This window comes from Pinus tabuliformis, chromosome 2_1, assembly GCF_031772625.1.
Source record: "Pinus tabuliformis cultivar Carrire ecotype Pingquan chromosome 2_1, CPIR1, whole genome shotgun sequence".
Taxonomy (NCBI): domain Eukaryota; kingdom Viridiplantae; phylum Streptophyta; class Pinopsida; order Pinales; family Pinaceae; genus Pinus; species Pinus tabuliformis.
The window spans coordinates 220,592,448-220,664,536 of record NC_142299.1 but is presented as its reverse complement, the minus strand read 5'-3'; positions in this window follow the sequence as shown (position 1 = coordinate 220,664,536).

Here is a 72,089-nt window from a genome sequence, read left to right as displayed (position 1 = left end):
TTTAATTCCATTTTAACGAGTGTAAAAGAAACGCTCGGCAATCTTTTCATGTTTTAGGAGTCAGAAAAGGGCTTAAAAGATGACTCTGATATTTTGTTTGTGAAAAAATTACAATTTTCCCTCTAAGTCCCTTTGTCCTGCACAAAAGCGACACATTACTCATACCTGTTTAAGATAGGCAAAAATTCATCGAAAAACATCTTTCCATGGTGAAAAATGAACAAATTCATCCAAAAAACCTATAAAAAGACTTTTTACCATGTCATTTTTACCGTTTGACTGTTGAGGTTGAAAAAGGAGCTTTTGACAAGAAACTTCCCGTGGTCGCTGCGGAAAATCCGACCGTTAGAATCGAACGCCGTCTCTTTCAGGTATTTCACAGCATCCTCTTTGTCAATTTCATCCGTTTAGAATTTTGTTTTAGGTTTCATTTTTTATTTTTGGGGGGTTTTGGGTTTTGGAAACCGCCCTGCGGGGGACGCAGGTTTCCTAAAGGCTGGCCTGCGTCCCCCGACTTTTTCCTACACAGGGAAAAGGTCGGGGGACGCAGGTTACCTTCAGGCCACCTGCGTCCCGGCGCACTGTGCGCCAAACGCGGGGTGCGTCCTCCGCAAAACGCGGGTTTTGAAACCCCAAACTCCCAAACTAACCATTGAAATTTCCCAAAACTAATTTTAATGCCTGTTTATTCATGTGTAGGGCACTTATCATGCTGGATTGGAGAGAAAGAGAGCATGAGGAGGTTGATGAAGCTGCAATCAATCATCAACCCTCCCTCGATGCCCTAAGAGGATGTGGATTATACAAATACTGGTCCATACCCGGTATGAGAGCTCAGGTAAGATTCTTGGAGTGGCTGGTTGAGAGATGGAATGTTCAAGAGCAATGCTTTTATATCGGCGGGCAACAACTCGAGATAGAGCCTGCTGATATTTACTTTCTCACTGGCTTGCCGAACAGAGGTGAGCAACTCAATCTGGCTGGGACTAGGCCGGGTGGCCAATCCCTTGATAGTCTCCGAGAAGATTGGTGCTTACCTGATCGAGAGCATAAGAAAGGCATAGAGATCAAATATGTCTCTCAACGTGAACTCATGGTCTTAGCTTTCACTGTGACCAGGATTTGTGGCTCAGCCACTTTACATATTGCTACTGGGTCTCAATTTCGGATGGCAATTGATTGTCTCCAAGGCACCATTTTCAACTGGTGTGATGCGCTGTTGGCTAACTTGAAAGCCCAACTGACCAAGGCAAAGACCGGGAGACTAAAGACCTTTGGATATGGGCCTATAGTCGTGAGCTTTGCCTTAGAGAGGATTCCAATGCTGATCCCTCAGCATCTCACTGTTGATATTTCGGGTCCTCAGGAGCCAAAGCTGGTACGATGGGTTGCGGTGATGGCCCGGCATCCGGACGAGGGTGCGGCAGTTGTTCGATTCACTGACAGTTATTTTCACTGGTTAGAGGACCAGGTGTTCGCGATTCAGGACTTTCCGTATGCCGGAATAGATTTTCGAGGTGATCCGGACATGGTTCTTCCACAGGGAGAACAATGGGATGACAGAGGTACTTTATTTTTCACGAGTTTTCAAATTATGTATTTTTTGTTTTTTATATATATCGTCTCAAACTGACAGTAAAATTTTTCAAAATGCAGATGTTGGTCCACAGCGTCCAGCCAACCTCCGGCCTTTCGAGAGGAGACATCCAGTTGCACCGGTACCGGCCCCACAGGACGCGGCGGCTGCAGAGGTACTGACTGAGTTGGAGCATGATCTACAGCGTCTGACGGCGGATATACCGAGACTTCTATGGATGATATTCCTATCAGACTTCAGCGCTACGTAGTCGCGGTCCCTGGACCGTTGAGGAGATTTTTGCGCAAGGTAGCCCGTGCAGTGGTGTCGTATAGGGAGCACCACCAGTGATTGGCTAGTCACTTTGTAGACACATGTGACATTTTGACTTTTTGTACTTATCATTTTGCCGATCATAAGGTGTTTTTCAACCTATGATCGAAGACGATGTATATTTTTTGACACACTCCTATCTATATATATATCACTATTACCGGCTTATCTTGTTTAACATGTATGATGAAATGTTTTTTAAATTTACTTGCATGATTATCGTAAATGTCTGTCCAACACTCGAGAAGCAATTGCATCTGCTAATGTATTCAAGGACCTTGGAATATGCTGATATTCAATGTAATCAAATTCACGTTCCAAGAGACGCACTCTCAAAAACAACCTTAATAACACAGGATTTCTAATGGCATAAACTCTATTAAGCTGTAATACAACAAGTTCAGAATCTAACCTCACTATCAAACGTCGAATTCCAAATGAAATAGATTCGGATAATAATTCAACCACTGCACTGTATTCTGCAATGTTATTCGTTGTTTGACCGAGGCTTACCCCATGCATAGAAACTAACTCGTCAGAGGGTGAATAGATAACCCAAGCTGCGGAAGAGATATTCCGTGTACTACGACAAGCACCATCAGCAAATCCAATGTATGTTTGGAGGGGCGTCGACATCTACAATATCAAGAGAAAAACCAAGATAAGCCAGAATAACGACGAAAAACACACTCACTAAGCTAAGCACACTGACTAACTAACAATCAAACTAGCTAGAAAGAAAACCTAACCTAACTAAAAATTCTCCATACCCACCATTTAAGCATAATACCTCTTTAGGTAAAGTCCATTTCTGGGTTTACCCAAAGAGTCCCCATCAAAATCTACTAGCTCATAAGCCCCTTTTGCTAGCTTTCGCTTTACAATATAGGGTCCATGCCACATAGGAACGAATTTTCCAGCACCTAGCTTATCGTTAGCTTGATCATATAAGAGCACTAGGTCTCCCTCCGAAAAACTTCGAGGGGTCACATTTCTATCATACTGAGCTTTCATTCGCTTCGCGTGAGTCTCGATTGCCAATGCAGCGTCACGTCGAGTCTCATCTAATTTAGCTAAGTACAATAAACGTTTCTCCTCTTCGGAAGTAGCTGGAAGTAATTCGACAGCCATTTGAAGTGATGGGATTTCACATTCAATGGGTAACACTGCTTCTAAGCCATAAACTAGCTGGAAAGGAGTGAACCCTGTTGAGGTTTTCACTGAGGTTCGGTATGCCCATAGCGCCGAAAATAACATGTTGTGCCAATTCGACCGATGAATACCAATGGTTCGTCGGATCATGATAACCAGAACTTTGTTGATAGACTCAACCAAACCGTTGGCTTGCGGATAATAAGGAGTAGAGCTGTCATGGCGCAAACCAAGCTGGCTTGTAAGTTCAGTCATCATGGTGTTTCGAAAATGGCTTCCATGGTCAGTAATATTGCTTGTGGGACACCAAACCTAGTTATTATATGATTGAATATGAAAACTGCAGCTGTTTTGCCGCTTGCGTCGAATGTAGGCATCGCCTCGGCCCATTTAGTGAAATAATCAACCGCGAGGATGATATACGCATGCCCCCCGGCCGAGTGAGGGTTACAAGTAATAAAGTCGATACCCCATTTGGCGAATGGACCAACGGCAATTATAGGGTGGAGAGGAGCAGGTGGTGCGCGCATCTTTCGATCAAACACTTGGCAGTTGTGGCACTTCCGGACTGCAATGATACAATCTTTAAACATAGATGGCCAGAAGTAACCAGCGCGCAACACCTTCTGAGCTGTGGCATACCCAGACATATGACCGCCACATGCTCCAGAGTGACAATCATTCAAAACTCTCTCAGCCTCTTCGTGAGTTAGACAACGTCGAAAAACTAAGTCTGCCCCCCGGCGATAAAGTGTATCTCCAATAATTTTGTATTGCTGGGATTGAAACCGAATTTTTCGACGTTCCGCTTTTGAAGCTTCAGGCCGAAAGGTTTGGGTTTGGAGATAGATGATTATATCCCCGAACCACGGATCTAAAGTACTGATAAGAAACAAAGATTCGTCCGCAATGGACTCTTCTGCCACAGTCTCTGTGTCAGTACGCGGGAAATCACACATCAATTCCGCAAAAACTAAGGATTTCTTAGACTTGGACTTCTCGAACTCCAAGTCGAACTCTTGCAGGATAACGATCCATTTAGAGTACTTGCCCCCTAGCAAGTTGTTTTGTCAAGATGTAAATCATAGGGTTGCAATCCGAAATAACTGTAGTTTTACGGAGAAGAATGTAGTGACGAAAACGCTGGACAGCTTGAACGGCTGCCAGGGCCAATTTCTCCACATGCGAATATTTTAACTCAGTTGGATTTAAGGTTCTACTGAGATAGTAAATCACATGTTCCGCTCCGAATTCATCTTCTTGAACTAACACCATTCCAATGGTGGAATGCGAAGCTGCGAGGTATAAGAAGTAGTCCTGGTTGTAGTTGGGAGGATGCAACAACGGTGCATGGGTCAACGCGTGTTTAAGTGCATCAAAAGATTGTTGGGCAATCTCGTCCCAAAAGAATTGAACGTTCTGTTTCAACAACCGTGTAAAACCTTTAGTGACCTCGGCGTAGTTTGGGATGAATCGGCGTAAAAAGTTCGCTTTCCCTTGCAAACTTTGGAGTTGGCGCAAACTCGAAGGAGGAGGCAATTTGATGATAGCCTCGACTTTCGAGGGATCGACGCGAATGCCGGCTTTTGAAACAACAAATCCCAGCAATCGACCTGTTTCTATACAGAAAACACACTTGTGGGGATTCAACCGAATTCGATAATGCCTACACCTCATAAAGATTGCTCGTAGGTGGACAAGGTGATCAGCTCGATGTAAAGAATGAGCAGGCAAATCATCGAGATACGGTTGCACAATGTGCTTGATGTCGTGAAATGCATAAGACATCGCCCGTTGAAAAGTGGCCCCGGCATTCTTAAGCCCAAAAGGTAATTTGCAATAAGCAAATGTCCCCCATGGACAAATGAATGCCGTTTTTGGTTGGTCGGCAGGTAGAATATTGATTTGATTATAGCCCGAAAAACCATCCATGAAGGAAAACATTTCACTTCCGGCACAATCATCAATAATTTGATCGATATAAGGCGTAGGATAGTTGTCTTTTGGACAAGCTCGATTGATATCCCTATAGTCGATACAGATTCTTATTGTTCCTTGTTTCTTGTTGACCGGAACAATATTCGATACCCAATCCGTTAACGGGATCGGATAAATGAAACCTGCTTTCAACAGCTTTTCGACTTCTGCTTTAATCGCAGCCGCTTTTCGAGGGTGAATCTGACGCAACCGTTGCCGGATGGGTTTAGCATCCGGGTAGGTTTTGATTTCATGAACAACAATGGCAGGATCGATTCCCGGCATTTCCTCGTAAGACCAGGCAAACACATCGCGGAATTCTTGGAATAGGGCCTTGTAAGTTTGGATTTCTTCTTCTGTACATGCGGCACCTATATGAATGTTCTCCTCAATTCCGGGCTTCACTGAAATATCAATGGGAATAGTACGAGAAATATTCCCTAAATTCAACTCTGAATCAGAATGTTTCGTTGGATCCTGAGCGTCTTTGACATATTCAGCGGTAAAGATAGATGAAAAATCATTTTCAAATGCATCATCCTTAGGTAAAAACGAAGATCTGTGATGGAGATCTTCCCATGGTAGATCGTCTACACTTAGGATTTCGCGAAGTTGTTCGTCAGATGACACGACTTCGGGAAACGCTATCCGTTCTAAGGTTGAGGTGAAAAGTGATTCTTCACTGACCACATTCATTTGGTCGACCTCGGTTGAATGAAAGTCGGTAAAAGACATGAGAGCTTCATAAGCAATTTCATATGGACTCAAAGGCATAGCATTACCGAATGAGTCTATCTCAGAGTCAGATGGGACATACCAAGGATCATCATAAATAATGTTTTCTGATGTAATCATATGAATTGTTGCAAACGAAGGTTCTACGCTGAGTGGAGGGAGAGGAAAAGTTCCCAGTAAACCGGAATCCTTAACTAAACCTACACCAACGTCCCTATAAGGGATTGTCGTTTACCGACATGCTGGATACTCTCTGAAGAGGCTGGGTCGGATGAAAAGTATGTCAGCTGATCAATAGTCACGATCTTACCGTTATGTGGAAACTTAATTACTCTGAAGACCGATGAAACGACCGCTGTCATAGCATATGACCAACTTCGACCCAAAAGAAGGTTGTAGTCTAGAGGGGCATCAACCACTTCCACATCCAGACTAACGGTTTTACCTTCTACCCCTATAGGCAATTCCTGTAGAATACCAAACGGACGGAACCCACGGCCATCAAAGGCCTTAAGGATGGTGGGGGATTGGTTCAACGAAGGAGAACCAAGGGATCTCCAACATTGAATCGACATAATACACGTAGAAGCTCCCTCATCAATCACAGTCCGATGAATAGGCCTGTTTTTGACTATCACTGGAATTTGGAAAGCCATTTGATGGGGGAGACGTGGTGTACTATTTTCTAGATCGAAGATCATTAGATTCGGATCCTGAACATCAACAGCTCCTATAGCCGACAAAAGCAATTTTCGTTGTGCTGGGCATGATTGCAGCACTTCTAACGCCGACATTGCTGAGGGTGAAACAGCTAAGTCCTCAACAATGTTGTAATTCTGGGCTGCTCTCGCATGTGGATTGAAAGCAGACCTTCGAAGTACACCCTTGGCGGGCGGTTTAATTACTAAGTCTGGGTTAGGTTTCTCGATCTGTAGTGGATCGGAACCAGGAGCTGAGGTTGATGGGTTAGAGTGAGAAGATTCTGCTTCCTTACCATCAACAGGATTCTTACTACCATAATCTTGCGATCGAGTCGCAATCCTCACATGAGACATCATCAAAATGGGTTCTTCACTGGCATTCGAGGAAGAACCTATCATCTTATTCTCCTGCTCCGGAAATGGATTTTTTAACACAGCAGGAGTGGGAGAACCTTTGACTATTTTCACTACCTCGGCCCGATGAGGGCAATCTCTCGTAAAATGATCCTCTTCACAAATAAGACAAGGATATCGAGGTTTGCGCTTTTCGTCATTGGTTTCCGACTTTTCAGTTTTCTCCTTCGGAGCCTTGTCTGCTTTAGCCTTCTTCTTTCCTTTCTTCTTTCCACCGTTTTTTGATTTGGCCGTAGATGACTCTACAGCGTGAATATCGGCGGTAAGTTCAGGAGAAGACTCTCCTGTCGGGGAATCGGGCAAAGTGATAATAGGAGTAGTTGAAGCCTTGGAAGACTTCTTCTTGCTCTTTGTATTCACGATACCAATCATACCATCAGCGGCATGAGATCCCGAAGGAGCAGCAGCGATTTGGTTCGACTTTGGAAGATCCGGAATCTTCTCGTGTAATGTACCCGACTGAGTGTAAACTAAGTCAAGGTATTGTGCCTGAGCAATGACTTGCTCCTCAGTAACTACTCCGGCCTTAGCTACATCTTCAGTAATCCTTGGTAATAATGATTTAACAAACCATTCAGCTAAGATTTGGTCCGGGATAAAAACTTTCACTAGCCTTCTTCGACGTCTCCACTCATGAATGTGATCTGAAATATACGTGGAGGTTGATTGTTTTAGTGAAGTTAATAACTCCGTACCGTTATCGTATCTGACCGGTAACTGAAAGTGAGTTAAGAACGAGGTAGCTAACTGGCTAAAATTGTAAAAAGAGGCCCGTGGTAACTCAATGTACCACTTGGCCGCGAGACCAATGAGTGTACGCTGGAAAAGACGTAAGCGGATCGAATCATCCGAGATGGAATTTGAAGCACACCAGAGGTGGTAAGTCATCACGTGATTGGACGGATCCTCTCCAGACTTACCTTCGAACTTGGGTATATCGCTGGGCAACTTATTTGGCATTGGCGGCCAGAACGGAAGATATTGAATTGGATCGTTCGTTAGGCGCGTCAAGTCTGGTAAATCCAAAGTTGCGATAAACGGTAACTGCCGGTTAGGATCTCTAAAACTCTGGGTCACAATACCGGCCCCAGGAGGAGGATATCCAGGATAACTAGGAACAGGAGTCGCATTTGGGATATTATATCCTCCTGGAAAACCAGGATTAACCGGACCGTACTGGGGTTGCTGAGGTTGTTGATAAGTGTACCCAGGATACGGTTGATACTGGTAAACCGGTTGTTGGACAGCTTGCCCAGGTTGATACTGTCCCTGGTACGGAGGTTGAACAAATTGAGGTTGAGTAGTGACAACCGTACTTATACCAGGTTGGCCTACAGGCATCTGGACTGTGGTTTGAATCGTAGATCCAGACAACGGTACAGATGTCTGAGGAGTGGTTACAGAGACAGTAGAAACCGGAGCCGTCGATACTCCAGAAGTAAGTATGGTAGATGTGGCGGTAGTTGCAGCAGCCGTTTGAGATGGAGTACTAGGTGCAATTGGCGGCTGAGTAACTACCGAAGTTACAGAGGTCTGAACACTTGACTGGACAGGTTGCGGTTGCTGGGGTGGACCAGGAACTACAGGTTGTCCTGCTTGAGGTACCGACTGTATACTTGGCTGCAACATCTGTTGACCCTGTGATGGATCCCACACTAACATTCCAGGGTATTGACCCATAACAGGTTGAGGGTACTGAGATCCATAGCCGGATTGAGGATAGGATTGATAATTGTAAGGTGCAGTCCCATATGATTGCCCTTGAGGTGGTTGATAACCTTGACCTGAGTATTGACCTTGAGGTTGATAACCTTGAGGTAAATACGGGTACTGGGGTTGACCTTGACCTTGAGGTTGGTATCCTTGAGGTTGATACCCTTGGGGTTGATACCCTTGGGGTTGCCATCCTTGAGGTTGCCATCCTTGAGGTTGATATTGATACTGAGGTTGACCTTGGGGTACATATTGAGGCTGGGGTTGACCTTGAGGTATGTATTGCCCCATAGGAGCGTACTGACCTTGAGGTTGCCCCCCAGACACGAATGAAGTACCTTGAGGTTGCCCCCCAGGCATTAACGAAGGTTGCCCCCCAGGCGGTAATTGGCCACCTTGAGGTTGGGTAACGGGAACTGAACCTGACATCATGTAAATGTCTCCTACACTCAATGGTACATTACCACTGTTTCCAACTAATAACCCATGATCAACGGGTTGAGGAGATGCTCCCGCAAAGGTACCAGAAAGAGATTGATACCCAGTAGGAACAGAAGGACCGCCATGTAAAAAAGATTCAGGACTTTGTGTAAACACAGATGACTGACCAGACATATTTACAGGAGTATGAATACCTCCAGGTGGAAAAGGAGTACGAGGTGTAGAAAAACCTAGCCCAAAGTTGTCTAAATAATTGGTTAACGAAAGGTACCAAGTAGTACTTCTAGGAGGACTGTAAAAGATGGATTCACGCTCCCTTAGATCAAGGGTAATTTGATCTTCAGGATCAGAGACGCCTATTTCTTCCTCTGGAACAAGTTCTTCTATAGCAATCAAACCAACAGGAAGATTTTCGGTGATAATTCTTTCTATTCTCGGTGAATCAGGAACACTAGGAGTCGGAGTAACAGGTTCGGATATTTCTGGTTCTTCGCCTGTATCACTAGCAGACGAAAAACTACCAACAAGCTCAGAAACTGTAACAGCTTCGGGATTATAACCTGTCTCTAAACTTTGGTAATCTGGATGGACTACCAAGGAAGATTCTCCTTCTTCAGGTGAACCTACTCTACTGCCACTAGGAGGAGTTACAAGGACCTTTAAACCTTCTAAATGACTGGACTCGTCTTGAGGAGGTTCACCCCTAAGTCTACGGGATCTTCTCAACAATTCGGCCACAGAAACAACTTCAGGAGACTGGCCCCGAAGTCTACGGGACTGTCTCGGTAATTCCGCCACAGCTAAAAACTTTTAACTACTACACACGAAAACAAAATAAAATTTCAAATCAAACCACCTAAAGTCTCTAAAGAACCAAACAAATTTGAATCACACGCCTAAAGAATCTAGGGCGTCAAACCAAACACAAACAGTATTCTTCCGGACCAAAAAAGCTAGTTGGTGATTAGGCCCAACCTCGCTGGATTCAGTACAGAAATGGCGGGTGGAACAGTTACGCCGACAACCTGCTTAATGAATAGACTGGACCAAGTTCCTCCACTTTAACCGTCTCGAGTGAAGTGAACCCCCCAGAAAATCCAAGTGAGTATAGCCGACGTCTGCTCCAGGTACAGTGGGACCTTCCCTCCACCGTCACCTTGGGTAGAATCCTAGAGATTATGGTCACTAAGGTTACCAACGGCCACAAGTACACCTGGGGGAACAGTCTAAACTCCGACAGCACGCAAGGGCAGAGTAGCAAGCTCAATCCCCTTACCGGCTCCTTGACAGTAATCCAAGTTTTACCGATAAGTGACCCCTGGCTCCTCGACAATGGTTAATCCGAGGTTTACCGTTTGTAATACGTACTGTCTGGCGTCGTTCCCAACGAGGGGGGAATGATCCCCTCACTGGTTCGGACACGAGCTCGTGCTTCTCCTTTAAGAGGAGCTTTCCCAGAGTGTAAATGTAACAATTGGATTTGATTCTATCACAAGATCGACTACTTGTTTGGTTTTACTGTCTTGGAGAGTTAAGTACTCACCTACTCCAAGACACTAGCCTGATCTAAATTGATGCTTCAGAGCCCTAGAAAATAAAAGTTACTAGTTCAATTTTACTTTAAGCGTTACTTTTATGGTTGTTCTTTAAAGTCACAAGGTAATGGAAGTGAAACCAATGGTGCGTAGACTCGACTCCAACCACTACAAAGATGCACCTAAGATGATCTATGCTACTTTGCTTTTTCAATGAAATTCTTTAACTAAGAGAGTTGAGAGAATGCAATTTTTAAAGAAAACAACTTCCTTAGAAAAGACAATCAAAGAAACAATTCTCTTTTTCTTTTCAAGCACATAAACATAACCACTCTTTACTTGCACGAAAAACTCTTTTTCTTTCAAAAATTTCAAAGCTACTTGAAACAAAACTTTTCAAAGGAGATATTTTTGTATTTTCTCTTTTTAATAAAGCATGTAAACCTATCTTTAACAAAAAACAATCTCAAAAGCTACAAAACTATGAAAACTTGACTCACAAGCAAATCAAAAGAGAGATTACTCTAAGCAAATCTAACAAGGCAAAAGCTCACAAAGATGATTTTAGGTTGTTTTACTTCATCAAAATCAAATCAAGGACCAGCTAATGTAGAATCAAAAGATTAGTCAAAACAAAACTCAAATCTTTTTGTTCCTTTCGTAAAATGGAATTCAAGACTTTAACAACAAGCACTTCGAAATTGGCCCAAAAGACAACTTGATGGTAAGTTGCTCCTACAAGTAGACTTTAGAACAGGTCTGACTTCTTAGAATGTTGACAAAACCAGAGATATCTAAGGCTTGACAACTCCTACCGCTAAAGTCGCTACAAGACCTACTCAAAAATCAAACCCTAGGGCTTACACTTCGACGAAATCCACTAAAACACTCAATGCTAATGAAACCAGTTCAGGTGAAGATTCTGGACAAGGGACTGATGAATCTGGGCAGAAGAAACTAAGAAAAAACAAAATCTAAGAGCAAAAAAGGCAAAAAGTGGATTTTTCTCAAATTTTGGCAGGGGACGCAGGCAACCCGTTAGCACAGGTGCGGGCCCGCTCTGCGCACACAGCAAAAGTGCGTCCAGGGACGCACTGTGCAGCACTCAGAGGGTGCATCCTACTGAAAAACTCAAGAAAACCCAAAATAAAACTAATCCTAAGCTAACCCACCCAGAGACAAGGTCACAGAGCCAAAACCAGAAAAATAAACCAATTTTCTCAAAGCAAAGTTCATACAAAAGAAAAGACTCTTCTCATCAATGGAATCTATCCCGAAGCTGGCTTGTAAGTTCAGTCATCATGGTGTTTCGAAAATGGCTTCCATGGTCAGTAATAATTGCTTGTGGGACACCAAACCTAGTTATTATATGATTGAATATGAAAACTGCAGTTGTTTTGCCGCTTGCGTCGAATGTAGGCATCGCCTCGGCCCATTTAGTGAAATAATCAACCGCGAGGATGATATACGCATGCCCCCCGGCCGAGTGAGGGTTACAAGTAATAAAGTCGATACCCCATTTGGCGAATGGACCAACGGAAATTATAGGGTGGTGCGCGCATCTTTCGATCAAACACTTGGCAGTTGTGGCACTTCCGGACTGCAATGATACAATCTTTAAACATAGATGGCCAGAAGTAACCAGCGCGCAACACCTTCTGAGCTGTGGCATACCCAGACATAGGACCGCCACATGCTCCAGAGTGACAATCATTCAAAACTCTCTCAACCTCTTCGTGAGTTAGACAACGTCGAAAAACTAAGTCTGCCCCCCGGCGATAAAGTGTATCTCCAATAATTTTGTATTGCTGGGATTGAAACCTAATTTTTCGACGTTCCGCTTTTGAAGCTTTAGGCCGAAAGGTTTGGGTTTGGAGATAGATGATTATATCCCCGAACCACGGATCTAAAGTACTGATAAGAAACAAAGATTCGTCCGCAATGGACTCTTCTGCCACAGTCTCTGTGTCAGTACGCGGGAAATCACACATCAATTCCGCAAAAACTAGGGATTTCTTAGACTTGGACTTCTCGAATTCCAAGTCGAACTCTTGCAGGATAACGATCCATTTAGAGTACTTGCCCCCTAGCAATTGTTTTGTCAAAATGTAAATCATAGGGTTGCAATCCGAAATAACTGTAGTTTTACGGAGAAGAATGTAGTGACGAAAACGCTGGACAGCTTGAACGGCTGCCAGGGCCAATTTCTCCACATGCGAATATTTTAACTCAGTGGGATTTAAGTTTCAACTGAGATAATATATCACATGTTCTGCTCCGAATTCATCTTCTTGAACTAACACCATTCCAATAGTGGAATATGAAGCTGCGAGGTATAAGAAGTAGTCCTGGTTGTAGTTGGGAGGATGCAACAACGGTGCATGGGTCAACGCGTGTTTAAGTGCATCAAAAGATTGTTGGGCAATCTCGTCCCAAAAGAATTGAACGTTCTGTTTCAACAACCGTGTAAAACCTTTAGTGACCTCGGCGTAGTTTGGGATGAATCGACGTAAAAAGTTTGCTTTCCCTTGCAAACTTTGGAGTTGGCGCAAACTCGAAGGAGGAGGCAATTTGATGATCGCCTCGACTTTCGAGGGATCGACGCGAATGCTGGCTTTTGAAACAACAAATCCCAGCAATCGACCTGTTTCTATACAGAAAACACACTTGTGGGGATTCAACCGAATTCGATAATGCCTACACCTCATAAAGATTGCTCGTAGGTGGTCAAGGTGATCAGCTCGATGTAAAGAATGAGCAGGCAAATCATCGAGATACGGTTGCACAATGTGCTTGATGTCGTGAAATGCGTAAGACATCGCCCGTTGAAAAGTGGCCCCGGCATTCTTAAGCCCAAAAGGTAATTTGCAATAAGCAAATGTCCCCCATGGACAAATGAATGCCGTTTTTGGTTGGTCGGCAGGTAGAATATTGATTTGATTATAGCCCGAAAAACCATCCATGAAGGAAAACATTTCACTTCCGGCACAATCATCAATAATTTGATCGATATAAGGCGTAGGATAGTTGTCTTTTGGACAAGCTCGATTGATATCCCTATAGTCGATACAGATTCTTATTGTTCCTTGTTTCTTGTTGACCGGAACAATATTCGATACCCAATCCGTTAACGGGATCGGATAAATGAAACCTGCTTTCAACAGCTTTTCGACTTCTGCTTTAATCGCAGCCGCTTTTCGAGGGTGAATCTGACGCAACCGTTGCCGGATGGGTTTAGCATCCGGGTAGGTTTTGATTTCATGAACAACAATGGCAGGATCGATTCCCGGCATTTCCTCGTAAGACCATGCAAACACATCGCGGAATTCTTGGAATAGGGCCTTGTAAGTTTGGATTTCTTCTTCTGTACATGCGGCACCTATATGAATGTTCTCCTCAATTCTGGGCTTCACTGAAATATCAATGGGAATAGTACGAGAAATATTCCCTAAATTCAACTCTGAATCAGAATGTTTCGTTGGATCCTGAGCGTCTTTGACATATTCAGCGGTAAAGATAGATGAAAAATCATTTTCAAATGCATCATCCTTAGGTAAAAACGAAGATCTGTGATGGAGATCTTCCCATGGTAGATCGTCTACACTTAGGATTTCGCGAAGTTGTTCGTCAGATGACACGACTTCGGGAAACGCTATCCGTTCTAAGGTTGAGGTGAAAGGTGATTCTTCACTGACCACATTCATTTGGTCGACCTCGGTTGAATGAAAATCGGTAAAAGACATGAGAGCTTCATAAGCAATTTCATATGGACTCAAAGGCATAGCATTACCGAATGAGTCTATCTCAGAGTCAGATGGGACATACCAAGGATCATCATAAATAATGTTTTCTGATGTAATCATATGAATTGTTGCAAACGAAGGTTCTACGCTGAGTGGAGGGAGAGGAAAAGTTCCCAGTAAACCGGAATCCTTAACTAAACCTACACCAACGTCCCTATAAGGGATTGTCGTTTTACCGACATGCTGGATACTCTCTGAAGAGGCTGGGTCGGATGAAAAGTATGTCAGCTGATCAATAGTCACGATCTTACCGTTATGTGGAAACTTAATTACTCTGAAGACCGATGAAACGACCGCTGTCATAGCATATGACCAACTTCGACCCAAAAGAAGGTTGTAGTCTAGAGGGGCATCAACCACTTCCACATCCAGACTAACGGTTTTACCTTCTACCCCTATAGGCAATTCCTGTAGAATACCAAACGGACGGAACCCACGGCCATCAAAGGCCTTAAGGATGGTGGGGGATTGGTTCAACGAAGGAGAACCAAGGGATCTCCAACATTGAATTGACATAATACACGTAGAAGCTCCCTCATCAATCACAGTGCGATGAATAGGCCTGTTTTTGACTATCACTGGAATTTGGAAAGCCATTTGATGGGGGAGTCGTGGTGTACTATTTTCTAGATCGAAGATCATTAGATTCGGATCCTGAACGTCAACAGCTCCTATAGCCGACAAAAGCAATTTTCGTTGTGCTGGGCATGATTGCAGCACTTCTAACGCCGACATTGCTGAGGGTGAAACAGCTAAGTCCTCAACAATGTTGTAATTCTGGGCTGCTCTCGCATGTGGATTGAAAGCAGACCTTCGAAGTACACCCTTGGCGGGCGGTTTAATTACTAAGTCTGGGTTAGGTTTCTCGATCTGTAGTGGATCGGAACCAGGAGCTGAGGTTGATGGGTTAGAGTGAGAAGATTCTGCTTCCTTACCATCAACAGGATTCTTACTACCATAATCTTGCGATCGAGTCGCAATCCTCACATGAGACATCATCAAAATGGGTTCTTCACTGGCATTCGAGGAAGAACCTATCATCTTATTCTCCTGCTCTGGAAATGGATTTTTTAACACAGCAGGAGTGGGAGAACCTTTGACTATTTTCACTACCTCGGCCCGATGAGGGCAATCTCTTGTAAAATGATCCTCTTCACAAATAAGACAAGGATATCGAGGTTTGCGCTTTTCGTCATTGGTTTCCGACTTTTCAGTTTTCTCCTTCGGAGCCTTGTCTGCTTTAGCCTTCTTCTTTCCTTTCTTCTTTCCACCGTTTTTTGATTTGGCCGTAGATGACTCTACAGCGTGAATATCGGCGGTAAGTTCAGGAGAAGACTCTCCTGTCGGGGAATCGGGCAAAGTGATAATAGGAGTAGTTGAAGCCTTGGAAGACTTCTTCTTGCTCTTTGTATTCACGATACCAATCATACCATCAGCGGCATGAGATCCCGAAGGAGCAGCAGCGATTTGGTTCGACTTTGGAAGATCCGGAATCTTCTCGTGTAATGTACCCGACTGCGTGTAAACTAAGTCAAGGTATTGTGCCTGAGCAATGACTTGCTCCTCAGTAACTACTCTGGCCTTAGCTACATCTTCAGTAATCCTTGGTAATAATGATTTAACAAACCATTCAGCTAAGATTTGGTCCGGGATAAAAACTTTCACTAGCCTTCTTCGACGTCTCCACTCATGAATGTGATCTGAAATATACGTGGAGGTTGATTGTTTTAGTGAAGTTAATAACTCCGTACCGTTATCGTATCTGACCAGTAACTGAAAGTGAGTTAAGAACGAGGTAGCTAACTGGCTAAAATTGTAAAAAGAGGCCCGTGGTAACTCAATGTACCACTTGGCCGCGAGACCAATGAGTGTACGCTGGAAAAGACGTAAGCGGATCGAATCATCCGAGATGGAATTTGAAGCACACCAGAGGTGGTAAGTCATCACGTGATTGGACGGATCCTCTCCAGACTTACCTTCGAACTTGGGTATATCGCTGGGCAACTTATTTGGCATTGGCGGCCAGAACGGAAGATATTGAATTGGATCGTTCGTTAGGCGCGTCAAGTCTGGTAAATCCAAAGTTGCGATAAACGGTAACTGCCGGTTAGGATCTCTAAAACTCTGGGTCACAATACCGGCCCCAGGAGAAGGATATCCAGGATAACTAGGAACAGGAGTCGCATTTGGGATATTATATCCTCCTGGAAAACCAGGATTAACCGGACCGTACTGGGGTTGCTGAGGTTGTTGATAAGTGTACCCAGGATACGGTTGATATGGTAAACCGGTTGTTGGACAGCTTGCCCAGGTTGATACTGTCCCTGGTACGGAGGTTGAACAAATTGAGGTTGAGTAGTGACAACCGTACTTATACCAGGTTGGCCTACAGGCATCTGGACTGTGGTTTGAATCGTAGATCCAGACAACGGTACAGATGTCTGAGGAGTGGTTACAGAGACAGTAGAAACCGGAGCCGTCGATACTCCAGAAGTAAGTATGGTAGATGTGGCGGTAGTTGCAGCAGCCGTTTGAGATGGAGTACTAGGTGCAATTGGCGGCTGAGTAACTACCGAAGTTACAGAGGTCTGAACACTTGACTGGACAGGTTGCGGTTGCTGGGATGGACCAGGAACTACAGGTTGTCCTGCTTGAGGTACCGACTGTATACTTGGCTGCAACATCTGTTGACCCTGTGACGGATCCCACACTAACATTCCAGGGTATTGACCCATAACAGGTTGAGGGTACTGAGATCCATAGCCGGATTGAGGATAGGATTGATAATTGTAAGGTGCAGTCCCATATGATTTCCCTTGAGGTGGTTGATAACCTTGACCTGAGTATTGACCTTGAGGTTGATAACCTTGAGGTAAATACGGGTACTGGGGTTGACCTTGACCTTGAGGTTGGTATCCTTGAGGTTGATACCCTTGGGGTTGATACCCTTGGGGTTGCCATCCTTGAGGTTGCCATCCTTGAGGTTGATATTGATACTGAGGTTGACCTTGGGGTACATATTGAGGCTGGGGTTGACCTTGAGGTATGTATTGCCCCATAGGAGCATACTGACCTTAAGGTTGCCCCCCAAACACGAATGAAGTACCTTGAGGTTGCCCCCCAGGCATTAATGAAGGTTGCCCCCCAGGCGGTAATTGGCCACCTTGAGGTTGGGTAACGGGAACTGAACCTGACATCATGTAAATGTCTCCTACACTCAATGGTACATTACCACTGTTTCCAACTAATAACCCATGATCAACGGGTTGAGGAGATGCTCCCGCAAAGGTACCAGAAAGAGATTGATACCCAGTAGGAACAGAAGGACCACCATGTAAGAAAGATTCAGGACTTTGTGTAAACACAAATGACTGACCAGACATATTTACAGGAGTGTGAATACCTCCAGGTGGAAAAGGAGTACGAGGTGTGGAAAAACCTAGCCCAAAGTTGTCTAAATAATTGGTTAACGAAAGGTACCAAGTAGTACTTCTAGGATGACTGTAAAAGATGGATTCACGCTCCCTTAGATCAAGGGTAATTTGATCTTCAGGATCAGAGACGCCTATTTCTTCCTCTGGAACAAGTTCTTCTATAGCAATCAAACCAACAGGAAGATTTTCGGTGATAATTCTTTCTATTCTCGGTGAATCAGGAACACTAGGAGTCGGAGTAACAGGTTCGGATATTTCTGGTTCTTCGCCTGTATCACTAGCAGACGAAAAACTACCAACAAGCTCAGAAACTGTAACAGCTTCGGGATTATAACCTGTCTCTAAACTTTGGTAATCTGGATGGACTACCAAGGAAGATTCTCCTTCTTCAGGTCAACCTACTCTACTGCCACTAGGAGGAGTTACAAGGACCTTTAAACCTTCTAAATGACTGGACTCGTCTTGAGGAGGTTCACCCCTAAGTCTACAGGATCTTCTCAACAATTCGGCCACAGAAACAACTTCAGGAGACTGGCCCCGAAGTCTACGGGGCTGTCTCGGTAATTCCGCCACAGCTAAAAACTTTTAACTACTACACACGAAAACAAAATAAAATTTCAAATCAAACCACCTAAAGTCTCTAAAGAACCAAACAAATGTGAATCACACGCCTAAAGAATCTAGGGCATCAAACCAAACACAAACAGTATTCTTCCCGACCAAAAACGCTAGTTGGTGATTAGGCCCAACCTCGCTGGATTCAGTACAGAAATGGCGGGTGGAACAGTTACGCCGACAACCTGCTTAATGAATAGACTGGACCAAGTTCCTCCACTTTAACCGTCTCAAGTGAAGTGAACCCCCCAGAAAATCCAAGTGAGTATAGCCGACGTCTGCTCCAGGTACAGTGGGACCTTCCCTCCACCGTCACCTTGGGTAGAATCCTAGAGATTATGGTCACTAAGGTTACCAACGGCCACAAGTACACCTGGGGGAACAGTCTAAACTCCGACAGCACGCAAGGGCAGAGTAGCAAGCTCAATCCCCTTACCAGCTCCTTGATAGTAATCCAAGGTTTACCGATAAGTGACCCCTGGCTCCTTGACAATGGTTAATCCGAGGTTTACCATTTGTAATATGTACTGTCTGGCGTCGTTCCCAACGAGGGGGGAATGATCCCCTCACTGGTTCGGACACGAGCTCGTGCTTCTCCTTTAAGAGGAGCTTTCCCAGAGTGTAAATGTAACAATTGGATTTGATTCTATCACAAGATCGACTACTTGTTTGGTTTTACTGTCTTGGAGAGTTAAGTACTCACCTACTCCAAGACACTAGCCTGATCTAAATTGATGCTTCAGAGCCCTAGAAAATAAAAGTTACTAGTTCAATTTTACTTTAAGCGTTACTTTTATGGTTGTTCTTTAAAGTCACAAGGTAATGGAAGTGAAACCAATGGTGTGTAGACTCGACTCCAACCACTACAAAGATGCACCTAAGATGATCTATGCTACTTTGCTTTTTCAATGAAATTCTTTAACTAAGAGAGTTGAGAGAATGCAATTTTTAAAGAAAACAACTTCCTTAGAAAAGACAATCAAAGAAACAATTCTCTTTTTCTTTTCAAGCAGACAAACATAACCACTCTTTACTTGCACGAAAAACTCTTTTTCTTTCGAAACTTTCAAAGCTACTTGAAACAAAACTCTTCAAAGGAGATATTTTTGTATTTTCTCTTTTTAATAAAGCATGTAAACCTATCTTTAACAAAAAACAATCTCAAAAGCTACAAAACTATGAAAACTTGACTCACAAGCAAATCAAAAGAGAGATTACTCTAAGCAGATCTAACAAGGCAAAAGCTCACAAAGATGATTCTAGGTTGTTTTACTTGATCAAAATCAAATCAAGGACCAGCTAATGCAGAATCAAAAGACTAGTCAAAACAAAACTCAAATCTTTTTGTTCTTTTCGTAAAATGGAATTCAAGACTTTAACAACAAGCACTTCGAAATTGGCCCAAAAGACAACTTGATGGTAAGTTGCTCCTACAAGTAGACTTTAGAACAGGTCTGACTTCTTAGAATGTTGACAAAACTAGAGATATCTAAGGCTTGACAACTCCTACCGCTAAAGTCGCTACAAGACCTACTCAAAAATCAAACCCTAGGGCTTACACTTCGACGAAATCCACTAAAACACTCAATGCTAATGAAACCAGTTCAGGTGAAGATTCTGGACAAGGGACTGATGAATCTGGGCAGAAGAAACTAAGAAAAAACAAAATCTAAGAGCAAAAAAGGCAAAAAGTGGATTTTTCTCAAATTTTGGCAGGGGACGCAGGCAACCCGTTAGCACAGGTGCGGGCCCGCTCTGTGCACACAGCAAAAGTGCGTCCAGGGACGCACTGTGCAGCACTCAGAGGGTGCGTCCTACTGAAAAACTCAAGAAAACCCAAAATAAAACTAATCCTAAGCTAACCCACCCAGAGACAAGGTCACAGAGCCAAAACCAGAAAAATAAACCAATTTTCTCAAAGCAAAGTTCATACAAAAGAAAAGACTCTTCTCATCAATGGAATCTATCCCCAGCGGAGTCGCCAATTTGTCACACGGAATCGGTCAAGGGTGCGGACACAACTGACCTTCCTAGAAGTCTAAGACATTCTAATGACAAACAAAACAAACTGGAGCTATCCTTCTCTAAACATACATTATGATATGAGAAATCAAGTGTTTCGTTCTTACCTTTGTCCAAACGCTGTTGTAGAAGTCCAAGCTTTGTTGATATGGATGAGCTCCTCCTTTTCTCCAAAACCTGCAATCACCAACAGTCAAACAATTAAATAGCACCTGATTATAACATAAAACAAAGCATATTCAACACATAGACCAAGGAGTACATGAAATAACCCATTAACAACAATTTATTGAGAAGAATGGACCAATTTGCATTAAAGGTAATCAAAAGGAACCATTACAACCTGAGCCTTGGTGTTGTGCAAGCTCCTTCCAGGGTCCACAAGAGTCTTCCTCTACTTTGACAAAGCTCACCCACTTCCAAATAGAACAAGTAAAGATGACAATCTCTCCTCACAAGCTTCTAAATGGGAGTCCTAATTCCTGCAGCATTTACCCTTAGAAATCTATAGCTTTCAACCTTCTTCCTTCTGGCTCAATGCCTCTTTTTATAGTGCTCAAGAGGAAGTTAATCAGGTCCACCATCAATGGGATAGTCCCCCTCTTTGGATGGGATCACTCCCTTATTGATGGGATAAGTTCCTCTTTGATAGGAGTGCATGAACCATCTGGAGGCGCTCAATACACATCAAACAACCTTCTAGAATGCTCTAGAAATTACCACAAGTAAGTTTTTGAAGATAAAACTTGCGCATTTTAACCTTTTCAGAGGGACGCACCTGCCCCTTTAGATACAGAGCGTCCTTGGACGCAGACCTTATGAACAAAAGGTGCGTACCCGCAGGCAAGGCTTGAGAGAACCTGCGTACCCAGAGATAAACATGTTTATAAAGACTTTCTCTCTTTCTTGGAGTTTGACATGAATAGTAGAGGCATAAGACTTGCTCAAGAGGGTAGTATGACTGTTGATAGAGCCATACCAACTGTAAATAGCCATGGTGACATTTTTTAGTGTAACAGATCTATAACTTGTATGTGTGCAGTTTCATCTGTGAGTGCATGTTGCACCCCCTACTGTACCTATTCATGCTACAACTCATTTTCTCATCTATGTAGTTCTTGTTCTTCCTTAAGTTGTTCCTTCAACACATGCAGCTCCTTCTCTGTTATGTTCTCTGCCTTCACATGATCTTGATGTCGCACCGTCACCTCATGGCCCGAGTCTCCAAAGTTTCTTTCACTGCAAGTGGATCTGCTTGAGCTTGCAACTTTGTTCTACCTATGTGTTGTCAACAACATTCCTCTTGCATTCGTTGCATCTGGTATGCTGCCTTCAGCTATTGTTGATGGTGCTTCTTGTTGTGATGTTGCTATCATCATATCTTCATGTCCTTGTCTATGAACAACTTGATGTCTTCTTAGGTAGGCAAGTTCATAGACACTTGATCGACTGCATTCCAAAGTGTGATCTGAATGGTGTCTTCAGCTCCGCTCTCCTAGAAACCATTGTAAATGTGTTGCTGAGAGGCAAATGAACACCTACAATACCTAGTGTTGGCTTGATGGGCCCTAACTCAGGTTGAGTGTTTAGGCAGCCAAGAAAATCCCTACACTACTGGCCCTCTCAGCATCAATAGGTGGAGTACGGCCCAAAGTCTCACCCAAAGTAGTATTTGGAGGGTGCAGGAACCAAGTTTTCGCACCCTAAGCTGGTTGTGATGTCAGTTTTCTATATTAACCCCTGACTATGCATAGATTGATAGGCTTTTTAGGGCTTATCGATGTATTTCCTCCTCCGTCTTTCAGAACCTCTGTGAAGGTATCCGATTGTCCTTTACACAACCTTAAGCAATGGTTTAGGCACTCACATGCCCCTGTGACTATGTTACTATCTCGTTCCCTAATTATCTTAGTGGTTAGCCAGCCTTATCATGCAATTAAGATTACCCTCGCGTAAACATACATTACTACTTGTGTCCAAATAATAGATAGAAATAGATACATTCGCGCATCAATTTAACATTATAATGTAAACCCAGAGCTTAACATATCATAATTGGATGCAATAATCAGAGACAGAAAACATAGTAATTCTAGAATACTTCTCTTTATTTATAATTCAAGTTCCTAGTACATAATCTATCCACCCTGTGCACACAACTGTAGGGGTTCACGCACTCAGCTGTGGACTTCCACCCTAGGCCTCTGCGCAGTAAGCCACAGAGCCTCTTCCTACGCTAAGACTCTCGCTCTTAGCTCACCCAAGCTTACTAATGACTCATGACTTCTAACTTACTTACTATACTTGTCTACTTAGATCTTCTAAGACTTCCCTTTTTATACAATCCCATGGTCCGCGGACCATGGGTAGATCTCAAAATTGACACAACTCTAAACTAAGGGTGGAAAACCCTTTTAACTTTAGACATATTTCACACTCAGCGATCACAAAATGCGAAGACTTTACATTTATTTACACAAAATTCAGGCCTTCCACCCCGAAACTTGGGTGTTTAACCCAAAATTGATCCCTAGGGGACCCGTTACCAATAGGCTCCCAACACAAACATGGTGACTCACCCTCAAGTCACTCGGCTGGTGCAAAGATCTTGTCGCAAAGACCTCCCATCTCAACCTAGACAACTGCTACCTCGGCGGTGCATTACGTTGCTGCCTACTTCAACTCCTTAACCAATTGTTCTATTACTAGCCCTGCGCTAGCAGTCTGTAGCTTTTGTTGAGTCTCCTGCAGACTAGCCAACTTTCCTTCAATGGTGGTCATGATCTCATATGCCTCATCTAACCAAGGGTTCAAGCGAGCCTTCAACACGGCTTCCTTGTGATTCTCTGCATCTACCTGTTCCTTCAGTGCTTGGCCTCCTATAGCTTCGCGAGCCTTTGTGTGATGACAACAATTCGCATTGTTGCCTTAACCTCGTCGTAGCGCTGCTGCAATTCCTACAATTCTATCTCCAGCCTCTGTACATTGGGGTCCTCTTGTAGGTTGGTGAGGACCTTGAGCGACTTCTCAAAAGTGTCGTGTAGTCCGTCACTGCATTTTCTACCACTACTACCACATCTACCACAACAGTTGTGCACTGCTCCCTAACTTCAAGAATTGTAGAAGGTTGGGCCTTAAACTGCAACTCTGCGATCTTGAGATTCAGCTCCAGCTGAACCTTGGCCAACTCTGTGTGTGCGTCGTGCACTCCCACAGCGAGTTTTCAAACCCGCGCATTGACTAGCTCAGCCTCAGGGATGTCCAACTGCGGGACAGTCTGGCATGCTTCATCCAAAACCTTAGTGAGGCACTTTATTCTTATCTGTGAGGTCAGACACAAGTTTGATGGTAGAGTCATGTTGTATAGCCATCTAAGCATTGTTAACCTTTTGGTCCCTGATCACCTACAAAGCATGGTGATTGTGGGCCCGAATCTCGATGATCACACCATCCTGCAAAAGGTAAAGAACTTCGCTAGGAAGCATTGCCAGATTAAGTCCCATGCCCTTGATGGCACTAACAACGGGTTTGTCATCATCATTTTCCATCATCAATGCTCTATATGGAAACACTATGGCTTGGGGATTCCAAGTGCACAGCATATCTGTGGCTTTTGAGGTGCCAATGACCACACTAGTGGGCACCACGTTGGTCTACATGTGTGAGGCATGGATCTGCAGCTTACGCAGACCTATCTGAATAACGCCCAGCGCCTGTTGTTGTTGCTGCTTGAACTGCTACAGTAATTCTGTAGTGGCATCCCGCACCATATCCCCTATATCATTTAGATCCTTGTTTGTCAAGGTGATCAAATCCAAAGACGTATTGCTCACTTTGGACTTCTTCTGCAGCCCTATATTTTCTGGACTCCTGGTACGCTTGATACGGAATAGAGTTGTTTCCAGGTCCGCTCCTCCCTCCTCTGTCTGTTCTTCTGCTTCTTCCTCTATTTCTGGTGAGGGTGTTTTCTCTTTGTCAAAGCCACGGTCCACTCCTCCTGCCTATCCACCTACCTCCCTCATGGTAGCACGCTCTGCCTTAGCCTTAGCATTGACCTACTTTCTTTGTTTCATGGCCAGTTGCTCCATCTTAAGCTTGGCTTCTTCCTTTTTCCGTTGCACGATGGTCTTGCTAGATCTCATAGCGAAGTATGAGGCAGTGCGCCATTCTGCTAGCCAACTATCAAGGACCACTTCGATTGCATCATCTGTCTCCAATTAGGGAAAATCATGCCACTTCTGCTTAGGTTCCTTCCGCACCCTTACTGATACATGGTGGAAATCAACCTTGAATTCCATTTACTCCTGCAATCTGTCAAATTTGGTAGGTGACAACTGCAACTTGCGGTTGATGGCCATGTTCACGTTCATCTCCATCAAGGTCCAAAATATTTTGTTGTCCTTTACCCGCTGAGAATCCTTGGTCACTCACAACAAAGCATACTTCGCGGCCTTTGGTAGGTCCAGTGTGACCGAAGGGAACTTACTATCTCCGGATAGCTTCCATGTTACCAGCACTATGGACAACAAGAGCCATGCATAGTGAAATTTCTTGTTGAGATCCTGCGCCTCGCAAAACTTCGTGAGGAACTCACCGTAGAGGTAGCGTGCCCAATGAAATTGAAAACCTTCCACACATTGGGCCGCCAAAGCTACGACTGGTGTCGGCACTTCACCTGCATGACACTTTCGCATGACCTTCCCTGCTAAGCGTTGTGTGGCCACTTTGACCACCGGGTCAGAGATGCTTGGGATGGTGTAGCCACATGGCTTCTTCACTAACTTGAACTTTTCCTTCATGGCCCCTGCGAGGACATGTTCATCTATCTTTCTACCAAATACCATGGCTGGATTTTCCCCTGTGTATGGTAGTTGCGTGATCCTATTGATCAGTCTATTAGTGATGAGTATTGGCTCCTCCAGCCACAAACACCCATCGTGCACCAAGCACAATAACTACTTGATTACCACCATTGTGATGGGCATGCGGTTGTAATGCGACACCCATAGTAGTTTGAGTATTCATGCCTTATCCACGCCTCTCATCCACTTCCGCAGCTCCAACGCAGTTAATCCATTGGTTTTATGGAACACGCGGTGCATGAGTTGATTCATTATTAGGTGAGGAAACCGCTCTGTGTCCACTAAATCCCAGTATTCTAATTTCATAAGGGGGACACGCCCCAAGCGCGGTCCTTCAAACACAATTTGGTCTGGTAAGAGGGGTGTATGCACAATGACCTTACTCTCATCAATGTCTTTGGGCACCTTGGTCTTTCCCTTGCATAGAGGAACATACTCAGGCAACTTGGTGATGGGGTCAGACCCCACAATTTTGACATCCTCCATTTCCATCCCAACATCCTCATCATCCATTGGGATATCCTCAAACTCCTCTTCTTCTAGATCTAGGTTAATTGTCTTGCCCTTTTCCTGTGCAGTGGGCTTAACCTTTTGGGGGTGTTTCCTAGGAGATGCGCACACCAGCTGCGATGGCATGGCTTTCTTGACCTTCTTGATCTTGGGACCCTCCATGGCCAGGGTAGGCCTTAGCCTAGGCATCCGTGGAGACTTTAGTACTTCAGTTGGTATTTCTGTAGGTACTCCCTCCAGGGAAGCTCCTTTTGCTACCATAGCCACCTCTAGGACAACTCCCTCGAATGTAGCTGCTTTCGCACTCATAGCTTCAGTAGGCATCGACGTAATGCTACATAATAACTCCTGATTCGCCTATGGAAATGTCTCAAACATAGAAATTTTTAGAAAAATCTCTAAGGCTTCACAGTTCATGTACACCTAAGAGCTCAACAACTCACTTCTCAAAATGCCAAGTTTCTTTTGTTGGGTAGCCACCTGTAATTTATAGGCACTTTCAAATTCAAATCCAACTGTTCCCCCCAAAATTGGTTCATTAATTCTATATTGTCGACAGATTTTTAGATATTTGGTCCATAAAGTCCAACTTAAATGCTACCCCCTACTCCATTTGGTCATTTTTTCATCGTCAAATCATGAACAGTGACTTTAACAGTCACTTTCCGACTTCTCTGTGCGGTTGCTTGCTTGGTAGTGCACCCCCTGCATGCTTCCATGGGCATTGTGACATATATTCATTCCATGCAGTTCCCTATCATGCAGCTCTCCAACCCAGGCAACATAGTTTATAGTTCCCCGCTTCCTTTTAGCTACCTAGAGTGCTAAGACTATGCTTCCCTCATATATTCACCTAGTTGGATAACTGGTGTATGGCTTCAATCGGCTACCATTCACTTTCCCTAGGAATTGTTCTCCATTCAATTTGACCAACTGAATTGCTCCACCATCAGTAATCTCCTTGATGGCATAGGTTCCTAGCCACTGCATCTTGAATTTCCCTGGAAATTTATCATATTTACTGTCATATAATAAGACCAGATCATTTACCTTGAAGGTGCGTACTTTGATGTGTTTATCGTGCCATGCCTTTTTGTGCTCCTTTTGAACTTGTTAATGAAATCCAGTTAGAAATTGATCCTCAAGCTCTGCTAGCTGTGCGAGCCTCTCTTCCAAGGCTCCAAGGTCCACCATTCCTATGAGTGCCGCTATGTGCAAACTAGGTACAATTTATTCCATTGGCATCACAGCTTCTACACCATACGCGATTCTAAAAGGTGTTTGCCCAGTCAACTTCTTGCAAGTCATTCTATAGGCCCATAGCATTGCTGGTACGCGTACATCCTAGTCACTTCTCTGAGCATTGCAGACCTTCGTTAGTGCATTCTCCAATATCTTATTGAATGCTTCCACCATCCCATTCACATGCAGGTGATAAGGCATGCTCTTCTTTTGATACACCTGAAATTCTTCTGTCAATGCGCTGATTGTTTCATTAAGAAAGTGCGTACCACGATCGCTCATAAAGATCATTAGACAGCCAAATCTTGTCAATACGTATTCAAAAAGAAACTTCATTGTTGTCGCACCTGTACATTCCTTCACAGGTTGTGCCTCTACCCACCTTGTCAAGTACTCAGTCGCAGTGATGATGTAACACACACCGGTCTTCTTTCCTAGAGGCTGAATTGGGCCCACAAAGTCGATCACACATTTCTCGAATGGTTGTAGTGTCACCTTTAGCATCAAAGTAATTTCATCCCTCCACAATGGCTTGCCAGTCCTTTGGCATGCGTCATAGGCCCTACAATATGCTTTCACATCCTTATGCACAGTTGGCCACCACAACTTAGAACGCAGAACCTTCTGCATTGTTTCTTTTCCTACACAATGTTCTCCTGTAGCTCCTCCATGATCCTCCATGAGAATGTTGCTTCGTTCAAAGTCAAGTACATAACATTGCAATATTTTTTCTAACCCCATTTTGTACAAGTTCCTTGCAATGACAGAGAAGTTTGTCGCACGCACTACTAACTCCTTCTACTGGCTTGTATACCCTTCTGGGGTAGTTCCCGTCATTAGGAAGTGTATGATATCTTCAAAGCGACTGTCCACGCCACGCACTACAAAGAGTTGTGTATTAGGTAACCCTTCCTCTAAATTAATAGGTTCCCCTCCCATTTTAGTGCGCGACAGATGATCAAGTCCCACATTCAGTTGTCCTGGCTTCGCAATAACTTCAAATTCATACTCCTGGAACAACAAAAACCATCTGCAGATCTCCCCCCCCAACACAGGCTTATTGACCAGGTATTTCAATGCAGAATGATTTGTACATCTTGAAATTTTTACCCAGCAAATAGTGCCTGAACGTTTGGAACGAGTATACCATGGCTAGTCCTTCGCGCTCTGTAGTGGAATAGTTCTTCTCAACCATGGACAACTTCCTACTCATGAATACTATAGGATGGTCCAATTCCCCCTAGCCTACCTTTGTCAGCACGACCCCTAGAGTAATACATGAGGCATCCACGTGCACATGAAATTCCTTCTTCCAGTCTGGGAATACTAGGATTAGCGCAATGACAATTTTCTCTTTCAGCACATCCAAGCTCTTCTAGAATTCATCACTCCAACAAAACATAGCATCCTTTTTCAAAAATTTCTCCATGGGCATGGTGATCTGGGCATAGCTCTTGATGAACTTCCTATAGTGTCCAGTATGCCCTAGAGTTGTGCCCAGCTGTTTCACATTCCTTAGTGCCTCCAAGTTGATTATCACCATGATCTTTGCGGAGTCTACCATCAATCTCTGTCTACATACCATATGACCCAAAGGGATCCTGAAAGGGACACAAAACATACACTCCTTTAGATTGAGCACGATCTGGTATGTCCGACATGTATCTAACATCAAGGGTAGGCTTGCCACATGACGCTTGACCAATCCGAACACTGTCCAATCGTCAAAGTATACCTCAAAAAACTTATGAATGAAGTCTTTGAATGCCACAATGACTACATGTGAAAAGATTGTTGGCGCATTCTTCAGCCCAAAAGGCATTACAGTGTACTGAAAACATCCCCATTTAGTCACGAAGGTCATCTTGCTTCTATCCTCAAGCGCGATTTTGATCTGATGATACCCATAGAACCCATTAGTGAAAGAGTATGCTTCTTGGCCTGCTACATTATCCAGGACCTCATCAGTGAACGGGGTCAGGAAGGGATCATGAACGCAAGCATCATTTACCTTCCAGAGATCCACGCATATCCTTATTTCTTCTTTCTGTTTCCTTTACTAAACCACTATCGAGCTTAACCCAATCGAATTCTTCCACTGCTTCAATAATTCCTGTCGCGAGCATCTTATCTAACTCAGCGCAAACCCTTTCCTTGTACTTAGGACTAATGCGGTAAGGTCTTTGTTTTACAAGCTTCACGTTTGGTTTCAGGGTGATCTTCATGACACCCAGGTCTCCTATTATCCCTTTTAAATCAGAAAACTTTGTGGGGAACAAATCCTGATATTCGCGGAGGAGCTCAACGACCTTGTCTACTGTCACATCATCCCAGTAGTCCCCAATCTTTGAAAATTTTGGTTCCGTCTCTGTGCCAATGTTGACTTGCCTAGTTTTTAGTGGCATGGTTATGTCAGGATCCTCTATTTGTGGACCTTCAACCTCACGGTAACATTCAGTTTCTGGAATATTAATCTTTCTGGGATCCTCGTCTTCTTCTTCAACGGTAATGTTATAGCATTCCAATGCATGGCTCAGCTGGGTAGTCCAATCAGGTTGGACTAGGTCCAAGGGATCTTGCGGTATCCTAAAGATTGCTGCTTTAACCTCTTGTAGTGCCGTGTCAATACAGTGAAACCCATCCTCAAAGTTGAACGTCATTATAAATCCCTGGCGCAAGATGTCTCATTCTTCTGTACCATGGCGCAGCTTTGTTTCCAAGTACCAATTCATTGTTATGACACCCAGGGTATGACAAAATAGATGCACCCATTCAGGCCTTTGGGAGTCTCAAATACTTTGGAATGATTGTCCAATACTTTTTGGAGATCTCGAGAAATGGACGATTTCGATGTCGGAACCTCTAGTGAACATAATTGTGCAATTATGCCTCGTAGTTCTTTCTTTAGAAGATTTGTCATTCCATCAGAGCTTATTATATTTCTAGCTTTCCCTGTGATACCCCTTAATTTAACTTCCTTTCCTTCTGAAGAGAATTTCATGAAATGTTCTTGAAAATTAAAAGCTATTGTACCCAAGGATTGTAGTGATTGGACTCCCAGTACAACATCAGCATCACCCATTGGAATGGAAAGAATTGGGCTATTCAATACATATTCTCCCATGGATAGCTTGATATTATGGCACTTTCTTGAGCAATTTATGGTTCCTCCACTTGCAACCATCACTTGACACTCTAGTGCTGGATATAGGAAGCAATTCAATTCCTTGGCTATCTTAAAATGAATAAAATTATGGGTACTTCCCAAATCAATCAACATTATTACCTTTTTCTTCTTGATATGCCCTTCTATCTTGATAGTTTGAGGAGTGGTAATTCTAGCCAATACATTACAAGATATGTTCGGATTCATTTCTTCCTTTTCTAGGGTTTTTTCCTAGTGTATATATTCTTCTTTTGATGTTTCTTGTTCCTTTTCTTCCTCCTCTTCACAATCTATGTAAAATAATTTCTTCTTGGCACACTTATGACCATTAGTGTATTTGCTATCACAATTGTAACAAAGCCCTTTTCCTCTTTTTTCTTCCAATTGTTGTGGTGTCAACCTTGTAGGTTGTGGATGGCTACGGGTAGCAACACTTCCATGTTTATGATTGTGAGTGGTAGGCTTCCTTGTTGCCATAATTTTTCTTTCCATTTTTCTTGACAACCTGAATGCCTTTTCCAATGAATCTGGTTCCCAAAGGTGAACCTCATGTTGGATGTTATATTTTAAAGTCCCTATGAACACATCAATCCTATGCTCCACTAGAATATATTTTACCCTTATATTCAATTTTTGGAAGTCCTCAATGTGCTCCATCATTGAACCCTTTTTTTTGAGATTTATCAATTGGCTAAAAAAAGTGTTTCTTTTTGTATTCTCATAATGTGCTATCATTTCATCCCTGAAAATAGTCCGAGTGACAATTTGTTTATGAGAGAAAAGCTATTGATACCATACAAACTGATTTGGTTCCAAATATAAAGTTGCAATGTGTACCTTTTTTGTGTTTTTCACATTATGGTGATCGAAAAATTGCTCCATCTGTAGTATCCATCTTCCAAGATCCTTGCCATCAAACTTCCTCATATCGATCTTTGGAACATGGTGGTTCGTTGATCCAACGTTAGGGTCTATGAAATGATGATTAACATTTATTTTTTTCTCATCATGAGTTTCCTTTACTACCCTTTCGCCATTAGTAAGAAATTCTTGTAGAAACCTTGTCAAATCTATCTTCAAATCTTCCATGCCTTTCTTTAAATCATCCATCTTAGCTTCCACGCCATCCAACTTAGCTTCCACGCCATCCATCTTAGCTTCCACATCATTCATCTTATATTTTACGCCTTTCTTTAAACCATCCATCTTAGCTTCCACGCCATACATCTTAGCTTCTACGTCTTTCTTTAAACCATCCATCTTAGCTTTTGTTACTTTTTGTGCCAGTGAAATGTGTTGCACTTGGTCTTGTAATTTTGATATATCATGTTGAATTTCTTCCTCTTCTTCATGAGTCATGCTAGAGATTTCAGGTTGCTTACTAGGTGTTTCCATTTTCTTTCTTCGGGGCATCAATTATCGATAATAATTCTTCACTATGCCCTTTGAATTCCTTCAAACTAATTTTTGAAACCAAGCTTATGCAAAAAGTTAAAAAAAAACTACACACCTTTTTTCACTTTGTAGGAGCTCGATATTGAATCTGATGTATCTCTGTAATTTTTAATCTCGAAGATCTAAAATTTCTTCCTACGATAACCCTTTGAGTAATATTTCTAACCCCACAAGTCTAATCAAGCTTGGATTCTCCAATGAAGAGTTATGCCAAATCTGACGATGACTTGACTATAGACTAGTTCAGTAGAGCAAAATTGTACGACGTGTCACGGGTCACTGTTTCAACCTTAGGCTCTAACAATGATACCCAAAAATCAAAAGTCTGTCCGCTTTCTATAACTTCTTACAAAACTTCAATCTAATGCTCAGAGTGAACGTTATGATTATTTTCCCAAGGTCACCTATTTGGAATGTAATTCGGGGGTCTAAAAAAACCCTAAATTCCTCAGATTATATCTCCAAACATATAGTGATTCAAGATCTGAAATTTTGGCCCGAGGTTCAACGATATTTCTTCTCAAATGGGTTTTTTTTTTTTTGCTTTTGCAACATCACAGAAAAAAAGTTATAGTGAAAATTCCACAATGACATGTTTGGAGCAACGAAACCCTAGAATCCAAAGCTCTGATACCAAATGTTATGAAACCAGCTCACAAAAAGATAGAAAAGATAGATCAACGCCTTAGAAATAAGCCTCTTCGAGGGGGCAACCTACTTTACATTACACAAATGAAAAACTATTAGATGGTTCAAATGAGAAAACCTCCTTTCTATATATAGGAGTCTAAGGGGTCACAATATAAACAAAGCCGACCTAACAATAATAATATAAAGGCATAATAATAACACTATGGGGAAAATAGGGGTACAAAAATAACAATAAGGGATGCAACAACAATAGTAATGGGGGAATCACTAGTATTATAGGAACCTAACACTCTTCTCTATAAGCATTATTCCATTTGGCCAGGTGATCACGTGGATCAGCCCTTCCATCATACTTATCTGTCATCCGCACTTTTGGCTGCCCAAAATGTATTCTCATCATCCTCCTATAGTCGCGCTACTAAAAAAATTATCCTTCTGCATACCCCATCATCTTGTAGGTGTAGGGCGTGATACTCAGTCCAAGGCATGGAAGCGATGGTTCTCCGGCACTTCTCTTTCAAACACATCCAAAAAGCAATCAACATCAATTAGCCCATCATAGTTAGGTAGATCCTTGACTTCGAATGACACGCAACGCAATGAATTGGTCATAATATTACAAAGTAGCATAGATACTTCATGCAATCGGTTTTTCCAGTGCTCTAATTATTCAGCTGAATCAAACATGCAGGAGCTCTCATGGTCACATGCAATACGTCCGTCCACTATCAGATTTACCCAATCCTGGTCTCGCATCCTTATCTTGTAAATCTGATCCATATTGTCATCACTTTCATAATCTCAGATTGGTTCTGTATAGCATGGTCCCTTCACGGGATCCAGCAGCACCACTACACGGAGTGATTTCTTTTCAAAGATCATATTTCGCTTCTTCAAGTTGATTACCCCATTCATGTCAGTGGCCCAATTGATTCTAGGGAGCACAGGGTACGGATTGCTATCATCCGCAATCTCTATTACTTCAAAATCCACCAGTACGCTCACGCCCTCAATGTCAACTGTTACCCCTTGCAGCCTCCCCATTGGGATAATTTTCTTTTGATTCGCCATTCTTAACTATATCGAATACCACTAGAACGTAGGTCTCCCCATTCTTTCCCAAGTCTATTTTGGAAAAACATTCACGTCGAATCCCAAATCCAGGATAACTTGGTCCATCTTGTATTCCCCTATTTGTGCGTTGAGTCTCATTTCATGCTCGGTCCTTGCCAAGCTTCCTTACCATGCACGGTTCACCAGTAGCACCATCCTTACCAGTGCACTGATTGATCAGTTCCTGCAAGCCCTTCACAACCTTACTATCGTGGAGTAGTTTCATGCAAGTCTCCAAGAATGTGGTAATCATGGATGGGTCCATTTCTTCAACTAGTTTCTCTTGACTTCTTGAGGTAGAGGCCTTAGTGAAGCTTTTCTTTGCTTCCATAAATTTTTCTTTAGCGCGCTCCAAGTCAAACCCACTCTCTTTTTTTGGTGCTTTTTAGACCCATTCACCTTCTACAGGTTTTTTTCCTTTATCCTCCTCCGTCATAGTTCCGCTTCGCAACATAATGTTTACCTTAGGGTCTTCCTCTCGAGGCTCAACCCTCATAATCTGGAGGTTGTATGTCGACTATGGATGTTGTGCCCCCTTTTCACATATCTTAGCCACTAATATTGGGCAATCCTCAGTCGCATGGTCAAACTGAATACAGTAGCAACATAACAATAACGTAAAATTCATACAGTCCCTCACATAGTGTCCTAGGCCTTCGCAATTGTAATAAATCAGTTGTCCTCAGCCTCTACCAGACCCTCCTCCACATTGGCCTCAGCCGCGCCCCTGATACTCACCTCATGTTCCCCCAACGCCTTGGTCCGGAGACCGCGTTTCTACCTACACCCTATATGTAGGTGTCATGTCCATCATTAATTTGTAACTACAGTAATTTCACTCATCATGACCTACTGATTGACAAAAATTGCAAAAGGGTTGTTGTGGTGTTTGTACGAATTTCTGCAACTGTTATAGCTCCAAATCTCACTCTTGATGTTTGTGATGTTGTACTCATGGCCTAGGGCAAACTCTCCTTCCAGACCTAGTCCAAATACTTAAAAAATAGTGTTTTACTCCCTATACGCGACATTTCCCTGAGCTAAATGCGTGTGTATGTGGGTATGTGTATATCCAACCCACGTATATATCTTAAAACACTTAAAAAAAATAAATCTCCTTAATTTCGGGCGGAGATCACGGGTTTTGCTTGCTGATTACCTATTAGTACCCGTGGCCCAACTGTTCCCAACGAATTCCCAACTAAAAAACTACTTTGGGAGAAGTAAAAAAAGGCTTCAATGGGAAGGCCTAAGGGAGGAGAGAAGAGAGAGAGAGATCACTCTGCTGAGATTATCCCTGACCAGGTCTAAAGATCCTTGTGCTTCCAACACTTCCCCCATTATAGGAAACCCTTATTTCCTTGTGCTATGATGTCTTTCTACTACTTGAGATATCATGGAGTAAGTCATGGAAGGAGTTTGTTGAAGGCTTGAGACTGGACAAATCCGAAGGATGGTTCCGCTTGGAGCTTGTGAAAGGAAGACTCAGGTGAAATCATTCTTTTATGTACTTTAGTTATCTATAATAAAAGAAACACGTGTCTTGTTCCTGATACAAATCTTCTTCATGTTTATGATATCAATGTTATGATTCACATATGAATGGTTGTTTTAATTGTATAACTAACTACCTTTCAATATGCTATGAATATGATTTCTTTATGATTCTTGGTCCATATACTATTGTGCTTTCTTGAATTGATTGTTTTGCAGGTTGAAGGAGCAAAAGGAACTCCAAGAGGGTTTGGACCCTGGCCGGATCTTCCCAAACAAATGACCCCCAAGTGCACCTCTCTTCATTTAGTTTGTTTATATTAACATCATGGCTGTGTGGAATGTGTGTTTCTCTTTGTAGATAACCTTCGATATGCTAGGGTATCAACCCAAGACCCTAGGGGAATGTATCCCTTAACAGCAGCAAATGAAAATTGTCGGTCACATGTTTCCAAGCCACCTGACATATAACACACCATAGCGCGGGCCCTATAATTGGCCCCACCATAAACTCTTGTTGTAGAGGCATTGATCTCCCTACTGCAACATAGTTCATGAATACTTGGTAGTGATCCTTATCATGCCCCTAACCCTTGCATTTTAGGCACCAAACTTCTTGGTGCGCCTTTGGCCGAGCTGTTTTGTGTTGTTTCAGACTTTGCATTTTCAGACAAGGGTTTTGCAACTGCGCATGAATCTACTGAACCCCTAGATTAGCATCCTGAATTGGGGTCTCATGCAACCTCATCACAATTTCCATAGCTTCCGCTTGGGTCCCAATCTTCTATTGTGATAGCGCAACCCTTAGGTGGGGTAGGAGCGAGGCTACGAACCATTCACGATGTTGCCCATCAATTAGATTCATGTTGGCTTAACAGATCGTACACTTCAATCTTTAATCCAAATCCCACGGTGTCTCCCTAGGCTTCATCATAATCTCCTTGAATCCCACAATCAACTGCGCTTGAAACTTAGGTCTAGTGAATTCTCTATTCAGCGTAGCCTAGATATCTCCAAACACAGACGTTGAGTTATAAGTACTGTAGTTAATGTACCACATTAGTGCGCGGTCCTGCAGAGCACTAACCAGCACGTATTTCTTCATTTGTTCATCCGTGATACCCTGGGCTTCCCATACAACCTTCATGGCAAACCAAAACTGGTCCAGATCTTCATTCCCTACACCCTTGAATACAGGTACTTTTACGGACTTCGCCATATTGAACAATGGTGGAGGTGGTGTTGTTATAGACATATTTGGGCACTGCAACCCCAATCTTATATGTCGATAAACCAAAGTCTCTTTAACCCCTAAAAGCTTTGTTTCATACCCTAAAGGATCATGGTCAACTGATTACATCATTCCCCATAAGTTCCACCTGAAAAACCACTCAAACCTGGCCAAAACTAGACCATACTAACTGCTCCACTATTAGGGTGCGATGCATACTAACTCCTACACTAGCCAGGTGCGATGCATACTTAAGAGGCCTTCTGTGGGGTGTGATGAGCGAGAATGGACAAATGTCTGAGACAGTTTGCTAAGTGGATGCTCATGGAATCTTCTAGAAACTTCTCCCATGACACTTGCCTCTCTAAATTCGCCCAGGGATGAGTAAGAGATCCAAGAAATCTCTAAGTGGAACCAAGAATGAAAAGTGGAATGAAACTAATCAAAAACCTAGAGGTGACTCACACCCTTGCAGACATCTATAAATGGATCCCTCATCTAAGAGATCTAGAGGCTGAAATTTTGTAATTTGTAAGGAAGTGCTGATAGTTTGTCTTTGAGAAGGAACATTGTATTTCTCAGTGATCTCGCTTTTCATGAGGTGAAGAGGGCTTTGATGTTGGGAGGATGATCTTGGATCAAACAATTGGGTTGTAATCCTCTCTTCTATTATTAATAAAGTTCTTTGAGTTTTCCTCCATATAATCATGTATTTTTGAATGTGGTTATTTGTAAATGCCATTGTATGATCATTGTATTTCTGATTCTGCAATTCTTATGATATAATAGATCGAGATGCTTTGATGGTGTTTTGTTACTTCGTTTCTACAGTTATTCTCTAAGCAGGACAACTAGGAGAAGAGTTGCAAGCTCTGTCCAGGAGGAGAGAAATCAAGTAAGGAGTCAAGCAGAAGATCCAGGTTGGTCCCTTTGCTTCTCTCTTACCTATCATACATAGAGGAAATTGCAAATTGCTTTGATTGTTTGTTTCTAGGAGAGTTGCCAATCCTAGTGGGACTAGCAGATTGAAAAGACACTAGTTTTCCCGAAAACAAAATGGCGACTCCACTGTGGATCGAATAGTTTGTTTTTTTTGTTGTTGTTTTTTTCTTTATAAACTATAGACGGAGCCTGAATTTAGCTAGATAGCCTTCGAACTGCTCTTGCTTTGCAATTGCAAAGTAGATGAATTTTGCTTCAGTCAATCTTTGGTTTAGTTTATGAACTGAACATCTGACTTACAAGCATTCTAGATGCCCTATTGGTAGCTCAATAACCTCCCAAGATCATACCCCTGTACTTTACTCTTTACTGTCCATAATAGCTCAGCTTAATCCACTAAAATCAGCTACAAATTTGAGCGAAAACCCATCTGAGTTGTGCTCCCTGGCCCATCGCACTGTCTATCACTGTGAACTAGTATGCATCGCACTTCCAGCTCTATTTAGTTGTTTTTGCTGCTTATGAACATTATTTCATTGTTGAAGCCTACTTGCATTACATTCTTCAGCCTCCATTGATAAGGATCGTAAATGTTTTTATGTATTTTTCCATCATTTACAATCCTTTATCAAAAATCTGATTAAATCGATCTACCATTTTGGTGCAAAAAGTGTCGTAACTGTCATTTTTGTGTCAAAAATAGAAGTGTCATTGAGTCTTCCTTCTCTATGTAGTCGATTGAACTTTTTGATTTTCATTTGATTTTATTTGTTTTTATTCAAAGTGTCAAAATCATTTTCTATTCAAAATTGAAAAGTGTCGTTTAGTCTTCCTTTCCGTTTTGAAAAGAAATTGTCGAAATATCGCTTTGAGTGAAATATTTCAGATCTATACTTAGTTATCTTTTTTTGCATTCCTCACATTAAGGGAACGAAAAACAAATATATGCATTTGAATTTGCATTTAGACTGTGTGCGAAAGATGATTTAGGAAAAGTGAATTTATTGTGTGCTCTTTGCTCTTTGTTTGAAAGAATCTTAATCTCTTTCCTTAGTAGCTAGGATTTTCATTGCTAAAAATAAACAACGATTGTTTATCATTATAGATTTCATTTAGGAATTTTACATCTAGATCACGTGGTGAACCATTGAAAAGCAAACTTCTAAGAAAGATCAACTCTAAAATAAATTTCAATGAACTTAACAACACTTCAGAACCTAACGCAACACATTTAGAGGTCTAGGCTAGAGACGTGTTCCAGTGTCGTAAAATCTAGTAACTACCATTTTCATCGAAGGTTGGGTGATTTCTCCTCTTTGATACGACAAGTGCTAGCATGGGCTTGTGCTCCCTGTACCGTCGAGTATATATTCGGAGACCACAATAGGCTTATATCCTTTATCCATAGGAAGCCATGTCTACCACCCTATCGATTGCAATGCACTGAACACAGCATTCAGGAGGATTGACTGTCATACATAAGTCCTTGGTAATTTCTCTTTAATTACCACCAAGGTGTATATTGTAGTTTTGTGATTGGTTTGGTAATCCAAATATCTAGATCTCCAGAGTAGTCACTTTCATTCCTTTTAGACTCCTTAAAAGTAAAGGTCCATTTGAGCACTTGTCACTTCAGGCTCATTAAAAATCGAAGGAGACTAGAGTCATCTTTAGTTTCTTCTCGACTCTTAAAAATTGAAAAAGAAAAGTTGTGTCAAAGAATCATTAAAATTTATTAAATTCAGAATAATATCCCCGTCCCTTTGTTGATCTTAGGTTGAGATAATGGAGTCCACCAATCAATGAATCCCTCTTGAGGGGAATCCTAGTCCATTTTCTTCTTGGGGAAATATTAGTGCTTCGTATATGGCCACATTGTCCCTTCCAGGAATCACAATTGGTCTACCGGTCTCGCTTTTCTCAACCTCCGTCATTCAAAATACCATGATTCCTCAGCAATTGAATCAGCAACCAGTTAATACTGAAGTTGACCCTTCGCCTTCCTCTTCATTTGTTTCTCCTTCCCCTTCTTCCTCTTTACTTGGTGAAAATAGCGATGCTAGTAACCGGGTGACTAAGAAGAAGAAGAAAGGGAAGGAGAAGAAGAAGAAGTCAGTTAAGCAAGGGGGCAACCATGAATCATCTGGTGAAAATCCACACACTAAATCTCTCAGATTTCCTTGCATAATTTGTAGGGGAGACCATTTTCATCAAGAATGTTTGTGCATCCCTCAGATCTTGAGAGAATGGTCCCCCTCGTTTGCACCAACCAATGTCATCAACCTCTAGTGATCATGTTGACAACACACCATCAACTAGTAATTATGAAGTTCACGAACATAAAGGAAAGGTCAATACTCCATGTAGGCTATGTGAAGGGGACCATACCCTTCCCCATTGTCCTTTTTTGGATGAGGCCAAGATAATCTTGCATAACCATCCTACTTCACCATAGCGACTTCCAGCTAGATACAAGAAACTCTCACCAAGTCCTTTACTAGTTGAAAATCCGACTAACACAACTCAATCGTCGGTCGAAACACCTATTGTTGAGAGTGAATATTCTGAGTCCATAACAGACCAAAATCAGCAGGTCGAGATGGCAGTCGACCCAGTTTTACCTTCAGAAGGTCCACCTTCAGATGATACCATTCCCAAAGAGAATTAGAGCAATACCATTTGAATTCTTTTTGTTACTTTAGAGTCCAATGAACTCGGGACCAATCTGCCCATTCCTTCACAACAGGAAGAGAATCCCCCAGTTCCCACTACTCAAGGGGTTAGTTCAACCATTTATTTGGTACCCCCTCCAAGCAGTCTAGTTGCTTCCTTCGATTGGAATCGACTAGCAAGATCCCGCCTTCCTTCTAATGTACCATTCCGGATCATAGTACAAGTTCACAAAATGATCGTGTCTAACACTATCATAGATGAAGGGGCTTCAGTGAGTATCCTTTCCTAAAATTCTTGGAAAGCACTTAGTTCGCGATCGCTTATGCCTGTTACTCAGAATTTGTCAGGCTTTAACAAAGGAATGAGTCGACCGTTAGGGATCCTTCCTAAGTTACCGATAACTTTGAGAAGGAAAACTATTCACTTGAACATGATGGTAGTCCAAGGACCATTATATTACAATCTACTCCTTGGGCACGACTATGTTTACAACATGGAAGTTATTGTCTCAACACTCTTTTGAGTGATGTGTTTCCCGTATGAAGGCAAAATTGTCACTGTTGACCAGCTTTCATTTCCCGGTTCAAGTACATCTTTGAGGCAAACATCATCCCTAAATGGTCCTTTTGCGTCGAGAATGTCTCTTCAACCTTCATTCCATCCACCTAATTACCGCAAGTAGTCTAGTGAATGTAACGAAGATTAGGGGGCATGCACCCTGGTCTACTTAGGCAGACGAACCCAGCTGAAAAGATAGGTTTCCCTGTGGGTTATGTGATTGGAAGTGTTATCTCACACCATTCACTTTTGTCTATTTGATAGACAAAGCCAAGGAATTTTTTGTCGGCTCCACTGACAAAAACAATCTTGCTTAACCACAGTGATTTCCATATGGTTACCTAGAAACTCTCCTTTTCTCGATGTCTGGGGGCATGCAAACCTTTTTATGCAAGAAAAAAACAACAGATTTCATTTTTTTAGCTATAGCTTTTTAGTTTTTTAGTTTGTCAACTTCTTAGGTTAGGTGATTGGTCTAACACACCATTCATCTTTGTCTGCGCTGTAGACGAAGCAAAGGAAGTGTTTTGTCTGCTACGCAGACAAAACCATCCTACGTAACCTCAGTAGTTCCTTAGCTTTCTAGTTTTCTAGCTTTTTCAGCTTTTTAGTTTTGTCATTTCTACCTCACATAAAAATAATCTGAGCATATGTTCCCCCAGAGTTCAAGCTCGTTAAAAAATGAACCTACCCTTAAGCATATGTTATCCCACGGTTCAAGCTCATTAAAAAATGAACTGGGCCATGAGCAATGGTAACGCAAGGTTCAAGCTCGTTAAAAAATATACCTGCCACTAAGCATATGTTTCCCCAGAGTTCAAGCTTGTTAAAAAATGAACCCACCTTCAGTAAATAACCTTTGTGATTTCCATAACATCAGCATTTTGAGCCTTGGTTGTGTTCCTGCCATCACCTCCATTCTTTTGGCCGATCATACGCTTCCACTTGATTGTTTACCTTTTTGAGGAACAGCTGCGACGAGTGGTCCTGTTAGCCACGCTCTTCACATCACCATGTTTTGAGAAGTTCCAAGCTTACCTGGAACCAGTTGCTACCCTAAACACCACTCATTCCTCAAACAACGAGTCTACTTTAAACTATTTTCAGACTCATTGAATATGAGAAGATTGTCAAGCTATTGGCCTCTCCAGCTCGCTAAAGTGATTGGAAGTGTTGTCCCTCCTATATATTTTAATCTTTTTCGGACCTGAGGGATTATCTAACGAAAAATTTTGAGCACTTGTCTTTTTCGACTCGTTAAAGTGATCGGAAAAGTCATCCCTTTTGTATTATTTTATCCTTTTTAGGACTTAAGGGATTATGCTACGAAAAATAACTACTGGAGTTTCCTTTCCCTCCCTTTTCAAACTCTCTAAAGATGAAAAAGACCAAGTTATCCTTGTCATTAAACTCGTTAAAACAATAGTGACAAACTTGTCCACCCAGACAAGAACGAGTTTCACTGTTGCTAGGCTCTCTAAAACATAGCGACAGGTTTGCCCGAAGAGAAAATTATAGAACAAGCATATGTTATCCTCCTCAAGCTTGACAAAAATAAATAGGTACTAGTCAGCAATGACTGGGGAAAAAGGGGAAGAAAACTTAAAGAATTTTATTGGTAGCAGGTCGCTCTTGAACATGACACTTTCACTCCATCACTATGATTGAGTCGGGTTGGGTTATTCCGTTCACCAGTCATATCACCATTGTTCCTCCATACCATCCATCTTTTGGTGTTAACGCTACCAATCCATCTCAGTGTCGCCAATATGTTCAAGAGGAGTCATTTAGAGAATTCACCATCTAGTTAATGCCTCATCCACTACAATACCTTCACCATCCATTTTTTATGACCGCCATTCCTGAACCTTGTATCGTCAGATCATTTTTTACCTCCAGAAAGTCATTTGCTTCGTTTCGTGTTGTTGATGTGGGATACATTAAGGCCCTCCTACGACGGGTCACTTCTTGTCGACATCAGCTCATTATCAAAGAAGTTGGCTTAGAAACAACCCTTTCAGTACTTTGAATCTTGCATGCCTCAATGGCAAGTTTCTCACTTCCAGCGACAGGTTTACATCAATGGGCTTTGACTAAAAGATTTTGCGTGGTGTTTGACATTGGATCATATATTCACACCACATGAATTGTATTGTAGTACCTTGAGGGTCATTATCATTATCGTTTATTCCTCTCGCATTTGTTAACAGCTTACATTATTGGCTGGTAATCATGTGATGTCTATCCATGTTCGACTTTAGGGCATATTTTCACATGGATCAACTTGTACATCGGGCAAAGATTGAACGAGTTTGAAGACCCCAGATCTAGTTTCATCCATCCAGACTGCGATATATTTAGGAATATAAGGACATCAAATGTACACAAAAGCTGCACAGATGATCATCCAAGTTAAGGGATGATGACTCTACATATAAAGAATCACCAGTCTGCAACTGCAGATGATTATCTGTTCTATGTACATGAAAATAAATTTATAAAGCTGAGCATGGGAATGCCCGCCTTAGCTAGCTCAAGGAAAATTATATTGTGATGATGTATTGTATTGTATCTTATACAGGTCACCTTCCAGATCGAATACCTCGGATCCTCATGAAAAAGCATTTCACCCGACATCAAAATATTTACAACTTCATGCTTTAGGGGGCAACTATTATAGACATATTTGGGCACTACAACCCCAATCATATATGTCAATAAACCAAAGGCTCTTTAACCCATAAAATTGTTGTTTCATACCCTAAAGGATCATGGTCAACTGATCACATCATTCCCTAGAAGTTCCACCTGAAAAACCACTCAGAACTCACCAAAACTGAACCATACTGACTGCTCCACTGTCAAGGTGCGATGCATACTGACTCCTACACTAGCCAAGTGTAATGCATACTGAAGAGGCCTTCTTTGGGGTGCGATGAACGAGAAGGGACAAATTTCTGAGACAGTTTTCTAAGTGGATGCTCATGGAATCTTCTAGAAACTTCTCCCATGACACTTGCCTCTCTGAATTCGCCCAGGGATGAGTAAGAGATCCAAGAAATCTCCAAGTGGAACCAAGAACAACAAGTGGAATGACACTAATAAAAAACACAGAGGTGACTCAAACCCTTGCAGACATCTATAAATGGATCCCTCATCTGACAGATCTAGAGGTTGGAATTTTGTAATTTGTAAGGAAGTGCTGATAGTTTGTCTTTGAGAAGGAACATTGTATTGTTGGGTGATCTTTCTTTTCATGAGGTGAAGAGGGCTTTGATGCTAGGAGGATGTTGATGGATCAGACAGCTAGGTTGTAATCCTCTCTTCTATTATTAATAAAGTTCTTTGAGTTTTCCTCCATATAATCGTGTATTTGTGAATGTGGTTATTTGTAAATGCCATTGTATGCTCATTGTATTTCTGATTCTGCAATGCTTATGATATAATAGATCGAGATGCTTTGATGGTGTTTTTTTACATTGTTTCTACAGGTATTCTATAAGCGGGACAAGTAGGAGAAGAGTTGTAAGCTTTGTCAAGGAGGAGAGAAATCAAGCAAGGAGTCAAGCGAAAGATCCAGGTTGGTCCCTTTGCTTCTCTCTTATCAATCATACATAGAGGAAATCACAAATTGCTTTGATTATTTGTTTCTAGGATAGCTACCAATCTTAATGGGACTAGCAGATTGAAAAGACACTAGTTTTCCCGGAAACAGGTGGTGGTGTGGGTGATGGGGTGAGCAGTGGAGGCGAGGATGGAGGCGGTGTAGATGGATGGGATGGCAGTGGAGGCCGTGTAGGTATTCGCGGGAAACCTTGTCTTATCAACTAAATAGCGCTTAGGGGAGAAGTCTGTGGTGCTCCTTCGTCGTCACTCAAAGGAGGCCCTATCAACGGGCTATACTCAAGACCTTTTCTTCCTCCATTCCTGAATGGATTTCCACTTTGCATAGCTCCAAATATCAAGGTAACCGCATAACCCGTTGTTCACACAAGAGCATCTTAGTCCAAGTATATAGTGATTTTGAATACTTACTTTGTGGTCCTTTAAATAAGCAGCACTCTGCTTCACTGTAACTGACAAAGGCATCAATTGTGAACTCTATCACCAATCCTCCTATGATGCAGTCGAGCCAATGGTCGACATTGTGTGTGATCTTATCTTCAGAAGCTTCCAATCTCCTTACTAAATCTAGTTTCTAAACAATCAGATTGTCAAGTGTCCACCTTCCTTGGCCTTATGCCAACTTCGCGATCCACTCATATAACTCAACCGGGAAGGAACAGAAGAAGATTTCATGTATTTCTATGTACATGTATCTTTCCAACCACTTTTCTTTCGTCAATCGTGAATTCTTGTTTTTTTGTGACGTGAATTGGTGGATCTTTCTATCCAACTAGTTTTCGATATCATTCTTAGTTAGATTCCAATGATACAACATCACACATCTCGTTATGCAGATCCTAGTCCTAGCAATGGAACCATTTGTTGGCTTGATGGGCCTTCACCCAAGTTCAGTGTTTAGGCAGCCAAGAAAATCCCTACACTACTGGCCCTTTCGGCATCAGTCCACGGAAAAGGACCGAAGTCTCACCGGAAGCAGTATGGGGGGATGCAAGAACCACGTTTCCACACCCTGAGATGGTTGTGATGTCGGTTTTCTATATTAATACCTGCCTACACGTAGATCGATAGGACGTTTAGGGCTTATCGATGTATTTCCTCTTCGATCTTTTAGAACCTTCATGCAGGTATCACACTGTCCTTCGCATAGCCCTAAGAAATGGTTTAGGCACTCATGCACCCATGTGACTATGTTACTGCCTCATTCCATAATTATCTTAGTGGTTAGCCAACTTTATCATGGAATTAAGATTACCCTCACATAAATATACATTATTACTTGCGTTCAAATAATAGATAGAAATATATACATTCGTGCATCAATTTAACATTATAATGTAAACCAAGAGCTTAACATATCATAATTGGATGCAATAATCAAAGACAGAAAACACAGTAATTCCAAAATACTTCTCTTTATTTATAATTCAAGTTCCTAGTACATACTCTATCCACCCTATGCACACAGCTACAGGGGTTTGTGTACTTAGTTGCAGACTTCCACCCTAGGCCTATGCACATTCAGCTGCAGAGCCTCTTCCAACGCTAAGACTCTCACTCTTAGCTCACCCAAGCTTACTAATGACTCATTATTTCTAACTTACTTACTGTACTTGTCTACTTAGATCTGCTAAGACTTCCCTTTTTATACAATCCCATGGTCCGTGGATCATGGGTAGATATCAAAACCAACATAACTTATCTAAACTAAGGGCGGAAATCCCTTTTAACTTTAGACATCTTTCACACTCCGCAATCACAAAATGCAGAGACTTTACATTTCTTTACATAAAATGCGGACCTTCTGCCCCACAACTTGGATGTTTAACACAAAATTGATCCCCAGGGGACCCATTCCCAACACCTAGAGACATGGAAACACTCATGGCAAGAAATTTGTTAGTCGAAATCCAAAACAAACTTAAGAACTGTCTTGCAACATACTTGTGTGACTACTCATGAAGGTTGCGCAATTTCTGCTGGGAGGTCAGGAGACTAACAACCAAAACTGTGCAAGGCACAATCGAGGCTCATAAGAGGCTGACTGACTGCTGGAACTACGCAATCCATAGTCCAGCCTGGCCTATTGAGGATTCAAATTGCACAATGCACAATTTCAGTCATCAATGACATGGAACCAGCAAACTGCATTGTGCATTTTTTGGGGCCAACAGGACACTTCCTCCAATAATTGTGCAATGCAAGCATAGAGGTCATTACCTAGCTAGAATTGCATAATTTATGGATGGAAGGTAGAGACTTCACTTCTGGAAATTCGTAGTGCTAGATGAGAAAGGCACGATCTGGGCCAAGGCAGCCCAGTCCCGTCGATGGGTGGCTGAACACATGAGAAGTGTGAATGCATGTTGAGATGAGTACAAACAAGAGTGAATAATCATTCATGCAAACAACAAGCACAGGATTCATAAAATGGGAAAGAATGCATGTCTGTGAAGCGAGTCACTGCAACGACGACCATCCGTGCAAAATAGTGTCATGCATGCGATAGCAGTGAGATGTAAAAGAAAACTGAAATGGTGCTTCTACAAGCTAACATACATCAAAATGACAACAAACGCTCATTGAAATCAAGCAAACAGCACTCACACAAATCGAAACATAAAAAGTGACATAAACGCAATGCAAGACATGAAAAGTGGGCTTACCCAAAAATAGCTAAGTTGAATGTCTTGACGACTCCTAGATGTAATGTGGGATGTTAGAGCTGTAAGTTCGATGTGAGGAATGAGCTTTGCGACGTCTGGTTGATGATTTTTGATAAAACTGAGGCTATGATGTGCACTCCACAAATTTAGGAAAAGCAACACTTGGTGGGAGGTTTCTGAAATGATCCTTGCATGTAACCTCCAGCTGCTAAAAATAGAACCCTAAATCAAGGGATTCCTTTGCATGCTACCTTGGGAGAAACAATCCATGCATCCAAATCAGTTTTGCTCGATCTCGGAGTGAACCGGTCAACTCAACTACATATGCAAAAGTCTGCTCAGCTGGGAGTAAAAAATGTGCATTTCTAGGAGGGAGGTGGGCTAGCTGCCGAGAAGATTTGTGCAATTTCCTGGTAGAGCAGCTTACTATTACCCAAGATTGCACAATTTCTAGGCTGAGCAGCTCTACTAGGAGGAATTGCGCAATTTTTCCAATGAATAGTGACAAGAATATTTGCACAATTCTGGAGCGCAGCAGGCTTCCAGACATAATTGCACAATTTATGGAGGGAAGGTTGGTTACCCTCCAGAATTATGCAATTTTATGAGGGAGTTACTAAGCTTGCAACTCGACCAAGTCTGGAGAAACAACTTGTGAGGGAGATGCAACAAGCTCTGATGCACAAGCTATCATTCTACAAGAAAGAACACTAAATCTTCTGTACTTGACAAGGCAAGACATGCTGTTGTGAAAAGTTGGTAGGGACGCTCCAAAACCAAGCTAAGGAAAAATTTTGGAGGGTGGTTGTAGCCACTACAACACTTGGAGACACATTGGTAGAAATCTAGTTCTCTGAATGGACCTTGTTCATGAAAAGCAAGTCTAACACCTCCAGACGTATTGTTTGGTTCTCAGTTCGTCTTGGTTTCCACACTAGCTTTATTCTAAGATGTAGCATTTGCCAATCTTGTGGTCAATTGACACACATTCCAATCCAAGTCAACACATTTTTTTCAATTGGGGTTGAGGGGTATATTGGTGCACAACCAGTATAATCATTAGAGTCTTAGTTTCTGTAGGTTTTAACCTCGTACAAAAATTACCTGCATACAAATTCTAAAACACAGAAAATAAACAATGCGAGAACATAACACATTAAACACATATACACAGAGATTTTCCCCTGGATCCCAAAACCGAGACTACCAGCTTGATTTTTCATTATGTTCCTTTCAATGTTACAATACATATTTATACATGTCGGAGCATCCAATACCATGGACCAAAAACCATTGCGTCCAAAACCATGGACCAAAAACCATCACGTTCAAAACCATGTGTAAAAAACATGCACAAAACCATAGGTAGGTCCTCCCAACCTAATATAGGGTCCAAAACCAAAATTTTCTGGGGGTTGCCCCGGACCCCATAGAGTGGGGTTACGTGCACCCCTCAAAACCCCTTTGACTCCCCCCGCTATGCAATTGGCGCAATAAAGGGGGGGCTCTGCCCCCCTTCTAACCCCCCGATTAACTACATGGGCTAGTCATGGAAAGAATATAACACAACCCAACATTCTCCCACTTGTTGTTTTCTTTCCACAAGAGGCCACAAGAGAGCTTAGTCATTTATCCAGCCCTGCAATGGCCTTTGTTTCTCTACACCAAGAGAACTTTTCAGAGCTCACAGATTTTGTCAATGCATCTACAGTATTCTTCAAAGTGTCCACCTTTATAAGCAACACCTTTGTGTCTTCTATCATATCCCTCACAAAGTCATTCTGAACATCAATGTGCTTTGTCTTTAAATGATATGCAGGTTTCTTTACCAAGAAAATTGCACTTTGGCTGCCATAGTCTATCCTTATAGCTCCCTATACTAACCCCATATTCAAACACAATCTCTGTAACCAAACTGCTTCCTTGCTTGCATGTGGCTGCCATGTATTCTGCCTTTGTAGTTGATAGTGCCACTATAGATTATTTCTTACTCATCCAACTGACTGCACCTCCAAATAGGTTAAACACATACCCACTTGTAGATCTTCTCTAATCCAGATCTCCAGCCTAGTTTGGATCAACAAAGCCACAAATATCCAACACTCTGTCCAATCCTGGTCTTCCTTGGTAGCAAAAGCCATAATCACTAGTGCCACACAAATGCCTGAAAACCTGCTTGACTGCTATCCAGTGCTCCTTCCCTAGTTTTGGCATAAACCTGCTCAATACTCCCACTGCATGTGCAATGTATGGTCTAGTACACCATCACATACATCAGGCTACCGACTACACTTGCATATGGAACATGGGACATGTGCCCTTCCTCTTCTTGTGTCTTGGGACACTGTTCAGCAGATAACTTTACACCTAAAGCAATAGGAACCTTCACCTGTTTCCTATCCTACATATTAAACCTCTGCAATATTGTCTTGACATGCTTCCTCTAGTTTAACCAGAGCTTCCTCTTTGTCCGATCTCTTTTAATTTCCATGCCCAAAATATAGTTTGCAGCACCAAGATCTTTCATGTCGAATTTGGAGGACAAATGGTTCTTCAAATCCTGGATAATTTCTTTGTCATTTCCAACCAGCAACATATCATCCACATACAAGACCAGATAAATAACACAGTCACCAATTAATTTAAAATACACACAATGATCTACTTTGCTTCTGGTGAAGCCAAGTCCCCGTATAAATGTATCAAATTTTTGATACCACATCCTTGGTGACTGTTTTAACCCATACAAATACTTATTTAACTTGCATACTAGTTCTTTCGTACCCTTCACCGCAAAGCCTTCAGGTTTCTTCATGTAGATCTCCTCTTCCAGATCCCCATGAATAAATGTTATCTTCACATCCATTTGTTCTACCTCAAAATTAAAAGCAGCAGCAATAGATAAATTTAATCTAATAGAAGTTCCCTTGGAAAAAGGAGAAAAAATATCACCAAAATCAATTCCCGACACCTGGGAATAACCTTTTGCTACCAACCGAGCTTTGTATTTCTCCACCTTTCCTTCTGCATTTGTATTCTTATTGAACACCCATTTGCTACCAATGGGTTTCCTTCCAGTTGAAAACTCCACCAAATTCCAAGCCTCATTTTTGTGCAAAGATGCCATTTCATCAACCATGGCCTCTTTCAGAGTTTTCCATCCTCTGAATCTACTGCTTCCTTCATAGTTTTGGGATCATCATCAGCCATAGATAAAGCAAAATTTGAATAGAAAGCAGATGGACTATACCTTTCTGGTTGCCTTCTTTATCGAATTGATCTTCTCACACCTGGAATTTGTGTCTCTTCATCTTCTAATTCCTCCTCTGTTGTAGAGTCTGATTCTTCCTCCTTTAGCTCAAACTCTGTCTTCTCAAGTTCCTTTGGTTTGAATTCATGTTTAATAACATCTTTTACCTCTCTGAACACCACATCTCCATTGTACACAACCTTCCTTGTTACAGGGTTCCAAAGCTTATAAGCTTTTAAACCATCCTTATACCCAACAAAGATGCACTTTTTAGATTTACTATCCAACTTGGTTCGTTTCTCCTTTGGAACATGTACATATGCATCACATCCAAATACCCTCAGATGTGAAAGAGAGGGTTTCTTACCAATCCATACCTCTTTTAAATTCATCCTCCAACACTGATTAAGGTGATATGTTGGCCAGGTAACATGTTGTCTCCACCGCCTCTGCCTAGAATTCCTGTCCTAACCCGGCACCACTGAGCATGCTTCTTGCCCTTTCCATCAATGTCTTTTTCATTCTTTCAGCAACTCCATTTTTCTTAGGTGTGTATGGAGTAGTATTATGTCGTGCTATATGACACTTCTTACAAAATTCTTCAAATTCCTTACTGCAAAACTCTCCACCGTTATCTGTCCTCGGCACCTTTATCTTCTTCTCTGTCTAGTTTTCCACTAGAGCCTTAAATTCTTTAAACCTATCAAAGACTTCAGATTTCTTCTTAAGGAAATATATTCATATATTCCTTGAGAAGTCATCTATAAAGGATACATAGTACACAGACTTACCCAGTGATGGAACCTTCACAAGTCCAAACACATCACTATGCACAAGCTCTGATATCTGTTTCGCCCTCTTACCACCAGAGGGGAAACTCAACCGATTCTGCTTCCCATATACACAATTTTCACAAAAATCAAAATCCAAAAAGCTATTACTCATACCTTCTACCATACCTTTACCATGAAGTATTGAAGGCCCTTCTCTCCAATATGTCCAAGCCTTTGATGCCATAGCATGGCTTCTCTCTAGAGACCACTAGATTTTTTGCTCCACTTTCAGGAACCACAAAACTATTGCACCTATTATCAGTCAAACTTTTTCCATAGAAGTTATTAAAAGAAGGAATAATCTGAGGTAACCATAAACCAAATCTTTTAGACTCAGGTTCTAGCCAACCTAAGTCCAGAGAGGGCTCTCCCTTTATAATTTAACTTTGTTTCTATTTAGATTTTAAGCTAGTTCTTAGTGTTCATGAGGATTTTGATTTTGACTCAAAGTTGGGCTGTTGAATTCTTGAAACAGACGGATAGAGTTAATTTTCAATCCATTGGGCTATGGAGTCAATCAAAGGATAGCTTAACTAGATCAGATCATTAAAGGGATTGTTTACAGGGCAAGCTAGCAAAGGAAAAGGCAAATCTTCAAAGGGCTGATGGATGGAATGATTTTATCCAGGGTAAAATGGCAACGAAGAATCCTTAGACCGAGATCAAAATGAGGAGCAAAGGGTGATCATCAACAAGGAGCAATTAATAATTCTTTGCTACATAGACCACATGGAGAAACTACAGAAGTAAGGGAGCATTTAAGAATTCCCTAACTAAGATAGTTTAGTAGAAAACATTAAGAAGGTAAACAGTCAGAGAAGAGTGCATTAAACCAAGTTCTAAAATATCATTCCTAGTTTATCATTCAGATTTCATTGAAACACATATGATTATTAATAAACATAAAGAAAAACAATAATACGCATGAGAGAATACTTATTTGATTTTTGCTTAACACAAGAATCCTGTAAAATGTCTAAACTTTATTCCATGATCTAGCAAGCCAATCCAATCTTGATACAATAGCACTTTGATTTTAGATACAAGTCTACATAAATGTCTTTGAATCCACCCAAAATACTTCAAAATGGGAAGTATTTATACAAAAATATTACAAAATATCTCATAACAGTTTGAAATTTAATTAAGGAAAGAAAAATATCTTCAAGCATGAAGATAGAGACAGATGGAAAACTGCATCATGTTGTCCCTCTTATTGTGGTTGTGTTGTCTATTGCAGTTGAACTTGAGCCCTTTTAGGCTGGCTGATATGTGTACGTTGGAATCATCTTTGTCTTTAACCTTTAACTGATACTCTTTCACCTGTTACTCTTTGACCCTATTTACCTATTTCATCTGGTTGTCATTTAGATTTACTGTGGTAACTTATAGTAAATCTGTCATCTTTTCCCACCATTTATCTTCAGGTAAATTTACTTTGAGCATCCGTCTATATATCTCATCTGCCTCAGTTTATTTGGCAAAATTTGGCTTGGTGAAAAATAGATGTTTCACTTCATGCTCTAGGAAAAATAGATTTTCTAAAGTATCATACAATACTTTCCCTATTGGCAATGCTTTGATTCTTGAAGTGCTTGCCTGTTCTTTAGACAACTTCCTTAATCTGTCAACATAGTCCAATTGGGTCATAAGTTTGTCATGGATGACCATGGGACTTGGAAGGCCTTTATCCCTCAAAATTTGAAACTTTTCCATGAATCTGTCAATGCCAACCTGCATGTTATGGCATTTTTCCTCCAGGTTAAGCATAAGGTTTCTTTTAGAAAGAACCTTTTTGACTTCAAAGATGGTTTCAGTTCTAACCTCCACACCATGCTTTTTTAGTTCTTTCTTGTTCTTTCTATTCAAGAAGTGGATGAGATGATTAGCATCCTCAGGCTGGTCTCCTAAGTCTTCCTTTACCTTTTGTATTGCTTCGGTGGCCACTTTCTCCAGTTCTATTTGCTCAAATATTACTTGAATTGATTGCCAAATATCATTGATAGAGTCAATGATATTGGCCCAGAGCATCTCCTTAGTTTGTCCTAGTGGCTTTTGTAGAGTTAGATCCTTCTATAGGACCTTAATCTTCTCACCCATCCTTAGGGATTTTTGTGCTTCCTCCCTCTATTGAATCTAGGCAAGCTTGCAGTCAGTTTCTAAGCTCACCACTTTCTCCTTAAGTCTCTTAAGCTATGTTGCCTAGATGGACATTTCCTCCATGGCTTTCACTAACTCTGTTGTCTTTTCTATTGAGGTACTTGCTATTGTAGACTCAGTTGTGACTAGCAGTGTTGTGGCAGGTGGAGCTGTTGGTGCCAAAGACGCTGCCAATGTTGAAGGAACTGCAATTGTGACTGTGGGAATAGCAGTTTTAGAAGTGCTGGCCAGTTCACTCTATTTGGACCGAATCAATGTGTCCAATTCTTTTTCTATTTATTTCAACTGGTCATTTAGCTTTAGGACCAAGTCCATAGGCTCTTTTTGTCCTTTTTGGGTCTCTAGGACTTCTGCTATCTGTGGATGATGCAGTGGTGGAATCTTCAATTGCTTCTTCAAAGCAGCTATGTCATCATTTTTCTTCTTGATCAATCTTTCAATGGATTTTCACATCTTTGGGATCATGTCACAACTCAATAATTAAATCCTCCAAGGATTTGATTCTGGTGTCCTTTTCCTATGAAGAGGCCTTTTCCAATTGGAATTGAGTTGATGTGTTATTTAGGGAATTCTGTAGTTGATGAGATGCAATAGCTTTCCCGGTCAAGGTGGAGTAAATCATCTCCCCTGTCTATTTGTGCAACTCAATCTGGTCAATAAGATGTATGCCCTTTGCTAGCACTTCAAAATCTATCATCTGGAAGTCAGCTTCTATCCTTGGTTGTTGAGTAGTGGGCCTCATAAATGTCATTTGCATTTTTCCCTCTTTCACATCATAGGCTGACATTAGCCTAGTATGGTTTGTAGGTGTCATCTTTAGGTATTATGCATAAGTCTGGGATTTTGTTGGACACCTAATCCTCAATGGGTTAGTGTGGAAGCCGAATAGACAAAAGGAGTCTAAGAGACCTTGGGATGTGGAACCCAACGGTCACATAATGTACTATAAATGTATATCTCTTGTTAATAAAAATTTTACTGTCATGTTTTATCTTTCATATTCTATTGCTACCCATGTGTGTTTAACATGGTATCAGAGCGGGTGAATTCTGGCCCTCCTCATATTTGAGTCACTATTTTTTTGTGGCCTTATGTTGTGTTTCTTTCACTAGACCTATGCATTGACCATTAATGTTATGCATTGACCATTAGTGTTATTGCTGGTTGATTAATTCATGCGCTAGTGTTGAAGCTTTACTCGGAATAGAGCATTGAAATAGTGGTACACATTTTGAAGTTTATATGCCTGATCCTAATCAAAACTCTATATATGTGTTGGTCTAAATATTTATATATGATTGAATTCATTGTATATATTTGTGTTGGCATATGTATAATTTTTGTTGCATTGAATGAATACCACAATGTGGTGTATGGAAAGCACTGAAATAGTGTGAGGCAGATGCATTGGTCTTATTGAGCCAGATGCGTTGGTCCATATTTAAATATGTAGTGTATGCCTTGCACTGTGGAATGTGGTTATAAATATGACCTCTGCTATGTATTGAAGGCCGTACAAAAACATTGAGAGTTAAAAGTCTTGGCGCGTTGGATCATTTCTGTTCAAGCTACCTACTCTGACCATTAATGTTATATATGTTGTGAATTCTGGGTGCAATCATATTGCTCGTTGATTCATGCGTTGGCGTTGAGCTTGAAGTCTGAGCGTAGTTCATGGCATTTGAATGCATATATCTCCATGTGTTGGAATGGACAGTTGATTTTGAACGTCCCTGTGCCTGGTGATCTCCATGTGTGTCAGTCATATAAAAAAAACGTAGTCGGTTGTTGCAGTTGTATTCTGCGTTGAAGAAAGACCAATTTTAGCCATTATCCTGCCATCCCTGACATTCCTGACCTCTGAAATCTGCAGGTCTCTATTTTTTATCTCTGACTCACTGTCCATACGTTGAACTGCCATACCAGAGTCCGCTTGCCTGTCTGACATGCTGTGTGTTGAACGCTACTCATAACATTATCACGCTGCTCATTACATTATAACATTGGCCTGACATGCGTTGAACTATCCTGATGTTGCTCCTGCTTTCCCGACGGCAGAAACTGAATTCGCGTTAGGGTTTGATTTTTGTATTCCTTTCGCAACTCATCTAAGAATACAAAGAAAGCACTGGGAGGCCTTTTCGAGTTTCGAGTTTTGATGCTGCTCATTGTTCTCTATCCCTCTCCGAGAACTTGCAGCCATTAATTATCTGTAAGCATGTCTGTGCATGCGTGGAGAATGAATGTCGCTCATCGAGGTTGAATATGTTGCTATTTTCTACCCACAGTGCTGGTGAAAGCCGAGTTCAATTGCGACTATGTGTCCATTCTTTGTGCTAGTTCATTGAGTTTATATGTACGTTGGTCGATTCGTTGAGTTTATCTGCCATTCGTTGTTTAATTCCTGGTTGGTGCATTTACATTGTACGTTTGTTGGAGAACTCGGATTGGCCGCTCAACATGGTTTCAGTGCGGTTTTGCTGAAGATGTATCGACTGTCTTTTGAATTTCAGTGCGGTTTTGCTGAAGATGTATCGACTGTCTTTTGAGTTTCAGTGCGGTTTTGCTGAAGATGTATCAACAAAGACTGTCTTTCATTGACATTTCAAAACGGAAGGGGTCGGTGCTGGTGGCCAGAGGAACAGTCTAATCGAGGAGTTAATCAAGGTAGCAGAAGGCGTTCGACTCAACAACCAGATTGAATCCCTTTCCCAGATTGTAGATGGGGGAAACGTGATTATAAAGACTAAGATTCCTTCTCTTACAACCACCGAGTCAGATTAAAGAAGCCAGTACAAAGATCGATTATGCACTTGTGGAACTAAGAGTTTGCCATCTGGTAGAGCGATGGACTGATCGCTGCATGAGCACGAATTCCGGAAAGTCGAGCTACAGCTGCATAGGGTGGCCGACTATTATTAAGCTAAAAACAACATGTTAAATCTCTTATGCTATCTTAGTGATCTAACACACGGGAACTTATGCGCTCTGGCTGAATCGTTGCATGTTGAATGAATTGAAGGGAGGCTCGAACCATTGGTATGTTGACTGTTGGAAATAATACTGAGAGGGGGGCTGAATCAGTATTATCAAAACAAATATTTCCTTTTTCACTTTCAGATAATTTACGCTACTTCAGTTAATAAAAACCGCGTATATACGCAACTTCAGATAAGGAAAACCGCGTATATAAAGCAGACTTATAATCTGATTTATCTTTCAAAAGTCAGTTATTAATTTGTGAATCAGAAGCAAATAAATAGTACTAGAACCAGTGAAACAGAGCAGAAGACATTCACACACATGAACACAAGATATAAGGAGGAAACCCAATGTGGGTGAAAACCCCCTGCTGCAATTCGTCTCTATCTTCCCTTTTTAATTAGAAACTTCTCTTTACAATGTTTTGCACTGGTGCAGTCTTTACCAGTATGCAGGCTGCAACCTGCAGAGAGCTACAACTCTCTCTCATTCTCCAGCTTTCGTAGAAGGGAGCTCCAACCCCCTTAGTTCTTGTACTAGCGTGAGATACTAGTACGCAGGCTCCTACCTGTAGAAGGCTGCAACCTTCTCTCTGCTTTCAGGGACCTCGTTCCATTAATTTTCAGACTGGATCCACAAGTAATATCAATCAAACATCAAGTATTTCTGCATCAACCAAACCCTTTTCACCAATCAAAACTGAATCAGATAAACACTTCTCTATCAGTTGTACCCAGAACACAGTAACTGTAATCAAACACCAATTCTGAACCCAGAACACTGCAGCAATAAAACAGAAGCAGCTAGAACACAAATCAAGATATGTATGCTACTTCACTATTCATCAATCTGTGTGTATACGCTTCTGTACCACAACCAACCTGTGTATACTCTTCTTTCATTCACATAAAAAGTGTGTATACGCACCTACACTTCATTGAACCTGCATACAGATCTATAAAGGATAATTTATTCTTTTAAACATTCAGACATTAGTTAACCCATATTTATATATCAAGAGTGTGCCACATATAACAGATCAAAATCATATAGAGATACCAATGTTCAAGCCTTGAGATTTTGATCCATCAATAGTCCTTATCCTTCTCGCGCTCAGGTTCCTCCTTCATTCAAATCTAGATCTGCACCATAACCCAATCACCAGTATTCCAGATCTAGCACTGTATCAGATATTCAATAAATAAATAAAAATGATCCTCTGCCACATGATCTCCTTCCTCTTTTATATTTTTAGCCCTTCCACAATACCACGGTCCAAAACCATAATAAACCAATACCAAGGGCCCAAAACCTGGGGTCAATACTTCTGACGAGATACCGTGGTCCAAAACCATAGGTCCAAATTCTAAGGACTAACAACCACGGACCAAAAATAAGTTTCCCACCATTTAAGTGCTTTTCTGTGCATAAAAGTGCATGTATACGCATACGCGACTTTTGAACGTATAACCTGCGTGTATACGCGTCTTCGGAAAGGTGAACCTGCGTATACAATATTTCCTTCATTCTGAGCACCTGAACTGAGATCTGTCACCAAAGTGAATTGCCATCAAGGACAACACCTATACCATAGCACCACACCGGTGCCAAAATGCCAACAATCTCCCCCTTTGGACTTGATGGCAATCCAAAGATCCTCAAAGTCATTCTCCCCCTTTGTCATCAAGGGCAAAGGGTTGTGCTCCCCCTGAGTACATGCTGATATGTCTGCTCTGCTGTGCTGAACATGCTCCCCCTGACTGTAGGCAAGATCTACAAAAAGGTGTTCTTCAAGAAGAACCATGACTTATACATCATAAAGACCTTCCTATCACCAAAAGACTCGATACATACAACCATCACCCAACCAAGTGGGGATACATCAGAAATTTATATATGACAACCAATTGCATCAATCATCCCAGGCATAGAGGGGAAACCAAAATAGGCTGTTACATGACCTTGATAAAAAAAAAAGATATACATGACATAGAGATGAAATATCAAGACTATGCAAATCACCCATAACTACTATCAGCAACATCTGATAATCACTATATATATCAGCAACCATGTTCCCCTTCTGTTCTTCTTTCTGCAGCTGATCCACCTGAACCAAAAACAGCTTGAGTACTAGAACCAAGAGCTTCTAAGGTAATGCCAAAAATGCATTATTAGAAGATTATCTGCTCCCCCTAAACCTGTGTCTGATGGTCTCTGACAAACCCATATCAGACTCGCTTCAACCAGAGTCTGTCCTTGTTGATTTTCTTCAGAACTCCATATACGCGACTGTCCTTGCATAAATCAGTGTATGTACATGGATTCCCCTCATCCAACTCGGGTACACCAACTTTTCTTTGAAACAAACAAGCTTCAACAGCAGGATGAAGCATCAACTACTCCCAGCTTCTGTCTGAGATATTCAAAAGTTTCCCTGGGTAGTGGTTTGGTGAGGATATCAGCAATTTGTTCCTTATAAGGAACATACTCTAACTTGAATTTTTTCTCAAGCACTTGTTCCCGAAGAAAGTGATATTTGATAGGTATGTGCTTGGTCTTTGAATGCATGACAGGATTCTTTGAAATGCTTATTGCACTTGTATTATCACATAAGATAGAGATAGGTGGAGTACAAGTGATTTGAAAATCCTGCAAGGTTTGCATCATCCAAAGAAGTTCAGTGCAACAAGATGCAGCAGCCACATATTCCGCTTCAGGTGTAGATAAAGCAATCGAACTCTATTTCTTGTTGAACCAAGATACTAATCTAGAACCCATAAAGAATGCACCACCACTTGTACCCTTCCTGTCATCCACACTTCCGGCCCAATCTGCATCTGTGTAAGCATGAAGTGTGAGATCTGTATCTCTAGGGTACCATAAGCCATAGTTTTGAGTTCCTTGAAGGTACTTGAAGATTCTCTTGACTGCCTGAAGATGAGTTTCCTTTGGATTTGCCTGAAATATTCCAACTATTCCCACTGCATGCATGATGTCTGGTCGGGTACTTGTAAAATAAAGTAGACTTCCAATCATAGATCTATAGGTTGGTTGATGCACTGCTGCCGATTCATCATTTGCACTGAGGCTGCATCCTGTAACCATGGGGGTACATACTGGTTTTGAATCTTCCATGCCATACTTCTTCAGAATCTTCTTGAGGTACTTGGTTTGAGACAAGAAGATACCGCCTTCATTTTGTTGGATTTGCAATCCAAGAAAGTATGTCAGTTCTCCAAGCAAGGACATTTCGAATTCTTTCTACATCACCAAGGCAAAGCTTTGACTCATAGATTCTTCATTGCTTCCAAAGATAATATCATCGACATACACAACAAGTATTAGCATTTTGTTATTTTCAATTTTTATATAGAGATTTCTATCTGCTGATCCTTTTGAAAAACCTTGTTGATGGAGGTATTTATCCAAACGGTAGTACCAAGCCCTTGGAGCTTGTTTAAGCCCATAGAGAGCCTTTTTCAGTTTTCATACAAGATTTGGATCATTCCCAAGGATGAAACCATCTGGTTGCTTGATGTATACTTCTTCTTCTAAGTCTCCATTCAGAAAGGCTGACTTCACGTCCATTTGAAATACTTTGAACTTCTGAAAGCTTGAGAGAGCAAGGAACATTCGAATGGCTTCAAGTCTAGCAACAGGAGCAAAAGTTTCTTCAAATTCTATTCCTTCTTGTTGAGCATACCCTTTACAAACAAGCCTGGCCTTGCTTCTAATAACTTCCCCATTTTCATTCAACTTGTTCTTGAAGATCCATTCTGTTCCTATGACATTCTTATCTTTTGGTCTAGGAACCAACTCCCAAGTGTTGTTCTTTTCGATCTGATCAAGTTATTCATCCATTGCCTTGACCCAGCATTCATCTTTGCATGCCTCTTTTACATTTTGTGGTTCAGTGGAGGAGAGTAATGCCAAATAGCTTGATGCTTCTGCAATTGTTCTTCTAGTTTGTACACCTGCTTCTTTCTGCCCCAAAATCTGAGATTTTGGATGATTCTTCTGAACGTACCTGGATGGAGTCTTCTCTTCTATCCTTGTCTGTCCCTCTGGTGCCTCTTGAGGTTCTTCTTCATCATTTGTCTGATTTGGAGAGTAGTCTTCATCCTCATCGATATCTTCATGATTTACTTGCCTAGGGATGTATCCTTTTTCATCAACCACTACATCAATGCTGTCAACAATTCTTCCAAGTCTTTTATTGTAACACTTATATGCTTTGTTGTGAGGAGAATAACCAAGGAGAATGCCTTCATCTGCTCTAGGTTCAAGTTTTCCAAGCTGCTCATCAGTATTCCTAATATAGCATTTGCTCCCAAAAATTTTGAAATGCTTTACCGAAGGAGTCTCACCATACCAGAGCTCATGAGGAGTTTGAGTGTTGTTCACACGGACACTTGTTTTGTTGAGAATAACAACCGCAACATATGCAACTTCACCCCAGAAGGTTGCGGGAGTTCCAGACTCATCAAGCATAGCACGAGCCATTTGTTTGATTTTTCTGTTCATCCTTTCCACCCCTCCATTTTGCTGAGGAGTCCTAGCCGTAGAGAATTACCTTCTTATTCCATTTTCTTCACAGAAATCGAAAAATTCATTTGAGGTAAACTCCCTGCCTCTGTCGGACCTGAGGCACTTAATTTTGTAATCTGATTCATTTTCAGCCAAGGCTTTGAAGGATTTGAATTTTTCGAATGCTTCATCTTTGTGCTTCATAAGTCCTAACCAAACAAACCTGGAGAAGTTGTCAATGAATAATAGCAAGTATTCTTCTCCTCGAGGTGACCTTGTCCTAAATGGACCACATACATCTATATGGACTAGCTCAAGAGGCCTGCTAGTTGATCCTTCCTTCTCAGGAAAGTTAGTTCTAGTTTGCTTACCAAACTGACATGATTTGCATATGGTTTTGTCTAGTATTTTGATATCTGGAAGACCACGAACTGCCTGGTATTTGCATGCTTTCCTTATTTGTGAAAAGCTTAGATGCCCCAACCTTCGGTGCCATAACCAGTGTTCATCATCCTTGCTCAAATAGCATTGTTGTTGTCCTTCTTCAAATATGTATAGATTATTTGGAGTTCTTCTGCCTTTGATCACTATTTTTCCTGTATCAAGATCACGAACACTACATCCATTTGATCGAAATATTACCTCAGTTCCTTGATCGCACATCTGACTAACACTTAGTAGATTATGCTTCAAGCCATCTACATACAAAACATTTCTAGCTTTGACCTGTTTTTTCAACTGAGCAGTGCCTTTTCCTTTTATGGCTGCAGGGGTATCGTTTCCAAAAGACACCTTCTTTCCCTTTTCTAATGCAGTATATGATTCAAGTTTTTCTTTATCCCATATCATATGCTTTGAACATCCGCTATCGATATACCATAGATTTTCTTGTCCTTCTACATAGAAAGCTATCCCACATCTTTCTGGTTGTGGTTCCTTCATTCTCCATGTTCTGGCGCTTGAGGTATGTTCCTTCTGAGTTGTCTTCCAAAACATGCTCCTGCATTCAGAATCTTCATGACCAAAGTTATTACAAATAGAACATTCAACTTCATTTTCAAGGGCCGAAAAGTTGTTATAAGTCCTTTTCGTGATTCCAGTCATATTCCTTTGTTTTTGAGCTTCTCTAGTCATGATTGTCTTATAAGCAACACATTGAGCTACTTTGTGACCAAAATTATGGCAAGAGAAACATTGGCCATTGAAGAAACTCCTGCGATTATCAAATCTATCATCCAACCGATTGTAGTTTCTACTGACATCCATTCTTAAGGCAAATTGGGAAGATTTTACCTGTGGCTGATTGTAGCTTTTGTTTGTCCTTAAGGTAGCTTGTCCCTGATTTTCTTGATAGTCTTTATTCGTTCTTGAGGTAAACTGTCCCTGATTTACCTGATGATTTCTATTAGGCCTTTGCTCTCTCCTCCTTGCTGCATCAAGATTATTTTTGGAGGTAGAAGCTTGAGATGTTTCTCCATTATATCCCAGACCTGTCTTGATTAGTGGAGAACGCTGCACATTGATAATCTCATCCAGAGTTTCAGACCCTTTAACAAATTTAAGATTAATAGCTTTTGTTTTCTCAATCTCCTTTCTAAGACAAAAAATTTCACATTCCAATTTTTCAAGATATTTTTCTCTTTCAGCCAGTTGACATTGTAGAGAATCAATAATTGCATTTTTCTCTTCTAAGCAGATTTTGAGATTAGTCATCTCTTCACAAAAACCTTCTACATATATAGCATCCATGTAGTCATCATCTTCAAAAGCCATTAAAATTTTATATTCATTACCTCGTTCATCTTCATCACTATTTGAAAGACCATCACTATCTTCATGAGTGTAATAGCTTTTCTTATTTGCATTCTGTTTCTTGTTCCATCTAACAGGTTCCTTTCCCTTGTCAATCTTATCCTTATGAGGACATTTGGCAGGATAGTGACCTATTCTTCCACAAGCAAAGCACTTGAAAGGTAACTTACCTCGGAATTGTCCGGCACCCCTTTGAAGATTTTTGACAAAATTTTATTCTTCTTCTTCTTATTACACGTGTCCTGATTCATAGTATTCTCCTTTGCCTGAAACCTTGAAGGCAGCTTCTCTCCTGTCTGATGGACCTCCTTTCCTCATTTCATAAGTAGTAAGAATTTCGTGCAGTTGTGACATTTTAAGACTTTGTAGATTCTCCTTTTCTTCTATAGCAGAGACTTTAGATTCAAACCTAGGTGACAAAGATCTTAGAACTTTTTCAACCACAACAACCTCTTTTATTTCTTCTCCCAAGTTTTTCATACAATTAACAATCTCATCTACATGGAGAAAATAGTTAGCCACATTTTCATCATTATACATCTTGAGATTTTCAAACTGAATCTTGAGAGATTGAAGTTTTTCTCGTTTTACCTGATCATCTCCTTCATAGCTTAGGACAATCTTGTCCCATATTTCTATTGCTGATTTTAGCTGCATAACTTTCACGAATTCTGATTGAGATAGAAATCCTAGAAGAGTATTGACCGCCTTTGCATTTGTTTCATATTGCTTTTTCTCACCTGGATCTGTAGGGGTAGCTGATGGAAAAGTATACCCTGTTTCTATGATGTCCCAGACTTCTGTACCCAGAGATTGAAGATAGGCAGTAACTGTTACCTTCCAATATACGAAGTTTGTCCCATCAAAAACCGGTGGCCTGATTGATGCTTCCCTCTCATAGTTGCTCATGATGAAAGATCTTCCTTCAAGCGATCAAGCTTCTTCAGAAGGACCTGCTCTGATACCAATTGTTGGAAATAATACTGAGAGGGGGGGTGAATCAATATTATCAAAACAAATATTTCATTTTTCACTTTCATATAATATATGCTACTTCAGTTAATAAAAACCGCATATATACGCAACTTCAGATAAGGAAAACCGCATATATAAAACAGACTTATAATTTCATTTATCTTTTAGATGTCAGTTATTAATCTGTGAATTAGAAGCAAATAAACAGTACTAGAACCAGTGAAACAGAGCAGAAGACAGTCACACACATGAACACAAGATATAAGGAGGAAACCCAATGTGGGTGAAAACCCCCTGTCGCAATTCTTCTCTATCTTTCCTTTTTAATTAGAAACTTCTCTTTACAATGTTTTGCACTGGTGCAGTCTTTACCAGTACGCAGGCTGCAACCTGCAAAGAGCTACAACTCTCTCGTTCTCCAGCTTTCCTGGAAGGGAGCTCCAACCCCCTTAGTTCTTGTACTAGCTTGAGATACTAGTACGCAGGCTCCTACCTGCAGAAGGCTGAAACCTTCTCTCTGCTTTCAGGGACCTCATTTCATTAATTTTCAGACTGGATCCACAAGTAATATCAATCAAACATCAAGTATTTCTGCATCAACCAAACCCTTTTCACCAATCAAAACTGAATCAGATAAATACTTCTCTGTCAGCTGTACCCAGAACACAGTAACTGTAATCAAACACCAATTCTGAACCCAGAACACTGCAGCAATAAAACATAAGCATCTAGAACACAAATCAAGATATGTATGCTACTTCACTATTCATCAATCTGTGTGTATACGCTTCTGTACCACAACCAACCTACGTATACTCTTCTTTCATTCACATAAAAAGCCTGTATACGGACCTACACTTCACTGAACCTGCATACAGATCTATAAAGGATAATTTATTCTTTTAAACATTCAGACATTAGTTAACCGAGATTTATAGATCAAGACTACGCCACATATAATAGATCAAAATCATACAGAGATACCAAAGTTCAAACCTTGAGATTTTGATCCATCAATAGTCCTTATCCTTCTCGCGCTCAGGTTCCTCCTTCATTCAGATCTAGATCTGCACCATAACCCAATCACCAGTATTCCAGATCTAGCACTGTATCAAATATTCAATAAATCAAAAAAAATGATCCTCTGCCACATGATCTCCTTCCTCTTTTATAGTTTTAGCCCTTCCACAATACCATGGTCCAAAACCATAATAAACCAATACCAAGGGCCTAAAACCTGGGGTCAACACTTCTGACGAGATACCGTGGTCCAAAACCATAGGTTCAAATTCCAAGGACTAACAACCATGGACCAAAAATAAGTTTCCCACCATGTATGCGCTTTTCTGTGCATAAAAGTGCGTGTATACGCATACGCGACTTTTGAACGTATAACCCGCGTGTATACGCGTCTTCGGCAAGGTGAACCTGCGTATACAAGATTACCTTCATTATGAGCGCCTGAACTGAGATCTTTCACCAAAGTGAGTTGCCATCAAGGACAACACCTGTACCATAGCACCACACCGGTGCCAAAATGCCAACATTGACTCCTAATAAGCTCCAACCCTTTAATTCCAGGAGATCAAATTATTTTGAGTGCAGCTTACTGTATTAATTCCAAAGGAGATCGCCCAATCATCGTTGGTGTCAAAGCTTGTTGTGGGTTTTTCTATAAACATCCTTATGTGTTCCATGTGATGGCATATGATATGTTTGCAGAATGCTTCCAAGATCAGATATTCAACAAAGGACTAATTAAATAGGGATCATATCTTGCATGGCAGCTCCTCTCTGGTGTTCTACCCCAAATTGTATCCCCTGCAATTTGCTCAAATAAAGTTCAGAATCTGTCTCTCTCCAAATAATGGTATGCTGGTGCTGATTCGAATTAATTAAATATAGGTATTTTACCCAGTGGTATTTTACAGTGGTATACTAGAGGGAAAAAGGACAAGTTTACTTCGTCCAATGCTGGTGTTGATAAAACATTCAGAGGTTTGTTGGAATTTGTTGTTGTAACTGTGTTAACTTGTGACCCGAGGGCTTGCTCCAATTTTATGAGGTGTTGTATCATGCCAAATAGTACTCTTGCCAGATGAAAAAGTACCTAGGATGCCCTCTACCAGTGTTGTGATGGAAGTTCCTCCTTGAACCTTGGGTGTAAAATTGATAAAATACATTGTATTTCTTGAATAGATATCTGTGTAAAGCTTGCATCCTTGCTGATATATATTTCTATGTGGAAAAACAAGTATTTTATTTGTTGTAGCGTTTTAGTTTCATTGTTTGGGAATGCACAATATACTTTCCTTGTATATGAATGCAACCAACCATAGTTGTGTGTGGATTTGGAGAATAAGTAGAGTTAAAATCTAGATTTTGATTCATTCCTCAAGGAATAATCTCATTTGATTGTTGTAGTTTTCTGAGAGAACAAACTTTGAGAATACATTGTAGTGACATTGGTTCATAGTTGGCTTAAAGTGTAAGTTTGACATTGGAGAAAATGACCAGAATCAATGAAGTATTAAAGTTCCTCAAAACTCTGATATTGTCTACTACTCATGATACATTAAAAGTCAGCAAAGTTTATCTCACAGACATTCGAGTCTGTCTACAAAATGCACAGGAAAAGATCGATTTTTTGCAGCTTGAATCTCAGCTACAGCAAGAAGAATTAAAACAGAGGAGTCATTTTGAATATGTTTCTGTTCAGAACATTGAGACTGCAACCCATCAGAAGCAAGTCAATAATGTTACAATTGGTTCAGAGTTAGTACCAAATAAAGCAGCAATTGTACATGCAGATGCAGAAACTCAGTCTGCACTTCCCAAGCCCATCATCAAACCTTGGGAACAACTTGTCCACAACAAGCATAGAACTGGTCTTGGATATGACAAGGACTTGTCCTTTCATATTCCAGACTACGCCAAGCCCATCCAGTTTCAAAGTGCTGGATTCATTCATGACAGTTCACCTGCTCCTCATGACAGTTCACCTCTAGCTGTTCCAGACTCTGCCCCTCTTCCACAGCAACAACAACAACAACAACAGATTGTGAAATGCCAACATTGTGACCGAGTTGGCCATTTGGAAGATCATTGTTTTGATGTTCATCCATGTAAGCATTGTCATAAAACCACCCATTCTTCACACAGATGCTTCAGAAATAAACGTCCTACAAGAACAAAGATTCATCTTGGATGGATCGCTTCTTGGCAATGGGCATCAACAGCCAAGAAGATATTCTAATCTCATGTCAGAACCTATTCCAGAGTATTGACCAATCTTGCAGTTGAGTTTTCTCCATGATCTCACCTTGTATCTGACAGGGGGGGAAATGATGGTCATCTACAAGCTTCAAAGTCACATCAAGCGAACCTGAGCCACAACCTGCCACACCAGTTTCAAAGTTGTAGCCAGAGACAAAGATGCCTGTGAACATGCCTTCAGTTGGTAATCTGGGACACTTCCTCTAGCAGAAGACTTCAGCTTCTTGCCAGTTTCGGAAGAATTCCAGGAACAAAATTGAGGACACTTCCTCTAGCAGAAGACACCAGCTACTTGCCAGATTTGGAAGAGTTCTAGGAATTGCATTAAGCATTCTAGAGTTGTTGGTCATCCTTAAACCATCACAAGGTGAGACTTCCCTTTTCATGTTGAAGTTCTCCCTTTTATGTGGGGTGAGACCTCCCTTTATTGGTTGATAGTTTCCCTCTTCAAAACAATAGGAGAACTTCCTCTAGCAGAAGACTTCAGCTTCTTGCCAATTTTGGAAGAGTTCCGTGAACTGCACTAAGCATTCCAGTGTTGGTGGTAATCCTTAAACCACCGCCCTTTATACCAACATTTTAGAGAGCACATTCAGCCTTGTGCTGCCATGCATTTTTGCACATTTTTTATTACAGCTCTCTTCTTGGACTCATACATAACCCTTCAGATTAATGGGGGGAATGTTGGACACCTAATCCTCAATGGGTTAGTGTGGAAGCCGAATAGACAAAAGGAGTTTAAGAGACCTTGGGATGTGGAACCCAACGGTCACATAATGTACTATAAATGTATATCTCTTGTTAATAAAAATTGTACTCTCATGTTTTATCTTTCATATTCTATTGTTGCCCATGTGTGTTTAACAGATTTAAGCCTTTCATTCCTGGCCTTTATATCCTTGTACCTTTCTCTAATGTCTTGATATTTGTCAGTTGGCATCCTAAAGGAGGACACTTCAACACTCTGTTGCCTTTCCAACATCTGAGTATGTGATGTGGAAGGTTCTAGTATGCCCCCAGAAGGAGTGGTAGGCCTGCTTCTTTCTTTTTCTGTGCTAGTGGCCCCAACAGTTTCTTCTGTGAATTCCTGTTCTAACATAGGATTTAATCTCTGCCTTTTGACTAGGCTGATTTTTGCATATGTTTGTATGGTTTCTCTACCTAATGTAGTGGCATCTTCCCTATTCCTTTTTAGGCTTTTCTCCTCATTTAGAGGAGTTTGCAAGTTAGGGGGAGTACTCATAGTGGGCTTTTGTATACCTGTTTGACCTAGTTCCTTTGATAGGTCTAGTTGTTCAGACTCTTATTGCACCTGGGACTCTTCTTCTATATGAGATTCATTTTGTACTTGTTATTCTCCCTGCGCCTATGATTCAGTTTGTGCCTAAGATTCTATTTTTGCTTGAGATTCTCATGGTGCCTGCAGGAAAGAACCCTCAATAAGCCTTCTCTCTAAATCAATTAGAGCATTTTCAACTGCTACTTGAGTGCTATCCCTATCTACTAAAGTATTCTCCACCCATTCCAATTGGTTTTCATATTTCTCTATCTCAGGGATTCAGTGGTGAATGTATGGATCCATCTTGTTTTTTTGTCTCCTGTTGCAGATGAATTCATAGGGGTCATATCTCCACATGAGGCTTTGTTTAAGTTTAAGTCTCAGGCGGATTTCTTATGCTTCTTTCCTAGCTTCTCTGTTATTACATACAAAGGGGCCTAGTTGATCTTTGATTCTGAGTTAGGCCTTCTTTTTTGCATTAACAAAATGCACTTCATCTGAGTTGATTATTTACTTGTAGTACTCCAGAGCAAATAACCTCATTGGGAGGTATCTGGGAAGTTTAAATGGGGCCAATTCACAGCCATAGATCCTAATTTTTGTGTGATTTTGGTACAAGTACCAATCTCCCACTTTGTGTTGCTTTGACAACTGAAGGATCCTCCTGATATCTAAACTAATTCTTGGAAGAGGACTTCCTAGCAGCATGATCACTACTGGATGTACAAAAATATCAATGAAATATGTGTATGGATATGGGGAATCATACTTATGTATCAAAGGAGTCCAAAAATTACTGACCTAGGATGACCTTTAGTGTCAAGCTTTCAGAGAGTGAAAGGGAACTTATCAGCTTGGTAATATAAGAAAAGATGGTACAAAGATGAAGAATACTTAAACACTTTTTCATTACTCATTCTCATAAATTGTTCATGCATCCTATCAACTATGTATTTGGCATTGTCATATATTATAGCAGGGGGCTGTCCTAGAGTGAAAATGGACATGAAGGCTAAGATGATTTCATCGATGTATTCACTGGTTGTATAACCTAAAACATGAGAGATCATTGCTAGTATATCCTGACCAAATGGGGAAAATATGGTAGCTACATATGGAGGAGGTTTTGTTGGGGCGTGCTTTTCCTCCCTGATGAAGGTCTGAAGTATTTCAGCAATCTTGGTAGTGGTAAGCTTGGGAAATTTGTCTAGTAGGTCTCTAATTAAAATAGGGGTTAATTTCTACCCTGGTTGTAGTTGCAGCATTTCATTGATTGACTCGGCAGTGATGGTGAAAAGTATGGTTTGGTCAGGGTACATCACTACCATTTGATTAGGAATGTAGTTTGCATGGTAATAATGAACGATTTTAGGGAAAATGTGCACCTCAAGGAATTGATACTTGGGCAAATTAGATTCCCACAGACCTATTTTATCAAGCTTGGTTTAGGTATTGGTCTCTGTATCAGCAGTACAGTTCGATAGGGGATTCAAGGACAGAGGTGTCCTTGATTTGGAAATCTTTATCAGCAAGAGGAAGGTGGTCCAGGTCCAGGTGAGGAGTAGTAATTGGCCTGCAATCCATGGCAATGGGGGCAGACATTCTTAGTTCTTGTGCATTTAAGAATGGGGGAAAGTAAATTTTCAGTTTTTGAGGTAATGGGGGTTCAATTCCAGGTGGGTTTTCTCTTGTTAAAGTTCCCTTTAATTTCAATTAAGAAAACTTTAGAGACTAGTTCATAAATTTAACAGGGCTTTCAATGGATTCTGTCTTAAATACCTAGAATTGATGAAAACGGGGTGTGAACCGGGTAACTGGCAAGTCTGAATAGTTGAAAAGGCTTCAATCATGCTGGAAGGAAATCTGGGAGCTTTTGGCATCTTCAGAGTGCAGTTGATCATGGGTTGACGACTTTCAATATTCACAGGCGCGTGCATGGCAAATTACAGTTAAAATCATAAAAACAATGATTTGGGGCTCTTTTGTATTTATGCGCAAAAATTCAATTTGGTAGGTACATGTGTACAATGACCGTTTGTCACGTAGCGAGATGAATAGTGATAGATTTGGTGGGTAGCAGACTGGTGGTAAGCGGTTTACTTCACACAACCTTTGGGTGCTTGGCAGTATTGGGGGATGGATGAATGATTCCACTCATCGACTGCCACGTCGCCTCAGGGGCCCGGCGGAAAACAGCCCATTTCGGGTGGGTATCATTCGGACTTCAGGCCCTTCCAAAATCAACGTGGGCCGTCGGATGGGGAGTGTGGAGATCTTGTGGTGATCGGGCACGGGAGTTGGATGGAGGGTAATGGAGGGGCCCGACGGGGATTTAATCATGGTGGTTTTAGCTTAATGAGGGGTTAAGGCGGGGATTAAAGTATCGGACGAGATTTGATTAGTTAATGTTTGACTTTATTTAATCGTAGATCGATTAGTTATGTCATTTGTCGGGCTTGGGTAATATAAAACTTATATTTCAAACTTTGGGGTAGGGATATTAATATTAAAGGGGTTTAGTAAAATATATATATGGGAAATGGTTTATTTTTTGGGAATTAACATATAAATAATGTTAAAAGTTAATATGAAAATTGCGAGAGATGGATTGCGCTAATCATAATGCGTTTTTGTAATCCATTTTTTTTTACATATAACATTATAACTTAGGCTAAGTGTATTTTTGTGGGTTTTTCAAAAAAAGGGGTATCCATGGGGGTGATTGATTTTCCATAGGAAAGTGGTGTTTTAACCTTAGGAAAAGGGATTTATTAGGCGAAAATGAATGAATTGAAGGGGGAGAATGTTCATGAGGGTATTTTAGTACTTAAGATCTATAAGTCATTGGGCCGAGGGTCCGTCCCTCCAGAAGTCAGAGAAATGCTTTGAGCCCCTTTGACTTAAGATTTTGGGTGCTTCAACCTTATTGTGGAAATTAGTTAAGTAAAGGGTGAAATGAGTGAAGGGAAAACTAGTTAATTTGACTTTGTGAGTTTTATACTAGTCCAATTTCTCATTCATACTTAGAACTTTCATGATGAGGGTGATAAATATGCTTTTTTCTAACAATCATCACAATTTTGCAACATTTCTTCTACTTACCCATCTACTCATACTACCATTTTTACTTCTCTTTATTAGGGTTCATTTGAGCTAGCAAAACCTTATCAAACATTTTTCTTTTCTTTACAATGGTAATCTAGCTAAATCTAACCTTATTACATCCAAGGGCTCAAATTAAACAACTGAGCTCCTTTTAATATTTACTCTACCTAATCTACTTATCTTCCAAGATTAAACTGTTTGGTCATATTTTTATTCTCTATCTATAAACATGAAATAGCCAAGTTTAAACATTTTAACCATCATGGATTGTGGCATAGTGTTTTTGGGAAAACTAGTGTCTATTCAGAGCTGCTAGTCCCACTAAGATGGGTAGCTATCTTAGAAACAAACAATTCAAAGTTACTTTTGTTTTCCTTTATGAGAGATAGATGAGAGAGAAGCAGAGAGTACCAACCTCAGTCTTTTTCTTGGCTCCTTGCTTGTTTCCTCCCTCCCTTGATAGAGATTTCGCCACTCCTTTCTCACTTGTCCCGCTTCAAAGAACACCTGTAGAGTCAAAGCAGAAAAATACCATCAAAGCATAGAGATCTATAACCATAAACAATATAGGATCAGATGTACATTAACCATACAAATGCATACACAAATATAAGATTCAGAGATATACAAGTATATGGAGGAAAACTCAAATAGCTTTATTGATAGAAGTAGTAGAAGAGAGGATTACAACCCCGCTATCTGATCCAGTGCCATCCTCCCAGCATGAAAGCCCTCTTCACCTCATGAAAAGACTAGATCACCCAAAATACAATGTTTAACAGAGAAACCAACAACACTTCCTTACAAAATACAAAATTCCAGCCTCTTGATCTCTAGGATGAGGGATCCATATATAGATATTTGCAGCGGGTGAGTCAGCTTCTGGGATTTTTATTAGTGTCATTTCTCTGATAGTTCTTGGTTCCACTTGGAGATTTCATGATCTCTTACTCATCCTTAGGCGAATTTAGAGACGCAAGTGTCAAATGAGCAGTTTGTAGAAGATTCTCTGGGTTTCCACTTAGCAAACTACCTTTGCCATTTGTCTGCTCTTGCTCATCACACCCTATTGAATTTCTTTTCAGTATGCATCACACCCTCTATGTGTAACAGGTGAGATGCATCACACCCTCAGCATGGAGCAATCTGTATGGTCTAGTTTTGACCAGTTCTGAACAATTTTTCAGGGAGAACTTTTGGAAAATGATGTAATCAATTGACCTTGATCCTTTAGGGTTTGAAACAACAC